The sequence below is a fragment of the Peromyscus maniculatus genome, chromosome 2 (assembly GCF_049852395.1).
Source record: "Peromyscus maniculatus bairdii isolate BWxNUB_F1_BW_parent chromosome 2, HU_Pman_BW_mat_3.1, whole genome shotgun sequence".
Classification (NCBI taxonomy): domain Eukaryota; kingdom Metazoa; phylum Chordata; class Mammalia; order Rodentia; family Cricetidae; genus Peromyscus; species Peromyscus maniculatus.
The window spans coordinates 140,658,023-140,730,111 of NC_134853.1; the positions used below are offsets into that span (position 1 = coordinate 140,658,023).

Sequence of the window (72,089 nt, forward strand, 5' to 3'; positions counted from 1 at the left end):
GCCCTTATCCAGACTAACCAAAAGGCAGAGAGAGAGAGAGAGAGAGAGAGAGAGAGAGAGAGAGAGAGAGAGAGAGAGAGAGAGAGAATCCAAATCAACAAAATCAGAAATGAAAAGGGAGACATAACAACAGACAATGAGGAAATCCAGAGAATCATCAAGTCATACTTCAAAAACCTGTACTCCACAAAATTGGAAAATCTGAAAGAAATGGACAATTTTCTGGATAGGTACCACATACCAAAGTTAAATCAAGACCAGACAAACTATTTAAATAGACCAATAACCCCTAAGGAAATAGAAACAGTCATTAAAAGCCTCCCAACCAAAAATCAAAAAACAAACAAACAAACAAAAAAAAAAAACAGAACCAGATGGTTTCAATGCAGAATTCTACCAGATCTTCAAAGAAGAGTTAATACCAATACTCTATAAATTTTCCACATAATAGAAACAGAAGGAACATTAATAAATTCCTTCTATGAGGCTATAGTTACTCTGTTTCCCAAGCCAAACAAAGATGCAATAAAGAAAGAGAATTACAGACCAATCTCCCTCATGAACATTAATGCAAAAATACTCAATATAGTATTGGCAAACTGAATCCAAGAACACATCAAAAAAATTATCCACCGTGATCAAGTAGGCTTCATCCGAGAGATGCAAGGTTGGTTCAACATACAAAAGTCTGTCATTGTAATACACCATATAAACAAACTGAAAGAAAAAATTTGCATGATTATCTCATTAGATGCTGAAAAGGCCTTTGACAAAATCCAACACCCCTTCATGATAAAGATCTTGGAGAGATCAGAAATACAAGGAACATACCTAAACATAATAAAGTCAATTTACAGCAATCCAACAGCCAACATCAAAATAAATGAAAAGAAACTCAAAGCGATTTCACTAAAAAAAGAACAAGAAAAGGCTGTCCACTCTCCTTATACTTATTCAATATAGTACTTGAAGTTCTAGCTAGAGCAATAAGACAACAAAAGGAGATCAAGGGAATACAAATTGGAAAGGAAGAAGTCAAACTTTCACTATTTACAGATGATATAGTATACATAAGTGACCCCAAAAATTATAGCAAAGAATTCCTACAGCTGATAAACACCTTCAGTAATGTGGCAGGATCCAAGATTAACACAAAAAAAATCAATAGCCCTCCTATATACAAATGATGAAAGGGCTGAGAAAGAAATCAGAGAAACATCACCCTTTATAATAGCCATGAATAATATAAAATACCTTGGGGTAACTCTAAGCAAATGCAGGACTTTTATGACAAGAACTTTAAGTCCCTGAAGAAAGAAATTGAAGAAGATATCAGAAAATGGAAAGATATCCTATGCTAATGGATAGGTAGGATTAACATAGTAAAAATGTAATCTCACCAAAAGCAATCTACAGATTCAATGCAATTCCCATCAAAACCCCAACACAATTGTTCACAGACCTGAAAAGAACAATACTCAACTTCATATGGAAAAACAAAAAAACCCAGGATAGCCAAAAGAATCCTGTACAATAAAACAACCTCTGGAAGCATCACAATCCCTGACTTCAAGCTCTACTATTGTAGCATGAATCATAAAAGGTCTTATTAATAAAATCAAACCTGAGACCAGTTATTGGGGTGAACACTGGAAGATCAGAGAGACAGAACAAGCCACAGCTAACCTCACCTGGCCAACTTCTCAGTTGGTCTTGCTTCTTCAGACTGGAAGCTTCTGTGTCCTCATTCCAATGGCTCAGCTAAACTGCTACTTAACCAGCTAAAAGCTTAACCAGCTATATGCTTAACCAGCCAAACGCTTCTAGTTTCTGGCCCTCAGGCCTTATATATCTTTCTGCTTTCTGCCTCACTCCCTGGGATTAAAGGCTCACTTTCTGGGATTAAAGGTGTGAGTCACCATGCTTGGCTGTGTCTTTGAACACGTGGATTTCTGCCTCTGGAATGCTAGGATTAAAGGCGTGTGCTACCACTGCCTATCCTAAGTATCTAGTGGCTTTTATGTTCTCTGACCCCAGATAAGTTTATTAGGGTATACAATATTTTGGGGAACAAAATACCACCACACTACTATAGAGCTACAGTAATAAAAACAGCTTGATACTGGCATAAAAGCTGACATGTGGACCAATAAAATTGAACATAACCCTGACATTAATCTGCACATGTATGAATACCTAATTTTTGACAAAGCCAAAACTGTACAATGGAAAAAAGAAAGCATCTTCAACAAATGGTGCTGGCATAACTGGATTTCAATATTTAGAAGACTGCAAATAGATCCATATCTGTCATCATGCACAAAACTTAAGTCCAAGTGGATCAAAGACCTCAACATAAATCCAGTTACTCTGAACCTGATAGAAGAGAAAATAGGAAGTAGTCTTGAACGCTTTGGCACCAGAGATCACTTCCTAAATATAACACCAGTAGCACAGACACTAAGAGCAACAATTAATAATGGGACCTCTTGAAACTGAGAATCTTTTGTAGAGAACAGGACATGGTCAATAAGACCAAACAACAGTCTACATAATGGGAAAAGATCTTCACCAACCCCACATCTAACAGAGGGCTGATATTCAGAATATATAAAGAACTCAAGAAACTAGACATCAAAATACCTAACAATCCAATCAAAAAATGGGCTATAGAGCTAAACAGAGAATTCTCAACAGAAGAAACTCAAATGGCTGAAAGACCTTTAAGGAATTGCTCAATATCCTTAGTCATCAGTGAAATGCAAATCAAAACCACTATGAGATACCCTCTTACACCTGTCATAATGGCTAAGATCAAAAGCACGGAAGACATCTTATGCTGGAGAGAATGTGGAGCAAGGGAAACACTCCTACACTGTTAGTGGGAATTCAAACTTGTATAGCCACTTTGGAAACCAATATGGTGCTTTCTCAGAAAATTGGGAATCAATCTCCCTCAAGACCCAGCTATACCACTCTTAGGCATATACCCAAGGAATGGTCAGTCATACCACAAGCACACATGCTCAACTATATTCATAGCAGCATTATTTGTAATACCCAGAACCTTGAAACAACCTAGATGTCCTTCAACTGAAGAATGGATAAATAAAATGTGGTATATATACACAATGGAGTACTACTCAGCAGAGAAAAACAATGACATCATGAGGTTTGCAGGCAAATGGATAGAACTGGAAAATATCATCCTGAGTGAGGTAACCCAGACTCAGAAAGACAAACATGGTATGTACTCACTCATAAGTGGATACTAGATGTAAAGCAAAGGATAACCAGACTACAACTCACAGCTCCAGGGAGACTAGCTAATAATGAGGACCCTGGGAAAGACACAGGCATCACCCAGGGGTAGAGAAATGGATGAGATCTATGTGTGTAAACTGGGGGTGAAGGGGGTAGCGGAGGGCAAGGGTCGGGGGAAAGAGAGCTTAGGGGAGCGGGAGGTCCAGGCTGGATCAGGAACAGAGTGGGAGAACAAGGAGAGATATCCCATGATAAATGAAGACACCATGGGAATAGGAAGAAGCAGAGTGCTAGTGGGGTTCCCAGGAATCCACAAAGATGACTCCACTATAGACTACTGTCAATGGTCGAAAGAAAGCCCGGGCTGACCTACTCTGGTGATTGGATGGCCGAACACCCTAACTAGCATGATAGAACCTCATCTAGTGACTGATAGAAGCAGATGCAGAGATCCATGGACAAGCCTCAGGCAGAGCTCCAGGAGTTCAATAGTCCAATAGAGAGAGGAAGGACTATAAGAGCAAGAGATAACAAAATCATGATTAGAAAAAGTACAGAGACAACCAGCCAAACTAGTGGAAACACATGAACTGTGGACCAATAGCTGAGGAGTCCCCATGGTACTGGATTAAGCCCTCTGGATAAGTGAGACTGTTGTTTAGCTTGAACTGTTTAGGGGCCTGTGGTGGTACTGTGTTCCCCAAAATATTGTGCACCCTAATAAAATTATCTGGCGTCAGAGAACAGAATAGCCACCAGATACAGAGGCTAGAAATTGGTGGCACTCACGCCTTTAATCCTAGCATTCCGGAAGCAGAAATCCCTCTGGATCTCTGTGAGTTCAAGGCCACATTGGAAACAATTAGGCATGGTGACTCGCACCTTTAATCCCAGAAAGTGAGCCTTTAATCCTAGGGAGTGATGGCAGAAAGCAGGAAGGTATATAAGGCCTGAAGACCAGAAACTAGAAGCTTTTAGCTGGTTAAGCATTCAGGCTTTTGAAAAGCAGTTCAGCTGAGATTCATCCTGGATAAGGACTCAGAGGTTTCTAGTCTGAGGAAACAGGATCAGCTGAGGAACTGGTGAGGCGAGGTAGCTGTGGTTTGTTCTGCTTCTCTGACCTTCCAGCATTCACCCCCAATACCTGGCTCAGGTTTGCTTTTATTAATAAGATCTGTTAAGATTCATGCTACGGGGGCACCCAGGCAGTGAGACCATACCTGTCCTTAGTGCATGAGCCAGCTTTTTGGAACCTAGTGCCTATGCTGAGACACTTTGCTCAGCCTTGGTGCAGGGAGGAGGGGCTTGGACCCACCTCAACTGAATGTACCAGGTTCTGCTGACTCCCCAGGGGAGACCTTGCAGGAAAGGTTGGGGGAAATGCTGGGGGTGGGAGGGGGGAGGGCAGGGGAATCCATGGTTGATATGTAAAATGAATAGAAAATCTCTCAATAATTTTTTAAAAGAATAAATTAATATTAAAAAATATAATAAACCGGGCTGGAGAGATGGCTCAGGGGTTAAGAGTGCTGACTCTTATTCCAGAGGACCTGAGTTCAATTCCCAGCACCCACATGGCAGCTCACACCTGTCTGAAATTCCAGTTTCAGGGGACCCCGACACCCATGGCAAAACCACAAATGCACATAAAAATAAAATAAAAAAATATAATAAACCATGTAAAGATGGAAAATACACAGAAGGACTAGATTCTACAAGTTATTGTGTTTTATTTAATTTTTTGGCTGCTGAGAGACATTAGATTAAGGCTGCTAGATTAAACCAACCTACATATTTTAAATATATCTGGACTTCAAAATTTAAGTCAAAAGGCATATTACTTTGGGGGATAGATTATGCTTATGTTTCTATAGGAAATGAAAAGCCATGGATTCATTCTGGGTTAAAGAAAATCAGATTTGATTAGGGAAGATCCCATAAAATTCTGACTATAGACCTAAAAAAAATAAATCTACAAAAACTATAAAACATGGAACATATATTTTACCTGCTCATATACAAAACAAAAATCATCTTTAACTGACTTGTACATACAACATTTTTAATACCTGTAATGTATGTTTTCTTTGAAAGTGTATGTATTTTAAGTACAAGGGGACCAAACATCAATGAAAACAAATCGCCCAGGTGACAGAACATCTCAAAATGCCTCTGTTACAGTCTCCTCAAAATGCTATATCTAAAACAGCTTCAAGGCTGCTGGCTAAGATGGTCCAACCTTATGGACTACACCAGGTGGGACTTCATTATTATCCCAATTTTCTCAGGGTCCAACCAAGGATAATAACACCCACAAACAAAAGAAAGTAGTCTAGAAAACTATGTTCAAAGATTCTCAAAATATGGGTCATAGATGCTTATCATGATTTAAGGGGAGTTGGTTCCAAGTTGTTATTGGTAAAGGTCAGGAAATAAGCTAAAGAAACAAGATTAGATTCAAGGATCTCATTGTATAAAGAAAAAGGGAGATATGATATAGAAATAATGACATAAAAGGATAGATTATTGAATCTACTTTAATAAAAAACAACTATTAATCTTAAATATTTTACATTGGTATGGATTTTGGTTTATTGATACAAATATAAAGTTAATTTTATTATGCTGTATGTATGTTTCTTCTCTTGTTTGGGGTATTGTGCTTATGCAGCTGATTTAAAAATATATATAATATAATATAATATAATATAATATAATATAATATAATATAATATATAATTAAGAAATACAAATTAGCAGTTAGTCATCTATAATAGTCTAACTTTATAGTCATGCTAGGTATGTTTTCAAGGTTAAAGACCTATATTTAGATAGATGGTCTCCAAACACTTCAAAGACCTACAAAATATGGCATTTAATATGTTTAATAACCTAAGGCTTTTCATGACAGTGAGACACATCTGTTCCAGACAGCACCTATTACTTTAAGGAGGATGATGGGCATTGAAGAAACTCTGTATGGAGTTTGTTTTCTGTATGACAAAAGCTAGCCAGATGGGCAAAAAACCTGCCTTGCCTCAGTTGCTGACAGTATACTGTCCAAGCTGAACCAGCAAGATACAGTCAAAAGGTGACTGCCAACCTTTGCCAAGACAAGGTAGAACAGTCCTTCAAAATTCCCTGCTTCTCAAGGGACACATGGATGACCCAGCAAAGGAGAAATGAATGAGATCTACATGAGCAGACTGGGTGTGTGTAGCGGGGGGGGGGGGGGGGGGTAGCAGAGGGCGAAGAGTGGGGAATGAGAACATAGGGAAATGGGGGGGTCAAGCAGGAACAGGGACAGAGTGGGAGGGCAGGGAGGGAGATACCATGATAGATGAGGACATCATGGGAATAGGAAGAGGCAGGGTGCTAGGGAGGCTCTCAGGAACCCACAAGGATGACACTACCTTGGACTGCTGGCAGTGGTCCAGAGGGTGGCTGGACTGGTCTACTCTGGTGACTGGTCTAGCGAATACTCTATCATCATAGAAACTTTGTCCAGTGACTGATGGAGGCAGATGCAGAGTTTCAAGGCCAGGCACCAGGCTGAGCCCTGGGAATCCATTCCATGCGAGAAAGGAGGGATTTTTGCAGGCGGGAAACATCGAGATTATGACAGGAAGAAGTGCAGAGATGACCGGCCACATTAGTCGAAGCCCATGAACTGTGGACCAGTTGCCGTGAGCCTCACAGGACTGGACGAGGCCCTCTGGAAATAGAAGATGGTTGTTTGGCTCAAAGTGTTTGGGGGAGCACCCAGGCAGGGGGATCGGGATCCATCCCTGGTCTATGGGCAGGCTTTTGGGTATCCGGTGCCTGTGGTGTGGTGCCTTGCACAGCCTTGGTGTAGTAGGAAGGGTCTTGGACCTGCCTAGGCTCAGTGTGCTGGGCTCTGCTGAATTCCCGTGGGAGACCTTGATTTGGGGGATGTGGGGATGTGGGGTGGCTTGGGAAAGAGGGCTGGGGGTGGGAGGAGGGAGGAGGGGGGGAATCTGTGGGTAGTATGTAGAGTGAGTATAAAATTTCTTAATAAAGAAAAATGGAGAAAAAAAAAAGAAAAAAATCCCTGCTTCTCAAATAAGTCTGTCAGATATTCTAGGTCTAGGGTTAGCCCTGGGTGCCCTGCTGCTGCACCTGCTCTCTGGGTTGCAGGAGGGTCTCTGCTCAGAGTGACTGTCCCAGGATTGAGTACAGTGTTAGGAAATGATGTGGAAAAAGAAGTCAGGAGACTGGACTCAGACACAGGTGTGTTTATTTCAGAGAACCTGAGAAGAGCTCACACTAAGCAAGCATGCCTCTCTCACAGACTAGGACCCTTTTACCAAGCTAGGAGGAGAAAGGAGAAGGGAAGGGGGCTGTGTGCTCAGTCAGGTGACTAGTTCTTCTTTGCAGACAGGGTTGGCCTTCTGAAGTTAGGTTGTGTCTCAAGAGTCACCATGGGGTGCAGAGCACTGCTGTGTTCACAATAGGGTTGTCTTTGTCCCAATCACTGGACTTTAAGGTAGGAGGCAGGTCACTTCATCAGTCTGCAAGAGCAGTTAAGAGCTATTAACCACTGAGTATCTCTCTAGCCCACCTTCCTGACCCCCAGCTCCCCATTTTTCTTCAGACAGAGTCTCACCATGAAGCTCTAGCTGTCCTGGAACTCACTTGTGTTAGACCCACCTGTCCTAAACTCAGAGATCTATCTGCTTCTGCATCCCAAATCCTGGGATTAAAGCCTGTGTCACTACACCCAGCTTCTCCAGTCACTTTGGAACCATCTTGATTAAACTCTTGCATCAAGGTCTCCAGGAAATACTATATTTCTAAACCTGAGTGTTGGAATTTTGTTTTGTTTTTTTGAGCCACTGTTTAATGTGTCCCAGCCTACCCTCAAAATCACTAAGTACTCAAGGCTGACCTTGAACTTCAGATCCTACCAGAGATGGTATAGTAGTTGAGTGTGTATTGCTCTTCCAGAGGACCCAAGTTAGGATCCCAACACCCACATCAATTTCTTCACAGATGCCTGTACTCTTCTGGCGTCCCCTGCACATGTAGACACCTGCACATACACAGAAACACTTTCCAACTACTACCTGCCACATGGCTGAAACCATCTCACCTCCATGAAATTCTGTCAATTAATATGGAAAGAGAGAGAGAGATGGCCACCTAATGGTTATCTTCTACACAGAGCTTTGCAATCCCAAGACACTTCCTGCTTCCTCATGAGTGATGGCTGGTTTGTTATGTGATGCAGGAGTGGGATTTGACAAAGGGGGTTGACTAAGTGTACACATCATATGACTATGTTTTTTCTTTAATGAGTGGGTGCTGGCTGTGATGGCACATGCTTATAATCCAGCGTTCAGAAGGCCGAGGCAGGAGTGTTGCTAGAGCTAGAGCAAGGCTTTATCTCAAAGAGAAACAAAAATTCAAAGTATCAGGTGGAAACAGGTTAGAAAAGGGAACAATGGTATAAAGAAGTGAAAACAGGGGCTGGATAGAAGGCTCCGCAGTTGAGAGCTGAGGTTCTTAATGTAGTTAAGTTCCAGATATCTTCAGGTCAATTCCCAGCACTGACTTGGCAGCTCACAACTGCCTGTATCTCTAGTTCCACAGAATTAGACATTCTCTTAGACATACACGTTGTTGGTTGTTTTCGCTCTTTGGTCTTTGAGGGGTGTAGCAGGAATCTTAAAAGTTCTTATTAATAAAATCAAACCCGAGGCAAGTTATTGAGGTCCATGCTGGTAGATCAGAGAGACAGAACAAACCATAGCTATCTCACTTCGCCAGATCCTCAGCTGGTCTTGTCTCCTCAGACTGGAGGCCTCTGAGTCCTCATCCCGCATGAGTCTCAGCTGAATTACTGCTCAAAAGCCTGAATGCTTAACCAGCCAAATGCATCTAGTTTCTGGTCCTCACGCCTTATATATCTTTTTGCTTTCTACCACCACTCCCTGGGATTAAAGGCTGGCTTTCTGGGATTAAAGGCGTGTGTCACCATGCTTGGCTATTTCCAATGTGGCCTTGAACTCACAGAGATCCAGAGGGATTTCTATCTCTGGAATGCTAGGATTAAAGGTGTGAATGCCACCATTTTCTAGCCTTTGTATCTAGTGGCTGTCTGTTCTCTGACCCCAGATAAATTTATTAGAGTACACAATATTTTGGGGAACACAATACCACCACAGAGGGGCCTGACACCCAGCTCCCAAATAAATACACAGAGGCTTATTCTTTCTTATGAATGCCTGGGCCTTAGCCTTACCAGCTTTTCTTAACTTTGATTATCCCATCTACCTTTTGCCTCTGGCTTTTTACCTGTCTCTATTAACTTTCTTTTCCTCTTACTCTGGGGCTGGCTGTGTAGCTGGGTGGCTGAACCTGGAATCCTCCTCCCCTTCTCCCTTTCTTTCTCCTTCCAGCCTCACCTATCCTTTCTCCTGCCTCACTATTGGCCATCAGATCTTTATTAGACCAATCAGGTGTTTTAGAGAAGCAAAGTATCGTAGCTCACAGAGTTAAACAAATGCAACAAAAAAGAATGCAACATATCTTTGCATCATTAAACAAGTATTCCACAGAAAATGTAACACATCTTTAACTAATATTCTTCAACACATGCATGCAGGAAAAACACCCATATACATAAAATAATATAAACAAAGTTTTAAAAAGTAGAAGTTACCTTAATGTTTATCTTTCAGAAATTGAGATCGTATCTTTCATGGGAGATGCCGTACATCTGCGAACCACTGACTGCCTGGAGAAATCAAAGGTGCCTGTCAGCTCTGAAGGTCAGATTGGAATGTATCAACAGTCACTTCACAGATTAAGCTATTTCATACACCATTGGTCTCCAAACCACAAACTTAGAGATCTCTGTGGTAGTATTCTATTTGTACTGAAATGTGATTTTGATTGTATGTTAATAAATAAATTTGCCCGGGGGTCAGAGCTATTAGAGCCATAGCAAGAGTGTGGCGGTAGTGGCACACGCCTTTAATCCCAGCACTTGGTAGAAGAGCTAGGTAAGTCTCTGTGTGTTCAGGGATACAGCCAGCATTGGAGACACATGCCTATAAGACCTGGAGGGCTGTACTTACAGGCAGTGATGAGGCAGTCACGTGTTTGGGTTTGCAACCAATGAGAAGGCAGAACAGAAAGACTATGTAAAAACATACACACAGGAAGTAGGTCTCTTTCTGAGAAGTAGGAGCACTTCAGGAGGAAGGGTAATATTTTAGCTGTGAGCTCTGACCTCTTGGCTTTCTCTTTTACTTTGGTTCTATGTTTCTTATTTAATAATACAGTTGGTTACATCTACATCTGGAGCCCAAAGTGACAAGAATCCATTAAAAACTGCTTGGCTTGGCGGCAGGTCTGGTTTCCAGTAAGGGCGGCCAGCTCCCTAGCCCAGGCCCAGGTGAACTTGGCCTCAGGCTGGACTAACGGTGAGCTACTTGCTTAAAGCCGGTGATATAAACAACTCAGGCCTGCCCTGCCGAGCAGGGCCCCTGCCTGTAAAGCCAACGCACATGGTCGGAACTTAAGGAAGCCAGAGCCAAGCCTTGACTCGGCTCAAGAGGGAAGACATGGCTGGATTTAAGCCAGCTATGCATTCTCTCTCTCTCTCTCTCTCTCTCTCTCTCTCTCTCTCTCTCTCTCTCTCTCTCTCGATTCACACCTCAGACACTAGGTAGCTGTTTTGAAATTTCCTTGGATTTCTACTGTTCTACACAGATTTGGTAAGTCACAACATATCAGATATTTTAAAGGAAACTATTTAAACGAGAAATTTTTTTCCACATTTAAAAAAAATGGGTTTTATGTGTACATTGGAGAATGGGTTTTGTTTGAAATTTTAGGCAGTCTGACAATGGAACAACTATATGAGAAGATTGATATTGATCGAATTATGCAGTTTATTACTATGCTTATCCTCATTTTACTATTTAAAAAGATAGTCAATTTAAGTGCCAGGATGACAGCTTTAGAAAAACTTGTTAAACCTGTAAAAATTCAGACAGAAGAAATTAACAGTGAGTTGTTTCAAGTTTGGATCATAAGGTTATAGAAAGAAAGCCTGTTTTCACATAGTCACCCTTAATTTATCCTGTAACCGTACAGCAGTTGCCTGATCAAATGACTACACAAAATATTTGGGCTCCAATTGAAATGTTGGATTTACAAAGGTTTAAGGAGGCAATAGTATCTTATGGCATGCATTCCCCATATGTAAAGCAAATGATAAACTCTTGGTCAACATATAATAGGATTGTACCACAGGACTGGTGGGAGCTGGCACAAGCTGTTTTTGAACCAAGCCAGAGGCTTCAGTTTTTAACTTGGTTCAAGGATGAAGCTAAAAACATAGAAAAACAATGGAGGGATAAAGGAATACAAGTTTGCCAGGATCAGCTTATTGGAGAAGGCCAATATGCTTCAGTACAAACACAATGTTTATATGATGTCCAAACCCTAATTTTATGTCGAACGGCAGCCTTGAATGCATGGGACAGAGTTGAGGAACCAGGAAAAAACTGAGTCATTTACAAAGGGTATGCAAGGCCCAAAAGAATCTTTCACAGATTTTTTACAAGGACTGGCTTCAGCAGTAAAGTGAATGGTCTCGGATTCAGAAGCTAGTAAGATAATAATTGAATCTTTGGCCTTTGAGAATGCAAATGCAGCATGCAAAAGAATAATCAGTACGGGCCCATTGGTGGCCCGCAGAGGCAGACAGACCCAGTGGCAGCTGACAGGGACATACAGGCCCGGTGGCGGAGACAAACAGACACAGGTAGGCCTGTGGCAGCAGACCACAGAGGTAGACAGGCCCAGGGACGGAGACAAGCAGATGCAGCTTGGAACAGGGATGCCCCTAACCCCAACACCTGGGAAAGAAGCTATCTCCATGGGTCGGAACCAGAACGAATCTGAACACTCCGTCTGAGGACAACCCAGGGCCCAACTGCTGATCCTGTGAAACCCAGCAACTTGGAGGTGTTGATGAGACTACCCTGCTCAGCTGAAACCCATGGGGAGAGGATTCAGATGCCTACAGTTTGAAGTCTGAAGAAACAAGATCAGCTGAGGAGTTGACAAATGAACAAAACGTCACCTGGGAACACAGAAGAAGGCGGTACCCAGCCACCAAACCAGATCACCAGAATCATAAGTATATAATTCACCGACTGAAATCAGCTGTCCCTGAAGAAACAGCCCAATAGCACCAATTTAACCAAGAACCCCTACTAAACCAAGACTAAAAATTAGAACAAGAGAGGCACTCTCAGACACAGACACCACCTGCACCGCACAGAGGAAGAGATGAGTAGACGCCAGTGCAAAAATACAGGCAACAACATAAAGACCTATATGGCAACATCAGAACCTAGTGATTCTACACCTGCAAGACCTAAACATACCATGACAGAAGAAACAGAAGAAATCAGCCCTAAAAATGACTTGAAGAAGATGATAGAGGCCCTTAAAGAAGAAATAAAACATTCCCTCAAAGAGGAAATAAAAACTTTCCTTAAAGAGGAAATGAAAAACTCTCTTAAAGAGGAAATAAAAACTTTCCTTAAAGAGGAAATGAAAAACTCTCTTAAAGAGGAAATAAGAACTTCCCTTAAAGAGGAAATGAAAAACTCCATTAAAGAGGAAATAAAAAACTCCCTTAAAGATATGGAAGAAAAAACGAACAAAAAATGGGAAGAAATCAAATCAAGCCAAGAAAAAGCAATTAAACAGATGAAAGAAACATTCCAAGATCTGAAAAATGAATTTGAGACAATAAAGAAAACACATGCTGAGGGAATGCTGGAAATAGAAATCCTGACTAAACGAACAGGAACTACAGAAACAAGCATAGCCAACTGATTGCAAGAGATGGAACAGAGAATCCCTGACACTGAAGACACGATAGAGAAAATAGATTCGTCAGTCAAAGAAAACACTAAAGACAAAACGTCCAGGAAATTTGGGACACCATGAAAAGACCAAACCTAAGAATAATAGGGATAGAACAAGGAGAAGAATACCAAGTCAAAGGCACAGAAAATATATTCAACAAAATCATAGAAGAAAACTTTCCTAACCTAAAGAAAGAAATACCTATGAAGATACAAGAAGCTTACAGAACACGGAATAGGCTGGATCCAAAAAAAAAAAAAAGTCCCCTCGCCACATAATAATCAAAACACTAAACACACAGAACAAAGAAAAAATATTAAGAGCCGCAAAGGAAAAAGATCAAGTAACATATAAAGGCAAACCCATCAGAATAACACCAGACTACTCAATAGAGACTATGAAAGCTAGAAGATCATGGACAAACCTCATGCAGACACTAAGAGACTACGGATGTCAACCCAGACTATTATACCCAGCAAAACTCTCAATCACCATAGGCAGAGTAAACAAAATATTCCAGGATAAAACCAGATTTAATCAATACCTGTCCACAAACCCAGCCCTACAGAAAGCACTAGAAGGGAAAATTCAACCCAAAGAAGCTAAACACATCCATGAAAAATCAAGCAATAGATAATCCCACACCAACATACACCACAGAAGGACAACACAGCACAACCACAAAAAATAACAGGAATTAACAATCACTGGTCATTAATATCCATCAATATCAATAGTCTCAACTCACCTATAAAAAGACACAGGCTAACAGAATGGATAAGAAACCAGAACCCATCCATCTGCTGCATACAAGAAACACACCTTAACTTCAAAGACAGACACTACCTCCAAGTAAAGGGCTGGGAAAAGGCTTTCCAAGCAAATGGACCTAAGAAACAAGCTGGTGTAGCTATCCTAATATTTAGAGAAAAAGGATGTTTCAAAAGAGAAGAAGTCTTGTGGCAATGCCTCAGTGGTCCAGGTAACTGCCAGAACTCGGAAATCCGAGACAGAGACTAAGGCAGCAGAGACGAAACACATAGATGTACATACAGGAAATAATAAAGACAAAGTCAGTAAAGCCAAGAAGAACAAAAGAAAGGTGGATGCTAAAGCCCATCAGTCAGATGAGCCTGTGAACGAGGAACCAGTGACAAAAAAGAAAAAAAAAAAGATGGAAAGCAAATCCAAAAATAGTACCGAGGTGCCAAAGGATGACAGCAAGATGGAGGAGACTAAGGGGGACAATAAAAAGCAAAATATTTCTATTTAAAAAGGTGCAAAGAAGAAACCTCAAAAAGGTAAATCAAGTAAGAAAGGCAGCAGACCTGCTCAGGAGACGCAGAAGGAGATGGCTCAGGCAGAGCCTCCTTCCATGGAGCTGGCTCAGGAGGAGGTCTCTTCTGGTCCTGCACTCACTCAGGTGGTGGTCACCCCTACAGGCTCTACTCAGCCCGGGCTTCCTTCTCCCATGGATATTGCTCAGACTGGGCCTGCTCAGATGGAGCTGCCTTCTCTCCTGGAGCCTCCTCAGAGGGAGCCGCCTCCTCCCCTGGAGCCTGCTCAGAGGGAGCTGCCTTCTCCCCTGGAGCTTCCTCAGAGGGAGCCGCCTCCTCCCACGGAGCCTCCAAAGATGGAGCAGCCTCTTCCCATGGAGCTTACTCAGATGGAACAGCTTCCTCCCATGGAGCCTGATCAGAGGGAGCCGCCTCCTCCCATGGAGTCTCAGCGGGGACATTGTCAAAAGAAGCTGCTTTGTCCTTTGGACCATGCTCAGGTGGAGGTTGCTCAGACAGGGCCTCCTCACATGGGATCTGTTCAGAAGGAGCCTCCTGCTGTCATGGAGCCACCTCTTCAAGTGAAACCAGTCACCAAAAGGTCTTCTCCCCGAAAAGAGTGTACCAAGGAGAAGTCGGGCATGCGGAGTGAGGTGGTGCGGCAGGAGCAAGTCCTTATTGAAGTTGGCTTAGTGCCTGTTAAGAGATAGCCAGCTTCTGAAGGGAAGCAGGAGCGCACAGGATCTTCCAAAGGGAAACTTAAGAAGAGACGAGACACCCAAGGACCAAGAAATTGGCTCTGATGGGGAAGGAAATAAAATGGCCCCAATCAAGAAAGTGGGAACAGAGGAAGCTGGCAAGAGTCTAGCTACGCTTGCTGCTCCCAAGGAATCTACCAGTGTCTTATCCTCGGAACAAAACTCAAATGGGTCAGGTGGTGAAACGTTACATGCTAAGTGTTAGACTGGTTCAGCTGGGCTTTGTGAAATGGAAGTGGACACTGAGCAGAACCCAGACAGTGTCCCTGTGAAAGCCTCAGCACCCGAACCGGGGCCACCATTGCCTCCTGTCCCATCACCAACCATAACGGCCTCGCCTCCTATCACTTTGGCTGAAAACGAGTCACCGGACATTGATGAAGACGAAGGCATCCACAGCCATGATGGAAGTGACCTGAGTGATAATATGTCCGAGGGAAGTGATGATTCTGGGCTGCATGGGGCTCGGCCAGTGCCACAAGAAGCAAGTTCAAAAAGTGGGAAGGAGGGGTTGGCAGTTAAAATAACCGAGGGAGAGTTTGTTTGTATTTTCTGTGATCGGTCTTTCAGAAAGGAAAAGGATTACAGCAAGCACCTCAATCGCCATCTGGTTAATGTATACTTCCTTGAAAAAGCAGCCCAGGGGCAGGAGTAGTGAGCCGGATGATGGAGGGCGGCTCATCACAGTTTGTAAGCAATGCCTCACTTTTAGTTTAAGGCAGTAGACACACACAAGCTCGCTTTAATTAGTGTCCAGTGTCGATTTTTAAGTGACATTATTTCCTTAGGACTGTATGTGTTACCTAGTGACTTACAAAAACCTTAGCAAATCCTAGGGAGTTAATGTAAGAAAACAAATACTTAATCTGTTAGCTTGTGCAGTGCAGTGAAGAAAGGCGGGATGGTAGGTGACGTTCTCCGGGGTGTCTACCTGAGTGGAACCGGTCGGGTGTTCTGCCCTTTTCACTTCACTTGCTATTTTTAGTTCCTTGTTTAGGCTGATAAAAATTGGCGTAGCAAATTACTTGAAGAATTTGCCTGCTTTATATAAGTAAAGTTAGCACTTTAAGGTTTCTTTAGAGATGAGAAAAGACATTTAAAATTGAAGAAAAATTCTTTCAACAGTGGACATTGTATCTGTCCAGGTAATTGCTTCCTGACTTACAGTCGATATTTTGTGCTTCTATATTAATCATTATGAAAAGTGATTTTTGGTGGGTTTTTTAATTTTTTTTTTATTTTGGTGCTTTACTGGCTTAAGATGTTGCACATGGTTTTTTGTTTTTCTTTTTTAACCTATGCAGTTAATTATTCCCCCCTCTAGAGATAGCATTGTGTTTAATAGTAACACTTTATACATATATGCATGTTATTTTTTTCTTTTTGGGGGTTACTTTTAGGCTTGTTTGCAAAAGGGCCATTTTTCTTTGCTGCAGTTGTCTTTTTTGCAGAACAATAGTGTGTGCAAGTTTATGAGCAATGGAGCATGCAGGTTCAATCCATTGTTTTTATTTTTTTAATCTTAACCTCTTGATCTATGCCAGAAGCAGTTTCATGTAAGTTATTTTGATGCATATGTGTAATTCTACAGCTCTCCAGGTCTGGTTTTTGCAGTAAGCCACTAGATCCCATATTGAACACAATTTAATCTCAGTATCAGCCATTAGAGTTTTTTTTTTTTTACTTTGCTGTTTCTAGCTTGTTTCTTACAGAGTGAGAAGTCATTCTTTGAAGAGTTTCTTTTTTCAATAGATGGTTGATGTTGGGATGGCTACTCAAATCAAGTGATAAGTGATGAACTCCAAGTCATCTTTGGAAATAGCAAATCTGTAGCCCAACATAATTATCCTTTAAAGTAGAGAATATCACTTGTGAGAAAGCCATCATGGCCACATGGCTGATCTAGAGTGGAGTGCTGAGTTCTGGCAAACAGCTGCATCTTTCTTCCAAGAGAATGTCTCCCCAGGACATCATGTGGAGTGCCACCAAGCCCTGGAGTCCAGTTGCCAAAGCAGGCAGCCATGGCCCTGATCGCACTCGGCCCCTCCCTGGGACCCCTTCCGGCATGAAGAGTTCCAAGTCTTCAACCTCGCTGGCCTTTGAGTCTCGGCTTAGTAAGCTCAAGAGGGTCAGCAGTGAGGACATGCTCCCCAAACCTGGAACCACCTCAGCCGGGGCAGTGCGACTGAAGAAGACCTCCACCTCCGGAGCCATCTCTGAGCTCACTGAGAGCTGCCTGAGAAGCACCGCAGGGGCAGTTCCGACAACCAAACGGACAGGCATTCCAGCCCCACGGGAACTCTCAGTGACTATCTCAAGAGAGAGGTCTGTGCCACGTGGTCCCTCCAGCTCAAAGAAGGTGGGCTCTAGTCCAACATCCTCCTGCACTCCCACTCCCACCAAGCACCTGAGGACCACCTCCGCGAAACCTAAGCAAGAGCACGAGGGCACAGAGAAGTCTGTACTCGAGTCTCAGGTTCGGGAACTTCTGGCAGAAGCCAAAACCAAAGACAGTGAAATCAACAGGCTTCGAAGCGAACTAAAAAAATGTAAAGAAAGGTGGGCCCTAAGCACTGAGGACACCAGTGCATCAGACCCAAGTGCAGAGGGAACGTCAGCCCCGGTAGGCGACACAGAACCTTTGATAAGAACCCTGGAGGAGAAGAACAAGACCTTTCAGAAAGAGCTTGCTGACCTAGAGGAAGAAAACAGGGCTTTGAAGGAGAAGCTGACTTACCTTGAACAGTCACCAAATTCAGAAGGGGCAGCAAGTCACACTGGTGACAGCAGCTGCCCAACCTCCATAACCCAGGAGTCCAGCTTCGGAAGCCCAGTTGGCAATGAGCTGTCCAGTGAGGCCGATGAGTATAGAAGAAGCGCACATGGCAGCGCATTACAGACATCAGGGTCTTCAAGCAGTGATGTCACTAAAGCCTCTCTGTCACCAGATGCCTCGGATTTTGAGCACATCACTGCAGACACCCCATCTCGGCCCCTGTCGGCCACCAGCAACTCTTTTAAGGGCTCCAAGTGCTCCCCTGCTGCGAGCTCCCCAAACAATGCGAGTGAGCTGTCGTTGGCATCGCTAACTGAGAAGATCCAGAAGATGGAGGAGAATCAGCACAGCACTGCGGAAGAGCTGCAGGCCACCCTGCAGGAATTATCAGACCAGCAGCAGATGGTGCAGGAGCTGACAGCCGAGAACGAGAAGCTGGTGGATGAGAAGACCATTTTAGAGACCTCCTTCCACCAGCACCGAGAGAGGGCAGAGCAGCTGAGTCAGGAAAATGAGAAACTGATCAACCTCTTACAAGAGCGAGTGAAGAACGAGGAGCCTAGCGCCCAAGGAGGAAAAATCCTTGAGCTGGTGCAGAAGTGCACGGATATTCTTGAGAAGAGCCGCTTTGAAAGAGAGAAGCTGCTCAACATTCAGCAGCAGCTGACCTGTAGCCTACAGAAGGTTGAGGAAGAAAACCAAGGAGCTATAGACATGATTAAGCCCCTGAAGGAAGAAAATGAGAAGCTGAATGGGTTCCTAGAACACGAACGGTGTAATAATAGTATGATGGCCAAAACTTTGGAGGAGTGTAGAGTTACCTTGGAAGGCTTGAAAATGGAGAATGGGTCCTTGAAGGCTCATTTGGAGGCTGATAAGCAAAAGGCCGTAGAGGCCAGCAGTACCGTGGGGCAGACAGCAGAGAACTTCGAGGCTCAGGAAATGCTGAAGGCGGTCGGAGCTGAGAAAGACCAATTGCAACTGTCTTGCACAGAGCTCAGGCAAGAATTGCTAAAGGCAAATGGTGAAATTAAACACATTTCCAGCCTGCTAGTGAAGATGGAAAAAGATTATTCTTACCTGAAGGAGGTCTGTGATCACCAAGCAGAACAACTGAGCAGAACCAGCCTAAAATTACAAGAGAAAGCTTTGGAGAGCGACGCAGAAAAGACACCATATTTGAATTGGAAGATCAGGTGAAACAACACTGCGCTGTCAAGTTACACAACAATCAGCTCATTAGCGAGCTGGAAAGCAGTGTGATCAAGCTGGAGGAGCAGAAGTCAGACCTAGAATGGCTGTTGAAGACCCTGACAAAACAGATAAAGGAGGAAACTGAGGAATGGAGGCGGTTCCAGGCAGACCTGCAGACTGCAGTGGTGGTGGCCAAAGACATCAAGTGTGAGGCTCAACAGGAACTGCGCACTGTGAAGAGGAGGTTGTTGGAGGAGGAAGAGAAAAATTCCAGGCTGCAGAAGGAGCTGGGGGACATACAGGGACACAGCAGACCTGTGAATGAAGGGACAGAGCCCTCGGAGGTTGATGCTGCTGGCCGGTGGCGTGGAGTCTACATCAACAGAACACCTCCAGCTCCTTCAGACTCGGCAACCACTGTGAAGTCACTGATCAAGTCATTTGACTTAGGACACTCAGGTGGAGCTGGACAGAGTATTTCCATCCACAAGACTCCCAGAAGCCCCCTGAGTGGGATCCCAGTGAGGACTGCTCCGGCAGCTGCTGTCTCTCAAACGCAGAGACATTCGACTTACAGCACCATGCAGCCCGCCAGCAAAGGGATGGCTCAGCGCTTGGATCTGCCGGGCCTTCTCCTCTCAGATCTTCTGAAGGGAAGGGCCGAGGACCGGAAGTCAGACCCTTACCTCCAAAAGTGTCCCTCACTGGAGTCCCTGAGCAGACCCCCTTCCCTGGGCTTTCGGAACACCAGACTGCTGAGTGCGTTCACCGGGGGTCTGAAACCCAGCAAGCTCAGTGTTGAAAGAAGAGACCCTCTGGCAGCCCTGGCCCGGGAGTACGGCAGCTCTAAGCGTAATGCACTCCTGAAATGGTGTCAGAAGAAGACAGAAGGTTATGAAAACATTGATATCACCAATTTCAGCAGCAGCTGGAGAGACGGACTGGCCCTCTGTGCTCTGCTCCATACCTACCTGCCTGCCCACATCCCATGCCAGGAGCTGAACAGTCAAGAGAAAAAAAGGAACCTTCTGTTGGCATTTGAAGCAGCTGAAAGTGTAGGCATCAAACCCAGCTTGGAGCTCAGTGAGATGCTGTACACAGACCGGCCTGACTGGCAGAGCGTGATGCAGTATGTGGCCCAGATCTACAAGTACTTTGAGACATAAGCAGAAGACCCAGCAACAGCCGTGGCCTCTTGGCCTGAAATTAGCCCTGGAAGCACCTGCTCACTGTCAACCACACCTGCTGTGCCCACCACCTAGCCATCCGGATTTCCAAGGAAGGCTTAAGTCAAGTGGACCATCACTCTGTGGAGAAGCAGAGCTGGCTCCATCTCAGATGCAAACGTGTCTGGAACCCATGCTCAGGAATCCTTGTTCCCAATGGGAAGTTTCTAGAGAGGCAGGCCTGGCTTCTCACACACTGGGTCTCAAACCCAGGCCCTCCTCTGTGAGATTCCTGAGTGTTGCCAGTCCCATTCGCTGCCCACATGTGGCCTACACACTGACAAATAGCCCGTCAATCACCGTGTCTTTTCTTCTTCTTCCTCTTCTTCTTCTCCTCCTCCTCCTTCTTCTCCTCCTCCCTCCTTCACTAAAACTGCTCTAGCTTTGCTTTATTCAAAACTTTGTCCTTATCAGCTGCTTACCCCCAAAACAAAAGAACAACCCTACAAAACACACACACACACACACACACACACACACACACACACACACACACACAAAAAAAAAAAAAAAAAAAAAAAAAGAATAATCAGGTCATTAAAGGCAAGATCTGCTGTAGTGGGTAGCCATTACAGCTTGGTTCTGGAAGTTCCAAACCCCATTGAGACTCTGACAACTGTCACGCCTACGAGGCGGGGCGAGGGGAGGTGCCTGGGGACCCGAGAGCTGGATGGGCCAGCGCTCGCTCTGGGCGCTCTCTCGGTGCCGGAACGCTGACCAGTGCAGATTGACTGTGCAGAGCTCCGGAGAACACCGCTGGACTGCATTACACCTTCCCCAGACCCTGCGACCTACCCATTACTTAATTTGTGAGTTACACCATTAAATAAATATCCTTTTAACTACGTGGAGTGGCCAAAATAATTTCTCCAATATCTGGCGCCCAACGTGGGGCACGAACACACGACCCTGGGATTAAGAGTCCCATGCTCTACCGACTGAGCTAGCCACACAATACAGCCTCACGGACTACCCCATAGGCCTAAAATTTTCTTTGCGTCCCCATAAGATACAGCGCCCCCCTCCAGCAGGAAGTAGTAAGAGATGCTACGCCCAAATTCCCAAATATACCAAGCTGGCTTTAGAGGTGGAATTGGCTCACTTCCCCTCTAAACCCAGACATATTGCTTTAAAAAAAAATGGTTAAGAGATTCTTGTGTCCCAAATCAGAAGAGCCCTCTGGTGTGGGACAGAGAAAATCAATATTTTTATTTAAAACAGGTTGATTATAAATGTGATCTCTTTCTAAAAAAGAAAAAGGGGATATGATTAGATATATAGGAGGATATGGAGATGATAAGATAAAAGGGTAGATTAATGAACCTACTTTTAAAGAACAACTTGTTTAAAATGTTTTACATTGGTATAGATTTTAGTTTATGTTTAAAATGTTTTACATTGGTATAAATTTTAGTTTATTGATACAAACTTAAAGTTAATTTTGTTATACTGTATATATATATATATATATATATATATATATATATATATTTCTATTCTTGTTTGAGGTATTATGTTTATGTAATTCATTTAAAATTGTAATGGATAATTAAAAATAGATTAATAATTAGTCATCTATGATAATCATATTTGTAACCATGTTAGTTAAGTCTTCTAGGTATACATAGATATATTTCAGATAGATAAGTAATCTTCAAACACTTCATAGACCTAGAGAATATGGCATTTAAATAACTTAAAATTCTGTTGACATGAGACACAATTGCTCCTGGCTGTGCCAATTTGATCCCGAGAGAATGTTGGGCTTCTAAGACATTTCCATTTGGAAGTTTGTCTTTTGGCACAAAATGGCCTACTGGGCAAGGAACTGCCCTTGCCTTGATGGCTGACAGTACAAATGCAATGCTCTCCTTTCTGGACAAGCGGGACACAAGGAAAGCGACCACTGTACTCTGCCAAGACAGGGTAAGATGGTCTTTCAGAATTCCTGCTTCTGAAAATGGTCTGTCAGATACTCTAGGCCTGTAGCCAATTTGAATGTACCAACAATGCTGAGAAACATTAGGTGACTGTCCAGGCTGCCAGCTGTCTTGGTCTACTTTTGCAAGATTCCCGAAAGTTGCTTGCATCCATCTACCATTTCTCAGGGACCATTATGTTCCTTCTCAGGTCTTTGATGGGATTGAAGACTAGCAGTTATAGTTACAACTTAGTATATATAATATCTTAGATAGAACATATTAAGTATTAGGTTCAGGTTCTTTAGGATAGGACACCTTTGAATGATCTTTATAACATGCTGTTTACCTATGCTCTATACTTCTCTGGATTTTAGTATGTGTTTCTTGCTTGATATTGTTTGCATTGGTTGTAGTTACATCTTATCTAGGTCATTATCTCTCATTATTTCTGGACAATATTTGATAACCATTCCTTTGTATATAGTCTTGTATTAGTTTAGAACCTTCTTATTTAGACAAAAAGGGGGAGATGTAGTGGGTAGCCATTCCAGCTTTGTTCTGGAAGTTCCAAACCCCATTGAGACTCTGGCAACTGTCACGCCTACGAGGCGGGGCGAGGGGAGGCACCTGGGGACCCGAGAGCTGGATGGGCCAGCGCTCGCTCTGGGCGCTCTCTCGATGCCGGAACGCTGACTGGTGCAGATTGACTGTGCAGAGCTCCAGAGAACACCGCTGGACTGCATTACACCTTCCCGAGACCCTGCGACCTACCCATTACTTAATTTGTGAGTTACGCCATTAAATAAATATCCTTTTAACTACGTGGAGTGGCCAAAATAATTTCTCCAATAATCTGTACCTTTGGAAGATTGGATTAGGGACACGGTTAATGTTGAGGCTCATGAGCATGATGATATGTGGGTAGGAGAAGCAATTTCAAAAGGTTTGAGGAATGTTAGATGTTTTGGATGTGGAAAGCAAGGACATTTGAAAAGGGACTGTAAACAGGTCATTCCTAGAAACAATGTTTCTTCAAGGAACAATGGCAACAGAACGCCCCTTCCTTCTGGAGTATGCAGAAGGTGTGGTAAGGGAAAACACTGGACCAATGAATGTAGATCAACAAAGGACAGACAGAGTAATCCTTTGCCTCAGTCTTCGGGAAACTCCCACAGGGGCCTCATGCAGGTCCCCATAGCAAATCCACTTCAAACCTTTCCTGCAGCCGTAAAGGAAACCCCTACTCGGAGCAATTAAATAACCAAATGCCTATTGGAATAAATCATGCTGGTCAGGATGATGAAACAGAGAATAGAAAATTCAGGAGAAAACATAAAGAAAAATTTTTGGCAAACTTCTATTAATGAACAAAGACCAAAATTAACGATAAAAATAAATGGTGTTTTGTTGTCTGGTCTGGTAGACACAGGTGCAGATGTTACCATAATTGCACCAGAATTTTGGCATCCAACTTGGCCTCTTCAGGAGGTAAACATTCAACTGTTAGGAATTGGGACATTATCTCAGGTGAAACAGAGTGCAAGATGGCTGGAATGTATAGGCCCAGAAGGACAGAGAGGAAAATTAAAACCATATGTGGCTAACATAGCTATGAACCTGTGGGGTTGAGACTTGTTGCAACAATGGAATACTCAGATTAACATCTCTCCAATCTCAGAAACAAATCATAAACTAGTACATGTTTCTGAGAGAAATATTAGAAGATATTGTTGTAATGAGTGGTCACCAGCCATCCATATTATACAAGAACAAGGCACAACAACTGATGATCTTCCAAAGACACCAACAGCTCTACCTTTAAAATGGTTAACAGACAAGCCTGAATGGGTCCAGCAATGGCCTTTAACAACAGAGAAACTCCAGGCTTTAGAAGAGCTGGTAGAAGAACAGTTAAATGCTCATCATATTGAAGAATCAACCAGCCCTTGGAATTCTCCTGTATTTGTTATTAAAAAGAAATCTGGTAAATGGAGAATGGTAACAGACCTTAGAGCAATTAACAAAATAATTCAGCCAATGGGCTCTCTACAATCTGGAATTTCTTTGCCTACTCTGTTACCAAAAGGATGGCCTCTCATAATTATTGTTTTAAAAGACTGTTTCTTTTCAATACCCTTACAAGAAAAAGACAGAGAAAGTTTTGCTTATGTTACAATAGAACTTGTAGTCATATTAGATATGTTTTAAAAATTGAGCAGATATGTTTTAGACAGGTCATCTTCAAACCCTTCAGAGATCTACAGAATATGACATTTAAAATGTTTATATAACTTAGAAAATTTTTCTTTTTTGAGACATGTCGGCTCCTGGCAGTACCAGTCTACTTCAGAGAAAATATGGGCATTGAAGAAACTGTATATGGAGTCAACTTTCATTGTGGCAAAAGTTAGCCACTGGACAACAAAGTATCCTTGAATCAACAGGACAAAATGGACAGACAGAACACGAAACAAAGGACTACTGATTCTTGCCAAAACAAGTGTGGATATGGCTTTATCAAAAGGCATCTTCTGAGGCCAGGACAATATGGTACCATCCCTGAAGTGGCCTTCGCAATCTGGAAAAGGTACAATGCCCTTTTCTTCGAAGGCAGCTGAATAGGCAGTGAGCTGATGGCTTCTGATGGGCAATGGAACAGCAGCTGAAACAGTTATTCTTGAAGAGTAACTAAGCTCATTCCTCTCAATAGCAGACTGGCATTTAATAGAAAAATGTGGAGAAGAAGGGGATGCTGAGATGAAGCCATATATACACAGCCAAGAAGAATGGACAGCTGAATTAAAAAACCATCAACAATTTCCAGAATTTAAAATCCTGAATCATGACATGACACTAGTGGAATTCAGGTATTTCTGGTACATGGACTGCTCTCACTCAATGTGAGGTTGAACTGTTGACCTTGTGTATATCCTACTTCACAAATGAGTCTGTCAGATACGCTAAGCCTATAGGCTGAAGATGATGCCCCAACACTGCAGAGAAACCTCAGGTGACTGTCCAGGCAGCTGGCTGTTTCTGTTAACTCACAAATTTTTTGGAAGTTGCTTGCATGCACTTCCTGTTTTTATTTTTGTTAGCTAATATTATTTCCTTCTTGGGTCTCTGAGGGAGTTGAAGATTAGTTAGTTATAGTTGAAGATTAATTAGGATAGAACGTGAATTAGATACATTTTGGACTTACCAAAATAGGATAGATAATGGAATTATTTCCTCTGATTTGTCAAATACAAATGGACTAGACATTGTTTAGGTATTTATTACTTGTATATATTGTATATAGTTGTTGTATTCTTGTATATAGTTTTTCTTTTGTTAGTTATAACCTCTTTCTTTTTTTTCTTTTTATTAAAATAGAAAAGGGGAAATGTGGTGGTATTCTATTTGTACTGAAATGTGATTTTGGTTGTATGTTAATAAATAAATTTGCCCTGGAGTCAGAGCTATTAGAGCCATAGCAAGAGTGTGGCAGTGGTGGCACATGCCTTTAATCCCAGCACTTTTAGACAGAGCTAGGTAAGTCTCTGTGTGTTCAGGGATACAGCCAGCATTGGAGACATATGCCTTTAAGACCTGGATGGCTGTACTTACAGGCAGTGATGAGGCAGTCACGTGTTTGGGTTTGCAACCAATGAGAAGGCAGAACAGAAAGACGATGTAAAGATATACAAACAGGAAGTAGGTCTCTTTCTGAGAAGTAGGAGCACTTCAGGAGGAAGGGTAATATTTTAGCTGTGAGCTCTGACCTCTTGGCTTTCTCTTTTACATTGGTTCTGTGTGTCTTATTTAATAATCAGTTGGTTACATCTACAGATCTCCCTCCCCTAAGGCTGAAGATAAACCTTTCATAGAAAATAAATCACAAGAGGCTGGGGGATGGCTTATCAGTGAAGCGCTTGTCATGCAAGTGTGAGCAACTAAGCCTAGAGTGTATGTTGTTCCTTAAATAAGATAAGAAAAAACTAGAAAGAAAAACAAAAGAAAGAAAGAAAGAAAAAAAGAAAGAAAGAAAGAAGGAAGGAAGGAAGGAAGGAAGGAAGGAAGGAAGGAAGGAAGGAAAGAAAAGGAAAAGAAAAGGAAAAAATTCAGGCACAGAAGTAATCTGGTAATATCAGCACTGGGAAGGTAGAGACAGGAGGGTCTCTGGAGCTTGTCAATCATCCAATATAGCTCAATAGTGAACTACAAGTTTATCCACTGACTTTTCTTATCATCGTCATCATCATCATCAGTCATGTTGTTCAGCAAACACACACACACACACACACAGAGAGAGAGAGAGAGAGAGAGAGAGAGAGAGAGAGAGAGAGAGAGAGAGAGAGAGAGAATACAGTTTAAAAAATTGTTTTAACATAAAAACAGGTTATAATTCAAAAGTCCATAGTTATTTGAAACTGGAAAATATTTTCTCTGTAGAAAGTAGTAAAAATGATCACATTTCCCAATAAGCCCTTTTAAGCCAAATAATATCTGAATTATACATTTAAATATTGATTAGATTTTGGGATACAGAAAAAATCTATCATCATCTGTTTACAGCAAAGAAAAAAAATTTAAGTATCTAGGTGGTGATGGCCCTGGACTTTAATCCCAGTACTCAGGAGGCAGAGTCGGGTAGATATCAGTAATCTGAAGCCAGTCTATTCTACAAATTGAGTCCCAGGACATGCAGGGATACACAGAGAAACCATGTCTCAAAAAAACAAAACAAAAATTTAAAGTAAAGTAGAGTTGGAGAGAGGGCTCTGTAACTAAGAGTGTTTGCTGATCATGCAAAGGTCTCAAGTTCAATTCCTAGCAACTACATGGGTAGCTCACAGTCATCTGTAACTCCATCCAGAGGTGATCTGAAGCCCTTCTGTGGCTTGTGGGCACAGCAGACACATGTGGGCATGTTTGACCCTCACCACACCACACCACACACACATAATTAATAAAAAATAAAATGTAGCTAGGTGTTGGTTGTTGCTGGAGAGCTTCTCTCCAGGTTCCACCAAACCCCGCAGTCTATCACCCATTTAATCCCAGCACTCAGGAGGCAGAGGCAGGCAGATCTCTGTGAGTTCAAGGCCAGCCTGAGCTACAGAGTGAGTCCCAGGAAAGTTGCAAAGCTGCACAGAGAAACCCTGTCTCGAAAAACCAAACATAAATAAATAAATAAATAAATAAATAAATAAATAAATAAATAAATAAATAAATAAAATGTAAAAACTTACTAAACAGGTAAGCTAAGAAACAATTGAGGAAAATACGAAACACTGACCTCTGAGTTCCACATTCATGCTAGCACATGGAAGGGGCACACCTGTGTATATGTGTGCTCGAGTGCATGCTTGCACACACACACACACACACACACACACACACACACACACACACACACACACACACACACACACAAAGGCATAAAAAGAAATTAAGTCCACCAAGCTTCTCACAGGGGCATCTTAAGAATAACTTCTATTCATTGCTATGGTTGGATCTAAATCTTTAGAGTCAATTCATTTGAATAGAAGAAACATTAATTCTGGGTAAGTGCTGTGGTGGAATAGACGGATACTTACAACTTCTGCAATGCCTCGGAAAAAGAAACATAACGGCGACCTTGCTGAAGCTCAGAAGTCTTTGAATAATCCAGACACACATAGGACCTGAATTTCAAGACCTTGTGGTCCATATCCTGAAAAAGGTTCAGGGAGAAATAAGAGGCTGGTACTGTTGGTAACTGGCATCTTCTCTATGAGGGGAACTGACTTAAGTCTCAAGGTGGTTTGAAGAATGTCCCCACAGACTCAGATATTTAAACACGTGGTCCCCTGGTGGTGTACTGTTTGGAGATGATGTGGGGAGGTGCAGCCTTGCTGCAGGAAGTCTATCACTGGGGTGGACTTTAAGGACTCACAGCCTTGCCTCACTTCCAGGTTACTCTCCCTGCTTCCTGTCTGCACTGGAAGCTGTGCTCTCTCACCTTCCTTCTCCTGATGCCATGTCTTTCTGCCATGATGAACTCTTATCCCATTGGAACCCTAAGTCCATACAAACTCTACATAAGTTGGTTTTCATCATGGTGTTTTTATCACAGCAACAGAAAAGTGACTTACATAGGGTGATACCCTCCTGTCTCAGAGTCATGAGCAGGATGGCACATGTCTGCAATGCCCACATGCAGGGGGCTTGGGAAGAAGATCAAGTTCCAGGCTACCCTGGGCTACATAGAAAAATCCTGCATCCCAAAATCAAACCAAACCAATTCAATACAGATTTCAAGGTGAAGTGTTCAAATGTTTGTCAACTTCGCAGCAAATCTTTAGCTACATCTTACCTCCATCATGTCCTTCCCAATCTCTAGAGGCAGGATGAATACTACAGGTGTTGAGTTTTCAACAATCTTTCTAAGGGTATTGGTGTTTATTATGTCTCCTAGACAACAAAGCAATGATGGAAATCATGAATCAAAACATTACTTTTCAAAGATGTATTTATTATTTATTTCATGGGTATGGGGTTTTTCCTATATGTATGTCTCTGCATCACTTGTGTGCAGCCACAGAGGCCAGAAGAGGATCTCGGGTCCTCTGGAACTGGAGTTATCAACACTTGTAAGCTGCCATATGGATGCTGGGAACTGAACCAGGTCCTCCAGTGCTTTTAACCACAGAGACATCGATCCAGCCCCGCCAAACAGCAATTTCTAAAATCCATATTTGAAACACAATATAATTGAAAGAGATATTAATTTGTTATTTACATATGAAGAAAATGTTAAAAGACCTTGATTCTGCTAATTAAACAACTGTTTCTATAAGGGCATAAACATTGCATGCACAATAAAATATCTGAGTTCATAACATACAGTAGACTGAAGTCTGAGCAGAGTGTTGAGGCAGCATTTGCTGGCACTCATGCAGGACAGCATGCACAGTGCAAAGTGCATGTGTTTGGTGTTCAGAACCAAGGCTCTAGTGGAGCGGGAGACGCACAACTGCCAGAAGGACTCCATGCACTTCACCTTTGCTTTTGAATTATTTTTTGATCATTGTGAGTTCAGAATACTGCTGTCACATTCTTCTAAACCCTACATTCAGTTACATAAACCCCTTGGGGTCTCACCCCACAGTATAAGAAACTGGAAGCTAGTGGATGAGGTCAGTCTCCAGAATAAAAGAGAATATTTATGAAACATGTTTCTGAGTTCAATGGTCAGAAGGTATAAAGAATTCTTACAGCTTATAGTGTAATTAAGAAATAATGTGTAGCCAGGCAGTGGTGACATACACTTTTACTCCCAGCACTTGGGAGTCAGAGGCAGGTGGATCTCTGATATTGAGGCCAGCCTGGTCTACACAGCAAGTTCCAGGACCACCAGAGCTAAACAGAGAAACCCTGTCTTGGAAAAAAAATGAGAGAAAGAGAGAGAGAGAGAGAGAGAGAGAGAGAGAGAAAGAGAGAGAGAGAGAGAGAGAGAGAAAGAAAGAAAGAAAGAGAGAGAGAGAAAGAAAGAGAGAAGGAAACAGAATGATGTGTGTGTGTGTGTGTGTGTGTGTGTGTGTGTGTGTGTGTGCATAAGTGTGTGTTGTGGGGGGTAGACTGAAGAGAGATTCTTGAGAGCTAAGTTGTATACTTCTTTTACAGAGGACACAAAACTTAGCACTAAGGTCTGGTGACTCACAACCCCTGTAACTTCAACTATGGGGGTTCAACTATTTCTTCTATCCTCTGTGGGTTCCTTCACATAAGACATTCACACAAATGCATATACGTAAATATAGTTTTTTAAAGATTTTAAAAAAATTATTTTCTGTGTATGAGTGTTTCTCTCCATGACTGTATGCACACTCCCTGTGTGCCTGGTACCTGAAGAGTCAAGAAGAGGGGGGTGCATCCTCTGGAGATGGAGGCACAAGCAGTTGTAAGCTGCCACGTGGGTGCTGGGAACCCAACCAGGGTCTGCTGCAAGAGCATCTAATGCTCTTGACTACTTAGTGCATGGTGATGGATGCCTTTCTTCCAACATTCTGGAGGCAGAGACAGGGAGGTCTCTGTAAGTTCAAGGCCAGCCTGTTCTACCTATTAAATTCCATGCCTATGGTGAGACCCTCTCTCAAAATAAATAAACAGCTGGAGAAATGGCTCAGCAGTTAAAGCACTGACTGTTCCTCCCAGCACCCACATGGTGGCTCATAACTGTCTAACTACAGTGCCAGGGAATCAAACACAACTCTCTGCGCACATGGTGCACAGACATACATACAAGCAAAACACACACGTTATTTTAAGATGTAGAATATTATTTTAAGATATGTTACATTTGTTTATGCTGTCGAACATTTGCTTAATGATGCAATGATGTGTTGCATTCCTTTATGTTGTATTCGTTTAACTCTGTGAAGCTGTGTTACTTTGCCTGTCTAACACAGGTCTAATAAAGCTGAATGGTCAATATCAAGGCAGGCAAAAAGATAGGTGAGGCTGGCAGGCAGAGAGAATAAATAAGAAGGAGAATTCTGGGAGAAGAAAGGTAGAGCAAGAGAACAAGGAGAGGAGGATGCTAGGGGTGAGCCATCTAGCCACAAGCCATCATGAGTAAGAATAAGATATACACAAGTAAGGAAAGGAAAAAGCTCAGAGACAAAGGTAGATGGGAGTATTTAAAGTTAAGAAAAGCTGGATCTTGGGGGAGATTGATTCCCAATTTTCTAAGAAAGCACCATATTGATTTCCAAAGTGGTTGTACAAGCTTGCATTTCCACCAGCAGTGGAGGAGAGTTCCCCTAGTTCCACATCATCTCCAGCATAAAGTGTCTTCAGTGTTTTTGACCTTAGCCATTCTGACAGGCGTAAGGTGGTATCTCAGAGTTGTTTTGATTTGCATTTCCCTGATGATTAGGGATGTTGAGCAATTCCTTAAATGTTTTTCAGCCATTTGAGTTTCCTCTGTTGAGAATTCTGTTTAATTCTATAGCCCATTTCTTAATTGGATTGTTGGTCGTTTTGATGTCTAATTTCCTGAGTTCCTTATATATTCTGGATATCATTCCTCTGTCAGATGTGGGGTTGGTGAAAATCCTTTCCCATTCTGTATGCTGTCGCTTGGCCTTGTAATGCTCAATCATACCACAAGAGCATTTGCTCAGCTATGTTCATATCAGCATTGTTTGTAATAGCCCAAACCTGGAAACAACCTAGATGCCCTTCAACTGAAGAATGGATAAATAAATTGTGGCACATATACACAATGGAATACTACTCAGCAGAGAAAAACAATGACATCATGAGGTTTGCAGGCAAATGGATGGACCTAGAAAAAATCATCCTGAATGAGGTAACCCAGACTCAGAAAGACAAATATGGTATGTACTCACTCATAGGAGGATACTAGATGTGGAACAAGGATGACTGGACTGCTACTCACATCACCAGTGAGGCTATCTGGAAAACAGGACCCCAAGAAAGACACGAGGATCGCCCAATGACGGAGAAATGGCTGAGATCTACATGAACAACCTGGACATGAGTGGGAGCAATGAAGGGCGTGGGTCGATGGAAAGAGAGCTTGGGGGAGCAGGAGATCCCAGCTGGATCAAGAATAGAGAGGGACAACAAGGAATAGGAGACCATGGTAAATGAAGACCACATGAGAAAAGGAAGAAAAAGTGCTCAAGAGGCCCACAGAAATCCACAAAGATACCCCCACAAAAGACTGCTGGCAATGGCCGAGAGATGGCCGGGACTGACCTACTCTGGTGATGGGATGGCCAAACACCCTAATAGTTGTGCCAGAAACTCCATCCAATTACTGAGAAATCTGGATGCAGACATCCACGGCTAGGCCCCAGGTGGAGCACCAGGAGTCTAATTAGGGAGAAACAGGAGGGTTTATATGAGGGAGAATTGTTGAAACCAAGGTTGGATAAAGCACAGGGACAAATAGCCAAACGAATGAAAACACATGAACTATGAAACAAAGGCTGAGGGGCCCCCAACTGGATCAAGCCCTCTGAATAGGTGAGACAGTTGATTGGCTTGATCTGTTTGGGAGGCATCTAGGCAGTGGTACCAGGTCCTGTGCTCATTGCATGAGTTGGTTGTTTGAAACCTGGGTCTTATGCAGGGACGCTTGGCTCAATCTGGGAGGAGGAGACTGGACCTGCCTGGACTGAGTCTACCAGGTCTATCTCAGTCCTTGGGGGAGGCTTTGCCCTGGAGGAGGTGGGAATGGGGAGTGTGCAGGGAGCAAGGGGAGGGGCAGGAAGGAGGAGAACAAGGGAATTTGTGGCTGTTATGTAGAACTGAATGGTATTTTAAAATAAAATAAAAGGGAAAAAATAAATAAAGTTAAGAAAAGCTGACAAAAAAAAGCCAAGCTAAGGCTGGGCATTCATAAGTAAGAATAAGCCTCTGTGTGTGATTTATTTGGGAGCTGGGTGGCAGACCCCACAAAAAAACAAAAACCAACCAACAAATCACTAGTACACATAAAATAAAAAATAAATAAATCTCAAATGCATCAAAATAAAATTATAGAGAAGGAAATGGGAAAGGATGGAAATACATGTCTCCAAGAAGACAGGAAATGGCCAATAGCACCATAGGTCTTTAATAATATACAAAACAGCAAAGTTCTGATTCAGACCTGACAGACTTTGAGAACATGAAGAAATAAGAGCATTTGTGCCCTATTGATGGAAAAGTAACAATGCAACCCCTGTGGAATAGCATGGCACTGCCTAAAAAGTAACTAAGCATGTAATTATCCAATGACTCAGCAACTGCTCTCCTACCTAACTCAAGAAAAAAATTAAACATACAATCAGATAAAACCTTACACAAATGTTGATAGAAATATTGTGGTAATAGCACAAGGTAGAAACAGCCCAAATGTCCATTAATGGATGAATAACACAATGGAATACTGTTCACCCATGAATAAGAATGAAGTACTGAAGCATGCTACAACCTGGATGAACCTCAAAGCATGTTCCCGACAATAACCCCACACAAAAGACAAATTATCCACACCTTCACCTGTTGTGTCCAGAATAAGAAACCGCACAGCATAGAGAATAGGGGGAGGTTATCAGCAGTGAGAGGAGGGGAGGACACAATGACTTCACCCACGTGGAGGTTTGCCTGGTGCTCACAGTTCTGAAACTAGAGATAAGCTGTGGTTGCCTCAGCTGGTGAAGAGGCTCAAGGCCACCGAATTGTGCACTGAAAACAGTGAAGCTGATGTCCCATGAATTTCCCCTCAGCAGGAACAGATAAAAGAACACTTCCTGTGTAGCTCTGTCTGTCAGGTGCTAACAAGCTGCAGAAGGTCATGTGGGACTGGAGAAGTAGCTCTGATGACAGCATTCCTAACATTCACCAGAACCAAGGCAGGACCCCAAGACTGAGTAATTGGGCAATGGGAGCACACATATGGTCCCAGCGTTTGGCAGGTAGAGAGAGGAGAATCAGAAGTCAAGGTTACTCTCCACTGCTCATCACATTAATAAAAACAACAAAGGAGGAGGCAGCTGTGCTGACACAAATCTGTAATGTCATTACTTGGAAGACTGAAGCAGGAGGATTGCCAGAACCAGGATGAGGTACATGAAGTGCCTGAGGCTCACACAAGCAAAGGCTAAAAGTGAAAACCAACTCCCCTGCTTCTCAGACCCTGGCAGAGTAACCAGTGCTGCTTTACAAACAATAGATCTTAAAGAGCCTGCACCCCAAATGGACACCTGGTGTGACAGGAGTCACTGTGGACAAATAGTGAGCTGCCCAGCTTGTCACTCAAACAAGTACACAGAGGGCGAAATGAAGGGGGCCAGGTAACTGTTCTCAGCTGTGGTGAAAGTGCCCCACTCCTGCAATTCTCTCTCTCAGAACCAGCCTGCTGTGTGTCTCTGTCCACAGAGTCTGTTCTTCATTAAAACTCTAATGTCAGTTCTGCTCTGGTGAATCTCTTACCCTGCTCCCCAGACATTCCAGAACAACACAGCTCAGCTCAGTGACAGCCCGAGTGCTGGAGAGGGCAGCATCTCTCTCACATCTTCTGTGAGCCTGGATTGAGCCCCCGGGGTCTGAAGAAGCCTTGCAAGAGCTGTCTTTATGCATTGACTCTAATTCCTCTTTGTGATTGTCTTTAACCACTTGCAAAAGATCAGCCTCTAACTGCTTCTGTCAGGATGGAAACAGGTCTTCATGTGGCTAGTCCAACAATCAGTTCCCAGGCTGCTCCTGAGGGGCCCTCTGCCTGTGGTCCATTGACCTGCTCTCTTCCTATTTGTTGTTGTTAGCGGTGGTGGTGAGGTTTTTGTTGTTGTTTTTGTATGTTACTTTTTGAAGTGGGGTATCACACCAGAGTGTGCAGACATTCATTAGAATCTCACTAGTTACAAATTAATGCACCATGGCCTTGAACTTGCAGCCATCTACCTCCCTTTGCTTCCCCAGCCCTGGGGCTGCAGGTGTCAGTCCTCACTCTTGGCTTGTTTCCTTCTTCAGGGAACGTTTTCTTTACAGACTTCAGGACACTGACTTCTCCTGAACTCCTCCACCCCTCAGGATGTTCCCTCATGTCTCTCTCCTGGGCTTTTTCCTCACTGTCAGCTCCACCTCCAGAGGCTGAGGTGTCCTCACTCCTGGCACAGTCACTCCTGGGGTGACCTTACCCCAGGACAGGACTTTGAATTCAAGCCAGAGGCCAATGGCTCTGAACTAAAGTCCCCATTCTTGAAGACACCTCTGTAACACCTCCCAGATGTTCATTTGAAAAGGGCTTCAGGTTTACCAAATCCAAAACTGGGTGTGCCACCGAATGCCTTTTAAGCCCAGCACTCCAGGGAAGAACAGAGAGATCCTGATTCAGTCAGCCTGGACTACCTACTGAACCTGGTTTTGATACAAAGTGCCCCTCACTCTTACCCCAAAATGAGCTGGGCATAGTGGTCCACTTTTCATAACCCCACAACTTAGAAAGAAAAAGGAGGATCAGGAGTTCAAGGTTACCTTTGTGACCTTGGATTTGAGGCTTCTGTAATCTCAGCATTCAGAATGTGGAGGCCAGAGTGTCATTATGGAATTGAGGCTAGCCTGGACTACATAGTGAGGGTCAAGACAGATTTGCTAAATAGTGAAATTCATTCTTAAAATAAATACTGAAACAAAATGAGAGAGAGAGAGAGGGGGGGGAGTTGTCCATGGGTACATATCATAAAGACAACCTGGGCTACATGAGACTCTGAGTCTCAAAATCAAATTAGCCAGGCATAGTGACACATGAGTATAGTCTCAGCATTTGAGAGGTAGAAGAAAAGGAACAGAATTTTAAGGGCATCCTTGGTTACATAGAAAATTCTAGGTTTCCATGGACTATACGGGATTAAAGAAGCCAATATACAAGGTAATACAGTGGGTAAAGACACCTGCTGCCAAAATAATGACCTGAGTTCCATCCCAGAGACCCACATAGGAGAAGAAGTACAGACTCCCAAAAATTGTTCTCAGACGTCCACATATGCTGACCTGGTCTTTCATGCATACGAGGGTGTCTGCACACACACACACACACACACACACACACACACACACACACACACACACACACACACTATTTTAAAAGCCCAAACTAACAAAAACAATTACCAAACAACAATAAAGATCCTTAAAATAAGTAACTGCAAAAGTAGAATTTCACTATCTTACGTTTGTGACAGGGTCTGGCTATGTGTGTCAGCCTGGCCTCGAACTCATGATCATACTGCTTCTACCTCCCCAGTGCTGGGACTCTGGCTTGTGATAGTTTGTTTGGTTTAAAAGAATTATCTCTCCTCTCTCTGTCTCTCTGTGGCTCTGTGGCTCGCTCTATTTCCTATTTCTCTCTCTCTCTCTCTCTCTCTCTCTCTCTCTCTCTCTTTTTGTCACACACACACACACACACACACACACACACACACACACACACACAGTACTCCTCAGATGTTCTCGTCCTATAAGCATCCTCATCTTGGTAAATCACTTTCTAATCGTCCCAGTCCAATTCCCAGTCCTTACACTAGTCTTGAGAACCCCAATAGACATGTCCACCCTCTGTCCCCTGCTCCCTCTGCTCCTACTACACTGATCTGAACACTTACATGCTCAGCTCAGGGCCTTTGCCTCTGCTGATCCTTTGACCACATATCCAAATGGCATCTTCCCCCATCCACTTCAGATCTGCTCAGCTGTCACTCCTGGGGTGAATCCTTCCCTAACCTTGCTCTCTCCAAGCTCATGTTCATACCTCCGGCTCTGTCTTCTTCCAGGCTTTCTGTCTGTCTACACTGCACTCATCACCATTTGACACGTTTCCCCTATTTCTCTAGAGTGTGTTTCCCCACTGGAAAGTGAGTTACGGAAGGGCAGACAGTTCAGTCTGTTTCTGCTCAGGTGTGGTCTTGCTGTGTGGTGACTGATAAAGGACGCACAGGTGACTGGTAGATCTCCATTCAGAGAGTGGAGGAATGAAAGCCTGAGTGTGCCGCCCAGCTCTGCAGGGACCGCCGGCCTGACTGTCAGGTGCTGCTGGCTGATGCCAGAGCTGCTAGGATTTTAACAAGGGCAGCATGAACCCTCGCAGTGCACAGCTCTCCCTGAGCGCTCACCAAAGACACCTGGCTCCCTTCCTTCCAGTGCAGAGGGGTCCTCAAACCCCAAATCACTATCCTCACTCTTCCAGCTCTGGCTTTGCAAGTGGGAACACAGACTGGGAAAGGAAGAGTGTCGCCTGCCCTGTGCCATGCACTCATCACTCACCTGTCTCATACCAGATCACCAGAGGTGTTGCTGATGTGTCTGACTCTGAGTCCACAATCCTCAGCTCCCAGGTGTTGCAACACCAGGATAGAAGACAGCCAGCCAGGAACCACCAGGAACCACGGAACACCATCTTAGATCAGTGACACCAGCAAGTGCTTGTGTATGGGTGGCAATCAGGGTGCTTACAGGGACCCAGGTGACCACGCCCCTGCCAGATGCCACAGCCTGAACATTCCCTGCAGGAAAACCATTGCTGACTCATATTTATTCAGAGCTTACCACAGACCAGAAGTTGCTTTTCTGTCCTTCAACTGACCTTATGCAATGCTCCCATTGTATACATAAGAACGTGGAGGTGACAATTTCAGTGTCATCAAGGAATTGAACTGTGACTCCTCTCTCAGCTGTGTAGAGAAGAACTGTCTGTTCTGTGACAACTTCTCACTTCCTTTGAAATGACTTTGCTTCGATTGTACCCCCTCCACATAGAAGTACTAAAATTTGCCCTCCAACCCCAGGTCCCTTTCATCCAAAGTAAGCCTTGCCATAAGGGCTAGTACACAGGCATCATTTGGAAGCTTCCTTTAAAAAAGCTCCTGGCACTGCACTCCAGACCATCTGTGTCCCTCATCCCCCTGCACGCCTACATGTCCTAGGTCTCCAATATTCCAGAAACTTCAGGTGACCAAAGGTGATAAATTATCCCCAGTATGAAGCCCAATTTCAACACCCTCTCCCTCTGCCACCGTCCCTCCCTCATTCCCTTCCTCCCTCTCTGTCTGTCTCTATCCTTCTCTTTCTGTGTGAGTGATGCTGGCTGGCTTGAAACTGGCCTTGTGGACAGGCTGGTCCCAAACTCACAGAGACCCACCTACCTCATCCTCCTGAGTGCTTGGAACACTAAACTAAACTTTAAAACATCTTTTATTTTAGCTACACCTCATTCTAGGACCTGGGCTTCTTATCTTTACCACATTGACCCCAGTTTTTGTCCCCACATCTGGGAGCCCTGTCCTTTGTCCATCTACCTCTGACAGGCAGCCCACTGCCCAGCCAGCCTCTTCCTAGACTCCACCAGCTGGACCACCCACCACCCAGCCCTGTACTGGGTCTCTCTCATTGTCTCTATCAAGCGTTCTCCACAGAGCTCTGACAGCTGGATGTTCCTCCTCAGTCTCACCACAAGCTTTTCCGTCAGGCAAATTACCCACAGACCTCTGCTTGGTCTGCCTTTCTACCCAAACATAAAAGTCCATAATTTTTTCTACTTTACATTCTCCCTGAGTCTCCCAAATGAGACTCCATCTAACCAATTTCTCCCCAGCACATGCTCTGTCTCTGACCTCCACAGATGCCTTAAACTTCCCCAACTTTCATTCCTTGTTCTTTCTGGAGCCCAAATCTGCAGGCCATTCTCCTCCTACAGCTCATTCACTCTGCTGCTCTCATTCCCATCTCAGGCCCCTCACAGCTGTCAAGTGCACAGAACCTCTCAACAGCTGTCTGGAATCTTCTCCACTTCCCCTCTGTTGGACCCCTCTCTGCCCAGACTGCCCTCTCCTCTGAATAACTAATTTGTATCTCATCCTCCTTCTAAAACCCCTCCTTCAGTGCCTTTTGAAAAAATCAAGCCTGGACCAGGCATGGTGATACATACCATTAATCCCAGCAATTGTAGACAGAGGTAGGTGGATCTCTAGGTTCCAGGCCAGCCAGGGATATAGAGAAACCCTGTCTCAAAACAAAACATAACATAACAAACAGATAGGGCTGAGGGCATAGCTCAGTGGTAGAGTGCTTGCCTAGCATGTGTGAGGCCCTGGGTTCAATGCCCAGGAGTGAAAAGAAATGAATATCTGAGAAAATTAGATCAACTTCCATTTTAGCCAGAAAAGCAGGACACTTAAGCTTGGGGTAGAGAGATGGCTCAACAGTTCAGAGCACCTGCTGCTCTTCCAGAAAACCCAGGTTCGGTTCCCATAGCACACATGGACTTTATAGCCATCCATAACTCCAGTTCCAGGGACCTAATACCTTCTTCTGGTCTCTACTGGAACCAGGCACACGTGCAGTGTACTTACATATATGCAGACAAAACATGCATACACCTAAAAATAAACAAACCTTTAAAAAAAAAAAGGTAACAAAAATAACAAAAAAAAAAAACAAAACCTTAGGGCTGAGGAAGACTGGGCCTTTGTGGTGTAGTCCCATAATTCCAAGCCAGTTTTCACCTAACCTAGAAACCACAGCGTCTCAAGCCTTGGCTCATTAGTAATCCTTTCTTTCTCTCTTTCTTTTTTTCTTCTCTACTTGTAATATACAAATGTTGCATGTAATACGTCAATTTAATCACTGAATTTCCATGGCAGAAATTTACTTTCTTTAGCTGCCCACACGAATATCACCCTCTTTAAACTGCTAGAGAGTGTTCCAATCAGAGACACAGAGCTAAATTCCAGCTTGATGTGAATTTATGGCAGAATGTATACGTTTACATAGGTATGACCCTACATTTATTTATCTCATGCTTTCTTGGCTTATAACACATAGGTCAAAACCTTAACTGAATCCTGGAAACCTGAAAGAGCGAAGAACTCCCTCTGTGTTTCTAAACTGAAGTCTCTTTCCCTTCAAGTCCCCCATGGCTGTCTGTGACCCAATACCATAGCTCTCCTGCTAATGCCCTGCTGAAGGTTAATGTGTCCTTCCTCTCTACTGAACCCGCTGTGTTTTAGAAGCAGCAGAGATGGACCAACCATGCAGATGCCGGGGAAGAGCAGTCTGGGCACAAAAACTGAGGAATCTTGTCGGATTCTGTATGATGGACTCATGACAGAGCAAGTACCTCCCTCCCTCCCTTCCTTCCTTCCTGATACAGCAAGTTGCTATGTAAGGGACTTGAACTCTTACATTTCTTGCTTCAGTCTTCTGAGTGCTTCTATTATAGGTGTGAACACAATGCTTGACCAGAATGACATCTTCTTTTTAAATTAATTATATTATGTAATTTTTATGTGTATAGGGCTTTGATTGCATGTATGTCTGTGTATCACATGCATATCTGGTGCCCATGGACACCAGAAGATGGTGTCAGACCAGCTTGAATTCAGCTACACAGAGTCATGAGCCCCTGTGTGGGTGCTGAGAGTTAATCATTTATTTATTTAATTCTATGGCTGGCAGCAAGATCAGCCAGTGCTCTTAACCATTGAGCCATCTCTCCAGCCTGAAATTAATTTTTTAAGTTTTAAATGATTTATTACATATTGTATGTGTGAAGGGTATGTGCCTGTGAAAACAGGATCCTGTGTAGGACAGAAGAGCTCTGAACTCAAGTCCTGGAGAAGAACAGTGTGTGCCCTTAACTATTAAATCACCTCTGAGACCCTAACATTAATATGTATTATATTCATTTAGTGTGTGTGTGTGTGTGTGTGTGTGTGTGTGTGTGTGTGTGTGTGTTGAACATCCATGCTATGCTGTGCATGTCTCTGTCTGTTCTGGAAGGTGATGCCTCTGTGTTGTGAAGGGACAGGATGTAGGTGATATTCAGGGTGTGGCGTGATTTTGCCAATCACCCTCAGGGAGGAAAGTGTCACCTTCCCCAACGCTTGTCAACAGAACCAGTCTCTACCCTGGCTAGGCCAGTTTTGTTTTGAGGGATTCACTATGTAGCCCAGGCTGGCCTGAATTTACAAAGATTCCCCTGCCTCTGCCTCAAGTGCTGGGACTAAAGGTGTGTGCTGCATTGCCTGGTTGGTACAGCATTTTGCATGAAACCATTGAAGTGTACATTATTATTTTATTCTGCTTTGTAAAGTTGTGATTCCCAGCAGCATGGTGGCACATGGCTGTACTCCCAGCATTTGGAGGGCAGAGCAGGAAGATTGCCACAAGTTCTAGGCTAGTTTGGCTACATGGCTATTTCCAGTCTAGCCAGGACTATATAATGAGAGTCTATGATTAAAAAATGAAAGTACTGGGGTGGGGGTTGCTGAAGAGCTGGTTTAGCAGATAAGAGCACTAGCTGCTCTTCCAACAGACCCAGGTTATCATTGTGGATCATAACTACATGTAACGACTCTTCCAAGGGATCTGACCCGCTCTTCAGGCTTCCATGGGCATCAGGCATTCATATGGCACACAGATACACATTCAGGCAGAACACCATTAACTTTAAGTAAATAAGTAAGAAGTAAATAAATAAAATCCAACAAAGGGCTGGAATAGCTCAGTCAGTAAGGCGCTTTCCTTGTAAGTGCCAGGGCCTGGGTTTGCTCCCCAGAACCCAGGTGAAAATCCCAGGCAGGGTGGTGAGTGCTTGTAATCCTAGCACTGGGCAGGTCCCTGGAGATCTCTAGTAACCCAGCCTAGGCTACTTGGCAAGTACCAGGCCAGTGAGAGACCCTGTCTCAGAAGTAGTAGATGACTCCTGAGCAACGACACTTCAGAACATCCTGGGCCTCCACATGCACAGGCACACAGACACACAGACAGACAGGTAGAGAGACAGACAGACAGACAGACAGACAGACAGACAGACAGACAGACACACACACACACACACACACACACACACACACACACACACACACACACACACTGTGTGAGTCTTGCTATATATCTTTGGAATAAAAATACAAATCATGGGCTGGAGAGATGGCTCAGTGGTTAAGAGCACCGACTGCTCTTCCAGAGGTCCTGAGTTCAATCCCCAGCAACCACATTGTGGTTCACAACCACTTGTAATGAGATCTGGTGCCCTCTTCTGGCCTGCAGGACACATGCAGGCAGAATACTGTATACATAATAAATAAATAAATAAATAAATCTTTTAAAAAAATACAAATCATACAGAAATGTATAAAGTAAAATACCAGCTGGGTATGATGGTCCAGGCCTATAATCCCAGCACTAACAAGGCAGAGGCAAGAAGAACAAGAGTTCCAGGTCACCCCCAGCTACACAGAGAGTTCCAGGTTAACCTGGGCTACACGACAGAGACCTATCTGGTTTCTTCCTCAATCCTCTCACCTTATATTTGAGACAGTTTCCCATTAACCCCGGGACCTGGTGATGTGGGTAGACTGTGTGGCCCAGGGACCCCCTTGTCCTCACTCCTCAGCACAGGATGACAGGTGCACGTCCCACACCTGAGGATGTGGATCTGATCAGTTCCCACACTTCTGCAGCAAGCCCTTCACTGACTGAGCTCTCCCGAGCCCCGAGCCTACTTTCCTTTCTTTGTTTTTATTACTTAAAGTGATTCATTTATTTAATTCTATGTATACGTGTGTGTCTGCATGTATGTATGCATGCCCACCATGTGTGTGCTTGGTACCTGTAGAGGCCTGAAGGGAGCATTAGATTCCCTGGAACTGGAGTTACAGATGTGATAGTTAAAACAGCGCTGGTGGGTGGTGCTGGTTACTGGTGGAAAAGTCAGGGGCCACAGCCACGACTACCAGAGTTAGAAAGAGCTTTATTAGAAAGATGAGAGGATAGGAGGGAGGAGCCAGGCCTGGCGGGGGAGGGAAGAGGGGAGCAGAGCAGAGAACAGAGAGGAAACAGAAAGAGAGGGTGGGGGTCCGCATCCGGCTTTTTAAGGCTGGTCTGTAGTTGCCCAGTGATGATGTAAAACGCCAAACCCAGAGGAGTGAAAGCAAGATCCTATCATTCCAGACTTTTTGCTCATTATTAAAAAAAAAAAAAAAGCAAGTAAATAGGAATAGATGCTTCGTTTCTCCTGGAAAAACTGCTTCAAGCTGACCTGGTGGGCGTTAGTTGGCTCTTGGGGGGAATAGGGAGGGGGGTCCTCTGAGGTCCATCCCTCTTTGCTTGGCACTCTGTCTGCTTTTGTATCTGACAGGATGCTGGTGAGACAGGAAAAGCCTGAAGTAGATCCGACCTGTCCAGATGGATTTAAGCCATTTTCTGGAGCTTGGGAAAAAAATTTTAACATATTAAGAAGCTGCCAGGAGAACATTAGTGACCATGGTAGCAATTGGTACTCTGCTTGTATTGGTTAGTGTTAATGAGAGAGACAGAGAGATTGAAACATGTTAAGCTTTATCAGAGACAGATTGTTTAAGGCACCTGTTTCTTTTACTAGTTTAGCATCCAGGAGACACAAATGATCAATTGTAAAGTATTTAACAGTAATAGATGGTTATATTAAAGCCTGTTTTTGCAGCACCCAGACGCTTTTGGGTCTGGAGGTGTAAATACCTTTTAGACGTTACAGTTTCTTACTTGATGATCTCTGGACTCCAGTTTTGTGGTGGTCCTGTAAGCATTAGCTGAACAGTGAGTTAGGACAGGGAACTGGGAAGAGAAAGGCTTGTGGTGCATGAGAACTTATTTCTTTGGAATTAGGGACAAGGCAGAGATCAGGCCCTGTCTGTGTGCATGAAAATGAGAATCACTTCTGACATGTCTGCAGTGAGGCACATGGAAGGAGCAATGAAATGAAAGCTCCTATCTTAGCTGGAAAATCTTTTCCCATTAAGTAACCCTGAAAATACAATTAAATCTGTGAGGTGGATAAGGCTGTCCTCCCTATCCCAGCAATAGGGAAAGGAGGAGAGGTGAGACCCCAAAACTCCCAGGACCAGGTCGGTGGCTCTGGTGTCTAGAAGGAAAGAAACAAATCGCTTCCATGCTGTGTTCTGGGTTCCCTTCGAGCCTGTAGCCAAATCTAGGTCTGCTGGAGGTCTTAGCTTTATGTTCCCACGTTATCTTGGTGCCTGGGGCAGTCAGCTGACCGGTTTTCTTTCTAGGTGGCACTTTGAACAAGGCTCAATTAATGGCCTGGCCTGGCCTGGCAGGGCAGGCACTAGCCCATGTGGCCTTTTCCCCTCACTTAAAACAGGGACCTAACAGCTTTCGGGAGTCAGCGAGTGCCAGCACTTGGCAATTTTATTCTCGGGTGTTCTCAGGCTCTTTATCTCTTCCCTGGTACACCTTGAATGCTACAGATGACACTTTCCCCTGTGGGGTCAGGAACCTTGCTCTCCAGATGCTTAAGTTTTAGTCCCATGCCAGGGAGGTCTGAAGGACAAAAGACTGATTTTATTCCATGTCTTGAATGCTTTTTTTCTTTTCCCTTAATCTTTGCTGGCTTGAGGACAGCTTTTGTAAGATCTGCCAGGAGGCAGGCTATAAACTAATCTCTGGCTTAAGAGCCATCCTGATTACTGTAAACTTATTTGCCTGGATCCTAGCCATCTGTGCCTTCATGGCAGCTTGGGAATGAGTGGGAGGAGTTACGGTGAGTTAAAGTGAGAGTCAGCAGAAGCAGTCCACACAAGGCTAGAGAGCCCACCCACTCGTTCAGGAGTTAAGGTGAGGCGGGCTAGAGCTGAAGTCAGATAGACAGAAGTGGTTGCACATGGCAGTAGAAAGCTTGGGAACAAAGTAACTCTTTGTATTTGCCACGGGAAACAAGACTCTCTGAGCATACATATGGTGGAGACTTGGCAGTGGTGGTGGGTGTGGTGTGCGGGTCCAGCAGCTGGGAAAATGAAAACGTGGATCTGGCAGTCGACGGGCAGTCACAGGCCCTCAGCTAGGTTTCTGACATTCAGCCCTGGATGCTGAGTGGTCAGAATATCCTATCCGAGTCACAGCACCAGATGATAGTTAAAATGGCGCTGGTGGGTGGCGCTGGTTACCTGCAGAACAGTCACGGGCCACAGACATGACTACCAGAGTTAGAAAGAGCTTTATTAGAAAGAGGGAGGAATAGGAGGGAGGAGCCAGGCCTGGCGGGGGAGGGAAGAGGGGAGCAGAGCAGAGGACAGAGAGGAAACAGAAAGAGAGGGAGGAGGTCCACATCTCGCTTTTTTTTTTTTTTTTTTTGGTCAGAGCTGAGGACCGAACCCAGGGCCTTGCGCTTGTTTGTTATATATAGAATCCACTTATGAGTGAATACATACCATGACTGTCTTTCTGGGTTTGGGTTACCTCACTCAGGATGATTTTTTCTAGTTCCATCCATTTGCCTGCAAATTTCATGCTTTCATTGTTTTTCTCCGCTAAGTAGTACTCCATTGTGTATATGTACCACATTTTTTTCCATCCATTCTTCTGTTGATGAGCATCTAGGTTGTTTCCAGGTTCTGGCTGTTACAAATAGTGCTGCTATGAACATAGCTGAGCATGTATCTTTATGGTATGAATCAACATTCCTTGGGTATATGCCCAAGAGTGGGATGGCTGTGAACCCTCTCTTAGCTTTTGTTTTTTATTACATTTTGTTTATTTTGAATGTGGATGCACATGTGTGTGGGCATGCATGGTGGATGTCTTGGTGAGAACACAACACTGAGGAGTCAGTTCTCTGCTACACCACCTGGGCACCAGGGGTGAAACTCAGGTAGTCCGGCTTGGTAGCAGCGCCTTTACCCCCTACCCATTGTTGACCAAATTACTTTCTTCTTCTTTTCTCTTTTCCACACAGGGTTTCTCAGCGCAGCCCTGCTGTCCTGGAACTTGCTCTGTAGACTAGGCTGGCATCAACCCCAAAGAACAACTTGCTTCTTTGAGAGAGCTGAGATTAAAGGCATGTACCACCAAGGTCTGGGTTTTTGGTTTTTTTTTTTTAATTTTTCATTTGTCTTAAGACAGGTTCCTTTGTGTTGTCCTGGCCATCCAGAGAATTGTAATGTAGACCAGACTGGCTTTGACTCACAGGGATCTACCGGTCTCTGTCTCCAGAGGGCTGGGATTAAGGGTGTGTGCCATCCTGATGTGTCTTCACAACTTCACAACCATATAAAGCCAGTGTTGCAGATCCCACTGTACCGTGCACACATCCTAATTGATAGAATTTTTTTTAATGTTTTTCAGGAAAAACATTGAGTAGCTAATGATACCTTGAATCTAGACGAAGAGAAAACACTGTGCACAGAACACACACATACTGAAGAGGGGACACGAGTGACAAAAGTCTCTGGCTATAAACCAGATTGCAGCCTGGATAAGAAGAAGCCAGGTTCCCACCTCTCTCTGCTGCACCCAAGGCATGCCCTCCATGACAGTCTGGATCCCTGACTGGATCTCTAATAAGACACCTTCCTCCTGCTCTCACTAACTAAAGCTTCCTCCTCTGTAATGTCATCCTTACCCACTGGAATCCTCGCTTTCCTTCAAGATCCAGAACAAACAAACACCACCTGCCATGACTAGCCCTGGAGGAAAATCAAGTCTCCATTCCCAGTCCCGACACAAGGCAGAGTCCTGTCTTCCTTCCACAGCCTCTGCTTCCATGAAGCACAGTGCTGAAGAGCTGCTGTCTCCGTGGACCTCACCTAATTTCTCACAAGGACACACACGCTGAAATAGAATCTGCTTAGTGGTTAAGGCAGCTGCAGCCAAGCCCAAAGTCCTGAGTTCAGTCCCTGGAAGTGAATTTTGAGAGCCAGGAGAGATGAGAAGTTAGGGTGTCTGTTAGAGGATGGGGAGAGGAGTGTGGAGCACCGGGAAGATAAGGGAGTCAGTCCCAAAGACTCTTCCAGACCGAAGACACCCATCACCTCACAGGTCAGAGACTGGCCTCAGGTTGGATGTCTGACTGTAAGAAACAACCCTCATTTGTTCTGGGGCCAGTTAGAGAAGAGCAAGGGGAGGGGACAGAGGTTTGCGGGAGGGAGGGAGGGAGAGACAAGAGGAAGCCCAGGTGGATTATCAAGGGAGCAATTAGAGAAACAAGCCTAAGTGTTTGGAGAGCTGCCCATGCCAGAACCCAGAAGTCTGGATGAACAGGTCCTTGGCCCAAGGCAATCTGCAATCCTCCATCTAAAGGGCTGACAGAGAGAGGGTGAGTGGGAGAAAGTAGGGGAGGCTCAGAGACAGGGTGGAACTACCTCAGGGACACCTCAGGATCAAGGGTTAGCCCTGGGTGCCCTGCTGCTGCACCTGCTCCCTGGGTGGCCAGAGGGTCTCCAGCTCAGAGTGACTGTTCCAGGATTGAGTACAGTGTTAGGAAACAATGTGGAAAAAGAAGTCAGGAGACTGGACTCAAATGCAGGCAGGTTTAGTTCAGAGAACCTGAGAACAGCTCACACTAAGCAAGCATGCCTCTCTCACAGACTAGGAACCTTTCACCAAGCTAGGAGGAGAGAGGAAAGGGGCTGTGTACTCAGTCAGGTAACTAGTTCTTCTTTGCAGACAGGGTTGGCCTTTTGCAGTTAGGTTGTGTCTCAAGAATCACAATGGGACCCAGAGCACTGCTGTGTTCATGATGCTTTGCACTTGCTGTGGGTTGGGACAAATTACTGGATTTGAGATGGCAGAAAGTTGCCTCATCATTCTGCAAGAGCAGTTAGAGGTCATTAGCAACTGAGCATCTCTCTAGCTCACCTTCCAGACTCCAAGTTCTCTTTTTGCTCAAGACAGGGTCTCAGTGTGTAGCTCTAGTTGTACAGGAACTCACTGAGTGGACCAGGCTGTCCTCAGACTCATTGATCTGCCTGCCTCTGCCTCCCAAATCCTGAGATTAAAGCCTTTGTCGCTCCACCCAGCTTCTCCAGTCACTTTGGAACCCGGTTTGATCAAACTCTTCCTCAAGGTCTCCAGAAAATAGTGTATTTTTTTTTTTGGAGACAAGGTCTCTCTGTGTAGTTTTGGTGCCTGTCCTGGATCTCATTCTGTAGATCAGGCTGGCCTCGAACTCACAGAGATCTGCCTGTCTCTGCTTTCCGAGTGCTAGGATTAAAAGAGAGTGCCACCAAAGCCAGTCAAAAATACTATATTTCTAAACCTGAGCTGGGGTCACTGTTTTGGTTCTTTTTTTGTTTGGTTTGTTTTGTGTGTCCCAAGCTAGCCTCAAATTCACTAAGCAGCCAAGGCTAATCTTGACTTCAGATCCTATTGCCTCCATCTCCTGAGGGCAGATATTAAGGACACATGCCGCCATGCACAGTTTAAGTGCTCCTTCTCTTTAATGACAAGTATTTACAGGTCACAGTATGGGACTTTGCTGTAAACTACTCTGGCCCTTAAAAGAGTAGGCGGAGATATAGGACAAGATTGAGTGTGAATGTGGGTGCCATGGCCCATGTGTGGAGGGCAGAGACAACTTTCTAGAGCTTGTGTCTCCTTCCAACAGGGATCTGACTATCTAAGTCAGCTGGTCAAGCTCGTTTTTTAATCCAGTGAGCCATTTTACCAGACCAGATTAACAAATCTTTTTTTTTTCCCAAATGCTGTTTATTGAAGGGGAGGTTTTAAATACAGGCTTACAGCACAATGGGAGAACCCCAGAGGGCAGAAGTTCGCTATCAATGTTTTACAATCTGGCATCTAAGCTGTTAATGCCCATTATGCAGGATACATAGACAAGGAACTTCCCTTAAGCATTCAGGAGGGTGGAACCCAGCAGGGAATTAGCATTGGGAGGATATCAAGGTCAAGGTCCACAAGCAAGGCAATGGTTACCCAAAATGGGGGACAGGGCCCTACAGGTCCCCCTTTTAGTAGAAAATGAGCTTCTGACTTAGGTTGCATGGGATGTCAGCAGGTCACCTTACCCATCATAGAGATTCCTGCCCAGGCCACACAGGCACTCTGTCTTAGGTTGGTGAGTGCCCCCCATACATTACCCGTCTCTGAATACTCATTATCACACAGGCTCAATCATGTGTGAGCTGCAGAGTTAACTGCTGCCAAAGATCTCAAAGTCGCGCTAGGCTTGCAATCTGTTTGTTTGACACAGAAAAGACCAACAGAAGTCCTAACCCACCCATAGCCAGTAGGCTAAAGCCAACTGAGCCATTCCCTTCCTTAACGAGCCTTATTGCAAATTGGAGTCCTTGTAAGATGGTATCCCAAAAGCAAATGGATCTTGAGTTTATAAATTTATAATTTTCAAAGCCAATTGAAATGTATATAACTATTGAATTAAATTTATCATGCCCAATAGAATGAAAAATTGACTAACTGTGGTAGCTACTTTTGCTGCCAGGGTCTCCACTGTGCTAGCTGTAGTAACCAATTATGAAACGGTAGCTGCAGTGGCCACCAATGCTATAACAGCAACAATGGCAGCAGCGATGTCTAATTCTCTTCTGGAGCGTGTGGGCATTCACTGGCATGGATACAACTCCAGGAACACGAACTGCCAAGGCCCATTTTTCTTGATCCCAGCAAGACTTAAGCTGATAGCTCTGCAAAAGAACAACTAAGAACCAGCTCACAAGGAGCATAACTAATGATCTCATAATGGTTACATTCAGGCTCATAAATTTTAAGGTATCTTCAAAGGGGGCAAAATGAATTTCAGGAGGCCAATAAATGTTGCACAGAGCCACTCCTGAACAGTAGGTACTACACCAGTTTGAAGAGGATTGTGAAAATGAAAAGGCTTAGCCGGCATGCTACTGTTAACAAATGGAGGTCAGTGACCTTCAGAGTTATCCTTAATCTCCAAGGTGTCTGGGTGACACATTCTCAAACATACTTGAAAAAGCAGTTACCATATACTACTTTCTGTAGAATCCAACCGCATGGCTACAGTTCCTAGGCTTACGTTAATGCTTGTCAAGGCTGGCCATATTGGGTTCTCAATCCCCATTGGCATCAGAAGGGACATAGGGAACTAGATTATTTTATAGTCAGGTGGTGAAGGCTCAAAAGGTCTCTGCCATGTTGGGCTTCAGCAGCATCCACAGGGCACATACAGAACTCAGGAATCCAAAGAGGAACCTCATTATCCTGAGGAAAGATATAAACAGAACCCCGGACCCACACCAAAACCAGATCGGGTCACCTCCAAGTGCCAGTAAAAAGATCCTTCCATCGCTCCAGAGGCTGATTTTCAACAGGAGCCCTCTAGTGCTTATCTGCAGTGGATACTCCAGCAGAATCCACTGATAAAAATATTAAATATATAAAACAAGGGAAAGAATAGAATGTGGGAGGAAGTCCCCTAGTTCCCCCTTTTTACTTTAGCAAAATATGTTTGTTTGGTTTTTTTTATAGTTCAAATTTTCTTTTATTTTTTATTTTTATTTTTATTTTTTAATTAATTAATTTATTTATTTTTCTATTATCAGCTTGATACAGTATAAATTCTTATCTTAATAATGAAATGTTTCATTGAGGCTTGCTCAGTAATTGAGTAAAACCAAAAATTATTATAAGCCATAATCATCTTAGGGTCCCCTATGCTATATGCATAGCCTCCGTGGTTCTGTGGGTTGCAGTCTGATTGTTCTTAACTTTATATCTAGAATCCACTTACGAGTGAGTACATACCATGTTTGTCCTTCTGGGTTTGAGTTACCTCACTCAGGACGATTTTTTTCTAGTTCCATCCATTTGCCTGCAAATTTCATGCTGTCATTGTTTTTCTCTGCTGAGTAGTACACCATTGTGTATATGTACCACATTTTCTTACAGATCTTAAGGAGAGACTTAACTAAATACAGAGATATTCATTCTATTACTCTCTACTTTTATAAATATTTGTAATTTTCCCATAATAAAAGTTAAAGTAAACAAGAGTAATTATATACTATATATGTAATGATTATTATTGTATATATGCATTTCTAAATGTGTCCATCCCAGTCACCATCTTGAATATCAGACACATATTTTAAATTGCTTGAAAAACAGCCCAATTAGTTAGCCAGTCAAATTGCCTGCCTAAACAAACACACGTGCCCTCTGTTCCTCCCCAGAGCTCCTGTTCCTGTCTTTGAAATGACAATACTATTCAGTCAGTTGCTCAAACTGATAACTTGGAGACATCCTTGACTCCTTCTGTGGAGATGGTACAGCAGGTAAAGGCAGCTGCTGCTAAGCCTCACGACCTGTGTTCGGTCCCTGAGTACCAAATGGAAGACACAACTGATTGCCTTAAATTGTCCTCTCCCTCCACTAGCATACCGTAGCACAAATATGACCACACACAATACATAAGTAAATGTAATGGAAGTTAGTTTTAGGGCCTCTAGAGATGGCTTAATAGTTGAGTATGCACTGCTCTTCCAGAGGAGCCAAGTTAGGATCCCAACATCCATATCAGTTTCTTTACAGATGCCTGTACTCCAGCTTCATGGGCTCTGGCTTCATGTACTAATCAAAGTACTAATTTTTTCTTTAAGTGAGTGGGTGCTGGCTGTGATGGCATGTGCTTATAATCCAGCAATCAGAAGGCCAAGGCAGGAGGGTTGCTAGAGTTTAAGGCCAGCTGGGGATACAAAGCAATACTTTATCTCAGAAAGAAAATGTATCATGTAGGTTTGGGTTAGAAAAGGGAACAGTAGTATAACGCAGTGAAGGGCTGGAGAGAAGGCTCAGCAGTTGAGAGCTGAGGTTCTTAAGATAGTTACATTCCAGAGGTCTTCAGTTCGATTCCCAGCACTGACTTGGCAGCTCACAACTGTCTGTAACTCCACTTCGGGAGAATCAGACATTCTCTTAGAATTGAATTTACGAAAAACACCAATACACATACAATAATAAAAATAAATTTTTAAAAGGTGGAATTATGTGGTGGTAATCTAATTGTACTGAAATGTGATTTTGATTGTATGTTAATAAATAAAGTTGCCCTGGGGGTCAGAGCTATTAGAGCCATAGCAAGAGTGTGGCGGTGGTGGCACATGCCTTTAATCCCATAGATCTCTGTGTGTTCAGGGATACAGCCAGCATTGGAGACATATGCCTTTAAGACCTAGGGGGCTGTACATTCAGACAGGGACGAGGCAGTCACGTGTTTGGGTTTACAACCAATGAGAAGGCAGAACAAAATACTATAAATAGACGAACAGACAGGAAATAGGTCTCTTTCGGGAAGCTGGGACACCGCAGGCGGAAGGGTGAGATTTTAGCTCTGAGCTCTGACCTCTCGGCTTTCTCTTTTACATTGTTTCTGTGTTTCTTATTTAATAAGACGGTTGGTTACATCAACAGAATTATCTTCATTTTTATCTGCCATAAAGTGCAAAACCTTTGAGGGTGATATTGGGCACGTCCTACTGGAGAAATCAAAGGTGACTGATAACTCTGAATGTCAGATAGAATGAATCAACAATCATTAACAGATTAAGCTATTCAGTGCATCATGGGTCCCCAACCACAGAGTTACAGATCCTCCTCCCCTAAAGATGGATAGAAACACAAATCTTTCATAGAATATAAATCAAGAGAGGCTGGGGGATGGCTCAGTCAGTGAAGTGTTTGTCATGCAAGTGTGAGCAACTGAGCCTGGATTCCAGGTTCCCTGGAAAAAAGACAAAAATCCCAGCAGAGCAGTAATCTGGTAATAACAGATCTGAGGAGGTAGAGATAGGAGGGTCTCCAGGGCGTGAATCAGCCAGTCTAGCATAATAATGAGCTCCAGGTTAAATGAGAGATCTTTCCTTATTTTTCTCCTCCTCCTCCTCCTCATCATCATCATGGTGATCATTATAATCATCAGCATCAGCATCATTTTGGTCATCATGCACACACTAAATAAATAAATATAGTTTAAACATTTTAAACTAGAGGGCTGGAGAGATGGTTCAGTATTTAAGTGTGTTTGTGCCCTTGCAGGGGACTCAAGTCAGTTCCTAGCAACCACATGAGTAGCTCATAATCCCCTGTAATTCCTGCTTGAGGTGATCTGATGCCCTCCTCTGGCCTCTATGGGCCTTGCATGAAGATGTGCCATGCAAGTCTCCCCCCACATATACACTTAATTAATAAAAATATAATTTTTTGATATTATACATTTTTTACCTAGAGAGCAAGTTCACCCAACATTGAACTCTGACCTCCACTCCCATGCTCACATATGTGCACACATACAGAGGAGCATGTTCACCCACTCACTCACACAACACACACACACACACACACACACACACACACACGCACGCACGCACGCACGCACGCACGCACGCACACAAGCACTCAAGGACAAAAGGAAAATTAATTAAGTCTACATACTTCCCCAGGGACATCTTACAGGTAACTTCTTTTCATTTCTATAGGAGGATGCAAATCATTACAGTAAATTCATTGGAATAGAAGGAACATCAATTCTGTGTAAGTGCTGCCATGGAATAGAAGGATACTTACAAGATGTAGACTCCTGTGGAAAATGGAGAGGCAATGTAGCCTTGCCATAATTTAGGATCCTTAGCAAGAAGCTCAAACATTTCAGAAGTTTCATTCAATTCATTGTTCTCCATATCCTAAAGAGTGAACAGTGAGAAATCAAAGGTGGGACTGTTGGGAACTGGCATCTTCTCTAAGAGGGGAACTGACTTAAGTCTCAAGGGGTTTGAAGGAAATGTCCCCATAGACTCAGATATTTAAGCACGTGGTCCCCAGGTGGTGTGCTGTTTGGGGATGATGTGGGGAGGGGCAGCCTTGCTGTAGGAAGTCTATCACTGGGGTGGGCTTTAAGGACTCACAGCCTTGCCTCACTTCCAGGTTGCTCTCCCTGCTTCCTGTCTGCACTGGAAGCTGTGCTCTCTCACCTTCCTTCTCCTGATGTCATGTCTTTCTGCCGTGATGAACTCTTATCCCTTTAGAACCCTAAGTCCATACAAACTCTACATAAGTTGGTTATTGTGGTGTTTTTATCACAGCAACAGAAAAGTGACTTATGCAGGGTGAGACCCTCCTGTCTTCATCAGAGTCATGAGCAGGATAGCACATGCCTGCAATGCCAACACTCAGGGGGCTGGGGCAGGGAGATCAAGTTCCAGGCCAGGCTGGGCTACATAGAAAAATCCTGCATTCCTCTGCCCTCCCCCCAAAAAACAAAATCAGTGGGGTTATGGATTGTAAGGCTAAGCATTCAAATAGAACTGTTTATCAAAGTCCTCAGCAAACCTCTGAGGGAACAAGCTGCCTTCTTTCCTCCATCAGGATCTTTCAATGCTCTTGATTTAAGACATAAATTCTAGGTATTACCATTTCAAACATGACTTCCTGTGTATTCAAGATCTTTCCTAGCAAACAAAAACAATGATGAAAATACATGAATCAAAACATTAAGTTTTCATATCATGTGTATGGATGTTTTTCCTATATATGTGTCTATACAACCTTGTGTGCAGTAACCACAGAGACCAGAAGAGGCTCTCAGGTCCTCTAGAACTGGAGTTAAAAACCATTGTAAGGTGCCATTTGGATGCTGGCAACTGAACCCAGATCTTCCAGTGCTCTGAACCACTGAGCCACCTATCTAGCCTCACCAAACAGTGAATTCTAAAATCCAACATTGAAACACAATATAATAGAAAGTGACATTAATTTGGTATTTAAACACTGAAAAAAATATTAAAATCCTTGATTCTGATAATTAAACCGCTGTTTCTATTAAAGCATAAACATTGAATGCACAATAAAGATCTGAGTTTATAACATACAGTTGCCTGAAGTCTGAGCAGAGTGTTGAGGCAGCATTTGCTGGCACTCATGCAGGACAGCATGCACAATGCAAAGTGCATGTGTTTGGGGTTCAGAACCAAGGCTGCAGTGGAGCGGGAGATGCACAACTGCCAGAAGGACTCCATGCACTTCACCTTTGATATTGAATTATTTTTTGATCATTGTGGGTTCAGAATACTGCTGTCACACTCTTCTCAAGCCCACATTCAGTTACATAATCCCCTATGGTGTCTTACCCCACAGTATAAGAAGCTGGAATCCAGTGGATGAGGTCAGTCTCCAGAATAAAAGAGAATATTTGTGAACATGTGTCTGAGCTGAATACCCAGAGGATATAAAGAATTCTTACAACTTAGCAAAACAATAGTATAATTAAGAAACTGTGTGTGTGTGTGTGTGTGTGTGTGTGTGTTGAGGCAGACTGAAGAGATGGTTGAGTGGTTAAATTGTGTTACTCTTTTGCAGAGGGCCCAAGCCCAGTACTAAGGTCTGGTGACTCACAAACACCTCTAACTCCAACTATAGGTTCAACTATTTCTTCTGTCCTCTGTGGGCACCTGCATACAAGAGATTGACATAAATACATGTACATAAATTTTAAAGTTGAAAGATTTTTTTATTTTCTGTGTGTGAGTGTTTTGCATCCATGTGTGTATGTGCACTACACGTGTGCCTGGTGCCTGAAGAGACAAGGAGAGGGGGATGCATCCTCTGGAGCTGGAGGCACAGCATGGGTCCTCTGCAAGAGCATCTAATGGTATTAACTACTCAGCCGTGTCTCTAGCCTCAGTTAAAATAAAAAATGTAAATAAGACCCAAGTTAAAAGCTCATTTTTTAATAAAAGGGGGACCTGTAGAGCCCTGGCCCCCATTTTGGGTAACTGTTGCCTTGCTTGCAGCCTTGACCTTGATATCCTCCCAATGCTAATTCCCTGCCAGGTTCCACCCTCCTGAATGCTTAAGGGAAGTACCTTGTCTGTGTAGCCTGAATAATGGGCGTTAACAGCTTAGATGCAAGATTATAAAACATCAGTAGCGAACTTCTGCCCTCCGGGGTCCTCCCATTGTGCTGTAAGCCTGTAATTAAAACCTCCTACCGCCGTCAAGAAATGATATTCGACATTTAAAATTAAATACATATATAATTGAATGAATACTGCGAATGTAATCTATGAATACCACAAATGTGATTAATATCATGAGTGTAATTTAAAAAAATTAATTAATTAATTAAAAAAATGTAAATAAGTCTTGCATGGTGGTGGATGCCTTTCTTCCAACATTCAGGAGGTAGAGGTATTCAAAGTAAATAAATAGATTCTGAGAAATGGCTCACCAGTAAGGGGCAAAGATTGCTCCTCCCCTCTCCACATGGCAGTTCAAAGCTGTCTGAAACAATTCCAGAGAATCTAATACATTCTTTTGAGAGTGGGCACAGTATGCACATGGTTCACAGACAATCATACAAGCAAAACACACATAATTTTTTTTTTTTTTTGGTTTTTCAAGCCAAGGTTTCTCTTGGTAGTTTTGATGGTGCCTGTCCTGTATCTCACTCTGTAGAACAGGCTGTACTCAAACTCACAGAGTTCTGCCTGGCTCTGCCTCCCTAGTGCTGGGATTAAAGGCGTGTGCCACTGCTGCCTGGCCTACAAAACACTCCTACACATTAATTAATTAATTTCAAAAACAACAAAATCATCAAAATCTCAAAAAACAAAGCAAAAAATAATAAAGAATGAAATGGGAAAGGATGAAAAACATGTCTACAAGAAAACAGGAAGTGGAAAACAGCAAGTTAAAACAACAAAGTTCTGATTCTAACCAGACAGACTTTAAGCACATGGAGAAATAGGAACACTTGTCCATTTTTGGTGGAAAAGTAACAATGCAACCTCTGTGGAAAAGTATGGAACTGCCTAAAAGGTAACTAAGCATGTAATTATCAATGACCCAGCAATTGCACTCCTACCTTTGACTCAAGAAAAATGTAAACATACATCCAGATAAAACCTTACACAAATGTTTACTGAAGTATTGTAATAGAAAAAGGTAGAAACAGCCCAAATGTCTATTTCTGGATGAATAACCTGTGGTATAGTCACACAATGGAATACTATTCACCCATGAATAGGAATAAGTACTGAAGCATGCTACCACCTGGATGAACCTCAAAGCATGTTCTGTAGTGGGTAGCCATTCCAGCTTGGATCTGGAAGTTCCAACCCCCACTGAGACTCTGGCAACTGTCACGCCTAGGAGGCGGGGCCAGGGGAGGTGCCTGGAGACCTGAGAGCTGGATGGGCCAGCACTCTCTCTGTGCGCTCTCTCTGTGCTGGGATCTTGAGCAGTGGAGGTGAACCAAGCAGAGCTCCAGAGAACACCTGGACTGTGATACACCTTCCCCAGACCCTGCGACCTACCTATCACTTAATTTGTGAGTTACACCATTAAATAAATATCCTTTTAACTACCTGGAGTGGCCATAATAATTTCACCAACGTAGGGCAAATTTCAAAGGCCTGGGCGGCTCCCACCTTCTCCTCCCTAGCTGGCAGGTACCTAAACCCGCCTGCAAAGTTCCATATAACCAGGGAACGCCTACACGGTTCCATTCCCGAAAAAGGGAGCATCTAGTCCGATCTCAGTTCCCTAGCTTAGCCCCGAGACCAGCGAAAGACGCAGAGGAGTGCTGGCTCCGATTTCCTCCATCTCTGACTCCAGCCAAGATCCCCAGCAGACCGTTTTGGAGCTGTACCAACGCCACCTGCTGGCTGAGAAGTGCTACTACATGCCCCAAAAACCATGAAAGGTAAGCATATTGTTTCAAGTAAAGGCACTTGATAATTTTACACCTTAAAATTGACTAACAAATTTTGAGTAATTCGTGTAATGTGGCCGACAACATTACCTCACAAGAATTTAAAAACCTTTTTGCCTGTATGATGAATGACATCTTCCTGGAAATATATGACATTCCTAAGGCATATCTGGCCTGTACCATTTTGGCATTCATCATAATAATTCACACAGTGTTCAAACACTGGTTTAAGAACAAAGATGAGTAATTATTGGGACTGATACAGGCTTTAAAAGATAGCAATAAAGGCTTACAGAAAAAGATTCTTTCTCTGGAATCTGCTAACCAGGATTTACAGGCTTTCAAAGATAGCAATGAAGGCTTACAGAAAAAGATTCTCTCTCTGGAATCTGCTTTCAAAGATAGCAATGAAGGCTTACAGAAAAAGATTCTTTCTCTAGAATCTGCTAATCAGGATTTACAAAACAGGCTTGTACCCAAAATTGATTTTATTGATAATAAATATGAATATTTAATGGATAGAACACTCACTCTCCAGAGTGAAATTGTGACTACTCAGACAGTATATAAGGAAGAAAGATTATCCTTAATTGATAAGATAAGGTCCATGGAATCATGTGTTTCTGAGGAACATAAAAACTTCTAAGATTCCATGAGAAATCTGGAGTCCCTTGCAAGAGAGGAGGTTCACTCCCTAGAACAGACCCTAGGTGCTCGTTTGCAAGCCCTAGAAGAAACTCTCAGTAAACATGACAAGGGAACTAATAAGCAGAAGGTCAAGACCACAGAGGTTGTATCATCTCCAAATGGCTCTCATACAATGGCTTATCCTGTTATCGTCCATGAGAAACCAGCAGATGACACACACCCCGAGCCATATATGACATATACATTACAACCAGTTTCAACAAGGGACTTTAAAAATATAAAGGAAGCAGTAGTTACGTATGGGATACACTCCACATACATAAAACAGATGTTAAATTTTTGGTCTACCTCACATAGAATCATTCCAGATGACTGGCATCAGTTAATTTCAGCTGTTCTAGAATATAGCCAGCAGTTACAGTGGAAAAGCTGGTTGAGAGAAGAGGCAAAAAATTTACAACAACAAGGTAAAATCAGAGGTTTTGTGATCTCCCAAGATCAAATACTTGGTGAGGGATGTTTTGCTGACAGGAATGTACAAGCCACTTATGATGAGCATACAATATCCCTATGCCGTACAGCAGCTCTAAATGCTTGGGAAAAAATTCCAGAACCTGGAAAACCAACTGAGGTATACACAAAGATATTTCAGGGACTGCACGAACCCTTCACTGATTTTTTACAAAGACTGAACACAGCTATAACAAGAGTTGTGTCAGACAAAGAATTAAGAAAAGTATTAACTGAGTCCTTGGCATTCAACAATGCTAATGCAGAATGTAAAAGAATACTTATACCATTAAAGATCAGATAAGCTCCTTTGGAAGAATGGATTCAATATACTAATGGTGTTCAGTCTCTTAACTACAATAATGAGGCTTGGATAGGAGAGACAAATTCCAGAGGTGAATGAAGGCCCCATAGTACCAAATGTTTTAAATGTGGTACACCAGGTCATATAAGTAAAAACTGTACATGGGGTACTCCTAGAAGTAATACTCCTTCTAGGAATAGCCTAAACAGGAGACCCCAACCACCTCCTGGATTATGTAAAAGATGTGGCAAAGGCCGACATTGGACCAGTGAGTGCAGATCAAAAATAGATATACAAGGCAACACTTTACTGGCAGGAAATGCCTCGGGGGGCCTCTTGCAGGCCCCCAAATCAAACGTAGTACGAACATTCCCAGGCACTGTGGAAGAAATTCCTCTCCAGGACAACTGAATAAACCAATGCCTAATGTAAAAACTGATACTGCAATGAATGATAAAACAGCTTTGATAGATGGAACACGGTTTACAAAGAACACTATAAAACAAATGTTTTGGCAGACTTTCATAAATGAACAAAGACCAAAGCTTAGAATTTGAATTAATGGCCTGGTTCTGGAGGGCCTGGTAGCCACAGGTGCAGATGTGACTATAATTACACCAAAATCATGGCATCCGAATTGGCCTCTTTAAGAGGTAGATGTCCAACTTTTAGGGATTGGCACCCTATCTCAGATAAAACAGAGTTCAAGATGGGTTGAATGCATAGGGCCAGAAGGACAGAGAGGAAGGCTGAAGCCATATGTAGCAAATGTAGCAGTAAATCTTTGGGGCCGAGATCTGTTACAACAGTGGAATACCCAGATTAAAATTCCTACACTTTCAGAAAAGGAATACAGACCAATGCATGTTTCTAGGAATAATATCATAACATGCTATAAAAATCAGTCACCAGCTATTCAGGCTGTTCACAAACAGAGCACGACTGTTGTTGAACTCTCAGAAGTACCAAATGCCTTACCTTTAAAATGGCTAACTAATAAACCTGTCTGGGTTGGACAATGGCCTTTGACAAAAGAGAAGCTACAAGCTTTAGAACAGCTGGTTCAAGAGCAGTTAAATGCTCAACACATTGAAGAATCTACCAGCCCTTGGAATTCTCCTGTATTTGTTATTTTAAAAAAATCTGGTAATTGGAGAATGCCGACAGATCTGAGAGCTATTAATAAAGTAATTCAGCCAATGGGCTCCCTACAGACTGGGATGCCATTGCCCTCTCTGCTACCCAAAGAATGGCCTATAATAGTTATTGACTTAAAAGACTGTTTCTTTACCATACCCTTACAAGAAAATGATAGAGAAAAATTTGCCTTCACAGTACCTAATTATAATAATTCTCAGCCAGTCAAGAGATATCAATGGAAGGTCCTCCCACAGGGAATGTTAAACAGCCCTACTTTGTGCCAATACTTTGTGCAGAAACCATTAGAGATAATTTGTGTAAAGTTTCCACAATCCATAATTTATCACCATATGGATGATATCCTATTAGCTGATCCAAAGTTGATACATTAGAAAGCATATTTGAAGAAGTGAAAAAAGTTTTGCCTCACTGGGGACTGAAAATTGCTCCTGAAAAAATACAAAGAGGAGATTCTATTAAGTACTTCGGATATAAGATAGAGCTACAAAAAATTAGACCCCAAAAGGTACAACTAAGGAGAGATAGATTGAAGACTCTTAATGATTTTCAAAAGTTATTAGGAAGCATTTCCAACTTACTGGATATCATGGGAATACCCAAAGATGGACTACAAAATTTGGCTAATACTCTAGAAGGGGACAAAGAATTAAATAGTCCAAGAGAATTATCAGCCGAAGCTGAGAAGGAATTGGCTCTAGTAGAAAAGACAATTCGAGAAGCACATGTGGATCGTGTGGATCCAGAACTTAAATGCATTGTTGTCATATTCCCCTCCAGACATTCCCCAACAGGTATTTTGATGCAGAGGGAAGATATTATATTGGAATGGATATTCCTACCATCTAAACCAAATAAGAAATTGAAGACTTATATAGAAAAGATCTCTGATTTGATTCAAAAGAGTAAATTAAGACTTCGTCAGTTGACAGGAATGGACCCAGCAGAAATTGTAGTACTGCTAACTAATGAGGAAATTTCATCACTATGGAAAGATAATGAATACTGGCAGAGAGCCTGCAGTAACTTTTTGGGAGAGATTAACAACCACTATCCTAAAAGCAAGAGAATGGAATTCATAAAGAAGACTGAATGGGTCCTTCCTCACATTGTACGACAAAAGCCAATTTCTGGAGTCCTCACATTCTATACTGATGCAAATAAATCAGGGAAAGCAGGATATAAATCAGGAGACTTAAGTAAAGTGGTACAAAGTCCATATAGCTCTGTACAAAAGACAGAACTGTATGCCATTCTTATGGTACTGATGGACTTCACAGAACCCCTCAATAGGCCCCCAACTGGATCAGGCCCTCTGAATAGGTGTGACAGTTGATTGGCTTGATCAGTTTGGAAGGCAACTAGGCAGTGGGACCAAGTCCTGTGCTCATTGTATGAGTTGGCTGTTTGAAACCTAGAGCTTATGCAGGGAGACTTGACTCAGTCTTGGAGGAAGGGACTGGACCTGCCTGGACTGAGTCTACCAGGTTGATCGCAGTCCTCGGGGGAGGATTTGCCCTGGAGGAGGAGGGAATGGTGGGTAGGCTGGGGGTAAAGGAAAGGGGTGGGAGGGGGGAGAATAGGGGAACCCGTGGCTGATATGTAGAACTGAATGGTATTGTAAAATAAAATAAATAAAAATTAAAAAAAAAGAACCCTTCAATATAGTCACTGATTCTCAATATGCAGAGAGAGTTGTTTTACATATTGAAATTGCTGAATTTATTCCTGATAATACAGAATTAACTTAATTATTCATACAATTGCAGGATATCATCAGAAAAAAAGGGAACATCCTATATATATAACACATATCATATCCCATACAAGTCTGCCAGGACCTCTAGCACAAGGTAATGATGAGATTGATCAGTTACTAATAGGTAATGTGCTATAGGTAATGTGCTAGAAGCCTCAGAATATCATAAGTAATACCATGTAAATAGCAAAGGTTTGAAGAAGGATTTCTCCATCACTTGGCAACAGGCTAAGGATATTGTGAAAAAATGTCCTACTTGTTCCATCTATAACCAAACTCCATTACCTGCAGGGAGTAATCCAAAAGGTATACAAAGAAATGAAATTTGGCAGATGAATGTGTTTCATTTTGCAGAATTTGGAAGATTAAAGTATGTACATCATACCATTGACACCTATTCAGGATTTCAATGGGAAACTCCTATGAGTTTGGAAAAGGCTGATTCTGTGATTACACACCTATTAGAAGTTATGGCCATCATGGGAATACCTGTACAAATTAAGACAGACAATGCCCCAGCATATGTCTCCAATAAAATGAGACAATTCTTTGCTTATTACAATATAAAGCATGTTACAGGTATACCACACAATCCCACAGGCCAAGCAGTCATAGAGTGATCCAATCAAACTTTAAAGATATGCTAAATAAACAGCAACAGGTAACAATGACTCCTAGAAATAGACTGCATAGTGCTTTATTAATCTTGAATTTTCTCAATGCTGATGAGAAAGGAACAACAGCTGCAGAGAGACATTGGACGACAGACAAAACTCCTGAGCTAAACCAACCAGTTTATTTCAAGGATGTGCTGACCTCAGAATGGAAACCTGGATATGTTCTACGTTGGGGAAGGGGTTTTGCCTTTGTTTCTGCAGGAGAAGAAAAGCTATGGATACCAACAAAATTAATAAAAATTCGATTCGAACAGGAAAAACCCCTTGATGAAGAGAAGTAAAAGATCATCCACCAATGTGACATCTCTACAAGTTGTAAGAAAAATTTAACAATCAAAGGGTGGGGTAGGGTTCTGTTTTTGTCTTTCCAGGATAATGAAATACCCATCTTCCAAAACTCATAAGGCCTTGGATATCCGGATGTTTACAGCAGAAAGGAAGGATCTATTGGTACCAATCTACACATGGTAAAATCTCACTGTCTAACATCTCTCTCTCTATCAATCTAGAAAAGTTGTGGTTCCAATTCAATTATAAGCCAAGCTGGCTTTGGAGATGGAATTGGCTCACTCCTTCTCTAAACCCAAGCATATTGCTAAAAGGAAAGTTTGAGAGATTCTTCAGTCCCATATCAGAAGAGCCCTCTGGTGTGAGACAGAAGGAAACCAATAAAAAGGGACCATTGTCTGCTAAATTCTAATTCTCTCCATGCTTACTCTTGATTTCTCAGAATCCTTTCTTACATGCTATGTCCTCTTTAAATCCAAACCTCCCATTTTTGATAACAAATAAGTTTTTCCAATAGCAATCTCAGTAGTCTCCAGAAGGAAGATGGGGCCCCAACAACAACAACTCTACCCAATTCAGAATGATGCCATGGTAATTATCATCATACTACACTTCTTGCCAGAATTTCAGACAATCTTACCCATTACTCTAAAACTTGCTGCAAAACCTACAGTTAGTCTAACTGAGATTTAACTATCTGAGCTTTCTCACAGTACCCAACAGAGATAACATCACCCCCTAAACGGCAGGAAGCAACTCTAAGAAAACGACGCCCCTTCTCCCTTAGGTTTCATAATTCTCAGGGTTATGGATGATGGTTATAGGGTTGGGGTGGAAGAAAATATTAGACTCAGTATTGTAGAAAAAAGAGGGGGGAGAAGAAATGGAACAGATAGGTATAAGATATGATGGTAAATCATTGTATATACTAGTAAACAAATTTAGTAAAATAGCAACCTTAGATAATTTGCACTGTAATTTGTACTGTTATGAATTCTTATATGTTGATACAAATGTAAACTATTTTTATACTCCTGTTTAAGATAATTTGTATATTGATACAAATACAGAACTATATTTGTTATAATGTACATATATTTTTACTCTTATTTGAAACATTTTTATATTGATACAAATGTAAATTTATATCTGTCATACTTTATATATGTTCTACTTCTGTTTAGGATATTCGGTATATTGATACATGTTTAAGATTATTGTCATATTGCATATCGCACTATATATTCCTACCTCTGTTATAAATATGTGTATTGTCACAATTTTGAAGTCATCGTTCTTCACCATACATTTGCTTATGGACTGTTTACCTTGTTTACGTGAAGCCTTAGTCCTTATGTTATTCGGTAGATAAGACATAGATTTATAGTCACCTATGCCTGTCACCTCTATAGTTATGTTAGTTAGGTTATCTGGATTTACAGATACATAGGTCAGATGGACAGGTAATCTTCAAACACTTCATAGACCTAGAGAATATGGCATTTAAATAACTTAGAATTCTGTTGACGTGAGACATAATTGCTCCTGGCTGCACCAATTTGATCCTGAGAGAATGTTGGGCTTCTAAGACATTTCCATTTGGAAGTTTGTCTTTTTGGCACAAAATGGCCTACTTGGCAAAGAACTACCCTTGCCTTGATGGCTGACAGTACAAATGCAATGCTGTCCTTTCTGGACAAGCAGGACACAAGAAAAGTGACCACTGTACTCTGCCAAGACAGGGTAAGATGGTCTTTCAGAATTCCTGCTTCTGAAAATGGTCTGTCAGATACTCTAGGCCTGTAGCCAATTTGAATGAACCAACAATGCTGAGAGAAACATTAGGTGACTGTCCAGGCTGCCAGCTGTCTTGGTCTACTCTTGCAAGATTCCCGAAAGTTGCTTGCATCCATCTACCATTTCTCAGGTACAATTATGTTCCTTCTCAGGTCTTTGATGGGATGGAAGACTAGTAGTTATAGTTACAACTTAGTATATATAATATCTTAGATAGAACATATTAAGTATTAGATTCAGGTTCTTTAGTATAGGACACCTTTGAATAATCTTTATAACATGCCATTTACCTATGCTCTATACTTCTCTGGATTCTAGTATGTGTTTCTTGCTTGATATTGTTTGCATTGGTTGTAGTTACATCTTATTTAGGTCATTATCCCTCATTAATCCTGGACAATATTTGATAACCATTCCTTTGTATATAGTCTTGTATTAGTTTAGAACCTTCTTATTTAGACAAAAAGGGGGAGATGTAGTGGGTAGCCATTCCAGCTTGGATCTGGAAGTTCCAACCCCCACTGAGACTCTGGCAACTGTCACGCCTACAAGGTGGGGCCAGGGGAGGCGCCTGGAGACCTGAGAGCTGGATGGGCCAGCGCTCTCTCTGTGTACTCTCTCTGTGCCGGGACCCTGAGCAGTGGAGGTGAACCGAGCAGAGCTCCAGAGAACACCGCTGGACTGCAATACACCTTCCCCAGACCCTGCGACCTACCTATCACTTAATTTGTGAGTTACACCATTAAATAAATATCCTTTTAACTATGCAGAGTGGCCATAATAATTTCACCAATAATGTTTCATAAAATAATCTCACACAAAAGACAAATCATCCACACCTTCACCTGTTGTGTCCAGAATAAGAAACCCCACGAAAAGAGAATAAGGGGAGGTTGTCAACAGTGAGAGGAGGGGAGGAATCAATTACTTCACCCATATGGAGTTTTGCCTGGTGCTCACAATTTTGAAACGACAGAGAAGCTGTGGTTTCCTCAGCTGGTGAACAGGCTCAAGGCCACCAAATTGTACACTGAAAAAGATGAAACTGATGTCCCATGAATTTCCCCCAGGCAGGAACAGATAAAAGAACACTTCCTGTAGAGCTCTGTCTGTCAGGTGCTAACAAGTTGGAGAAGTAGCTCTGATGACAGCTTTCCCAGCATGCACCAGACCCTGGGAAGGACCCCAGGACTGTGTAAACTGGACAAGGAAGCACACATATGGTCCCATCCCTTGGCAGGCAGAGGGAGGAGGATTAGAAGTTCAAGGTTATTCTCGGCTGCTCATCACATTAATAAAAACGACAAAGGAGGAGGCAGCTGTGCTGACACAAATCTATAATCTCATCACTCAGAAGACTGAAGCAGGAGGATTGCCAGGACCAGGATGAGGTACATGAAGTGCCTGAGGCACACACAAGCAAAGGCTAAAAGTGAAAACCAACTCCCCTGCTTCTCAGACCCTGACACAGTGACCTGTGCTGCTTTACAAACAATTAGATCTTAAAGAGCCTGCACCCCAAATGGACACCTGGTGTGACAGGAGTCACTGTGGACAAATAGTGAGCTGTCCACCTTGTCCACTCAAACAAGTACACAGAGGGCAAAATGAAGGGGTGCAGGAAACTGTTCTCAACTGTGGTGAAAGTGCCCCACTCCTGCTGGGTGCAATTCTCTCTCTAAGAACCAGTCTGCTGTGTCTCTGTCCACAGAGTACATACATAGTTTATTAAAACCCTGGCATCAGTTCTTCTCTGGTGAATCTTTTACTCCTGCACCACAGACATTCCAGAACAACACAGCTCTGCTCAGTGACAGCCTGAGTGCTGGAGAGAGCAGCATCCATCTCACATCGTCTGTGAGCCTGGCTCCAGCGCTGGGGTCTGAAGCAGCCTTGCAGGAGCTGTCCATATTCACTGGCTAATTCCTATCTGTGGTTTTTTTAACCCATTCCAAAAAGATCAATCTCTAACTGCTTCTGTCAAGATGGATACAGGTCTTGACATGGCAAGTTCAATAATCAGTTCCCAGGCTGTTACTGACGGACCTATCTATCTACCTGTGGTCCATTGACCTGCTCTCTTCCTATTTGGTTGGTGTGGGGTTTTGTTGATGTGTGTTGTTTGTTTGTTAGTTCCTGAGGTGGGGTATCACTCCAGAGTGTGCAGCAACTCACTATAATCTCACTAGTGATTAGATGAACGTACAGTCATCCACCTTCCTTCACATCCCCAACCCTGAGATCCCAGGTGTCAGCCATCACTCTTGGCTTGTTCCCTTCTTCAGGGAACATTTTTTTTCTACTGGGATCCAAGACACTGAAACCTCCTTACCTCCATCCACCCTTCAGATGTTCTCTCATGTCTCTCCTTGGGCTGTGCACTTTTTGTAACCCCACTACTTGAAAAGTAGAAGGATCATGAGTTCAAGGTTACCTTTGGGACCGTGGACTTGAGGCTCCTGTACTTCCTGGACTCAGAAGGCAGAGACAAGAGAATCATGAAAGATTAGAGGCTAGCCTGGACTACATAGTGAGCTCCAAGACAGATTTAGCTACAGAGTGAGACCCTGTCTTAAAATAAATATTGAAACAAATGAGAGAAAGAAAAACAAAAAAGGCCATCCTTGACTACATATCAAATAAAGGACAAACTGGACTACATGAGACACTATCTTCAAAAATCAAATTATCCAGGCCTAGTAAGACATGAATGTTTCCCAGCACTTGGGCAGTAGAGGCAAGAGGAACAGGAGATAGAGGCTATCCTTGGTTGCATAGAAAGTTCTAGGTTTCCATGTACAATATTGGAATAAAGAAGCCAGTACACAAGGCTGCATGGTGCTGGAGTGGGTAAAGACACCTGCTGCCAGGAAAATGACCTGCGTTCCATCCCTGGGACCCACATAGGAGAAGGAGAGAATAACGCACCACCCAGCCCTGTACTGGGTGTCTCTCATTGTCTCTCTCAAGCTTCCTCCACAGAGCTCTGACAGCTGGATGTTCCTCCTCAGTCTCACCACAAGCTTTTCAGTCAGGCAAATCAGCCACTGGCCTCTGCTGGATCTGCCTTTCTACCCAAACCTAAAAGTCCACAGTTTTCCCTGCTCTCCAGTCTGCCTGGATCTCCCCAGTGAGACTCCCCCTAACCGACTTCTCCCCAGCACACGCTCTGTCTCTGACCTCCACAGACGCCTTAAACTTCCGCAACTTTCATTCCTTGTTCTTTCTGGAGCCCAAATCTGCAGGCCATTCTCCTCCTACAGCTCATTCACTCTGCTGCTCTCATTCCCATCCCCGGCCCCTCACAGCTGTCAAGTGCACAGAACCTCTCAACAGCTGTCTGGAATCTGCTCCACTTCCACTCTGGGGGACACTGCTCTGCCCAGACTGCCCTCTCCTCTGAATCCCTACTTTCCATATTATCCTTCTATCAAACCCCCCTTGGGGGGTGAGGAGTGAGGAGGAGTGATCTGTGGATGGTATGTGGAGTGAGTAGAAAATTTCTTAATAAAGAAAAAAAATGAAATGAAAAAATAAAACCCTCCTTCAATTTTGTTGGGAAAAATCTAGCCTGGACCAAGCATGGTGGTGCTCGCCTTTAATCTCAGCAATGGGAGACAGAGATAGGTGGATCTCTGTGTTCCAGGCCAGCCAGGGCTATAGAGAAACTCTATCTCGAAAAAACAAAACAAAATATAACAAACAAAACGGATAGTGCTGAGGGCACAGTTCAGTGGTAAAGTGCTTGCCTAGCATCTGTTAGGTCCTGGGTTCAATCCCCAAGTCTGAAAAGGGATAGCACTCAGTAAGTCAGGCTTGGTAGTAGCAACTTTAACCCCTGACACATTGTGTTGACGTAATGATTTTCTGTCTTTCTTTTTTATTTTCCCAGACAGGGTTTCTTTGTGTAGCCCTGCAGTCCTAGAAATTGCTCTGTAGACCAGTCTGGCATCGACACCAGAGAACTACTTATTTCTTCCTGAGAGCTGAGATAAAAGGCATGTACCAGCAAGGTCTGGCTTTTATTTTTATTTATTTATTTATTTATTTATTTATTTATTTATTTAGTTAGTTAGTTAGTTAGTTAGTTTGTTTGTTTGTTGAACCATATTCCTTTGTGTAGTTCTGGCCATCCTGAGACTTGCTATGTAGACAAGGCTGGCTTTGAATGACAGGGATCTACCTGTCTCTGCGTCCAGAGTACTGGGATTTTCCACTTCCTACTATATAAAGTCAGTGTTGCAGATCCCACTGTGCAGTGCACACACCCTACTTAACAGATTCTTTTTAACATTTTTAATGTTTTTCAAGAAAAAAATTGAGTAGGCAATTGATACCTTGAATCTAGAAGAAGAGAAAACACTGTGCACAGAACAGACACGTACTAAAGAGGGGACATGAGTGACAAGAGTCTCTGGCTATAAACCAGATTGCAACTTGGATAAAAAGAAGCCAGGTTCCCACATTTCTCTGCTGCACTCAACATATGGCCTCCATGACAGTCTGGATCCCTGATTAGATCTCTAATAAGACGCCTTCCTCCTGCTCTCACTAGCTAAAGCTTCCTCCTCTGTAATGTCATCTTTACCCACTGGAATCTTCTCTTTCTTTCAAGATCCAGAACAAACACCACCTGCCATGACTAGCCCCAGATGAAAATTAAGTCTCCCTCCCCCAGTCCCAACACAAGGCAGAGTCCTGTCTTCCTTCCTCTTCTTCCATGAAGCACAGTGCTAAAAGGCTGTGCTGCCCTTGTGGACCTCACCTAATTTCTCACAAGGACACACACGCTGAAATAAAATCTGCTTAGTGGTTAAGGTAGCTGAAACCAAGCCCAAAGTCCTGTGTTCAGTCCCTGGAAGTGAATTTTAAGAAGACAGGAAAACTGAGAAATTAGGGTGTCTCTTGGAGTAGGGGGGAGAAGAATGTTGAGTGCAGTTAAGATAAGGGAGTCAGTCCCAAAGACTCATCCAGACACAATACACCTATGACCTAACAAGTCAGAGATTGGCCTCGGGTTGGATTTCTGACTGTAAGGGGGGATAAACACACTCATTTTTTTCTGGGGCCTATTGTTAGAAAAAAAAGGGGGGAGGGCACAGAGGTTTAAGGGAGGGAGGGAGCGACAAGAGGAAGGCCAGGTGCACTAAGAAGGGAATGTTACAGAAACAAGCCCAACAAGGGTTTGGAAAGCTGCCCATGCCAGGACCAGGTAGTCTGGATAAACAGGTCCTTGGCTCAAAGGAATCTGAAATCCTCAGTCCAGAGGGCTGACAGAGGGAGGTGAGTGGGAGAAAGTAGGAGAGGTTCAGAGACAGGGTAGAACTAACTCAGGGAAACCTCAGAATCCAAGTGTTAGCCCTGGGTGCCCTGTTGCTGCACATGATCCCTGGGTTGCATGGGGGTCTCCTTCTCCAATTCTCTCCCGGAATTGTGTACTGTGTTAGGAAAAAATGTGGAAGAAATCGAGAGACTGGACTCAAACACAGGCGGGTTTATTTCAGAGAACCTGAGAAAAGCTCACACTAAGCAAGCATGCCTTTTTTTAAGACTAGGAACCTTTTACCAAGTTAGGAAGGAGGAGGACCAAGGATAGGGAATGGGGGGAGGGATTGGCTTTTTGCAGTTAGGTTGTGTCTCAAGAGACAAAATGAGATGCAGAGCACTGCTGTGTTCATGATGCCTTGTACTTGCTGTGGGTTGGGACCAACCACTGGATTTGAGATCGAAGAAAGTTGCTTCATCAATCTGCAAGAGCAGTTAGAGGTTATTAGCAACCGAGCATCTCTCTAGCTCACATTGCAGACCCCCATCCCTCTTTTTGTTCAAGACAGGGTCTCAGTGTGTAGCTCTAGCTGTGCAGGAACTCACTGAGTGGACCAGGCTGTCCTCAAACTCACGGATCTGCCCGCCTCTGCCTCCCAAATCAAGGGATTAAAGCCTGTGTCGCTCCACCCAGCTTCTCCAGCCACTTGGAACCCAGTTTGATCCAACTCTTCTTCAAGGTCTCCAGAAAATAGTATATTTCTAAACCTGAGTTGGGGGTCACAGTTTTGTTTTGTTGAGTCATACTTTTATGTGTTCCAAGCTACCCTCAAATTCACTAAGTAGCCACGGCTGATACTGATCTTCAGATCCTACTGTCTCCATCTCCTAGGGCTGGGATTAAAGACACATGCCACCACACCAGTTTAGATGCTTCTTCTCTTTAATTGATAAGTATTTATGGGTCACAATATGGGACTTTGCTTTAAATTACTCTGACCCTGGGAGAGTAGGTGGAGATATGGGACAAGATTGCGTGTGAATGTGGGTGTCTTGGCCCATGTGTGGAGGGCAGAGACAACTTTCTGGAGTTGGTGTCTCCTTCCAACAGGGACCTGACAGGCTCAGTCAGTTGGTCAGGCTTGCCTGGGAACCAATTTTAATCCACTGAGCCATCTTACCAGACCAAAACTAACAAATGTTAAGGAGAAACTTAACTAAATACAGAGATATTCATTCTATTCCTCTCTGCTTTCATAAATATTATAATTTCCCATAATAAAAGTTAAAGTAAACAAGATTAATTATATACTATATATGTAATGTATATTAATGTATATATGCATTTCTGAATGTGTCCAGCCCAGTCACCATCTTGAATATCAGACACATTATAATTGCTTGAAAAACAGCCTCATTAGTGAGCCAATCAAATGGCCTGCCTAAACAAACACACGTGCCCTCTGTTCCTCTCCAGTGGCTCCCTGTTCCTGTCTATAAAATGGCAATACTGTTCAGTCAGTTGCTCAAACTGGTAACTTGGAGACATCCTTGACTCCTCTCTGAGGAGATGGTACAGCAGGTAAAGGCAGCTGCTGCCAAGTGTCACAACCTGAGTTCAGTCCCTGAGAACCTATGGGAGAAAGACACAACTGACTCCCTTAAATTGTCCTCTAACTCCACAAACACACCATGGCACAAGTGTGACCACACACAATAAATAAGTAATTGTAATGGAAGTCAGTTTTAGGGCCTGGAGAGATGGCTTAATAGTTGAATGTGCACTGCTCTTCCAGAGGAGCCATGTTAGGATCCCAACACCCACATCACATGCTTCTCAGATTCCCGTACTCCAGCTTCAGGGGATCTGACTTAGTTTACTAATCAAACTACCATTTTTTTCTTTAAATGAGTGGGTGATGGGTGCTATGGCACATGATTATAAACCAGCAATCAGAAGGCGGAGGCAGGAGTGTTGCTACATTTGAGGCCAGCCTGGGATACAAAGCAATACTTTATCTCAAAAAGAAAACAGAAAGAGAAGTATCAGTTGGATGTGCGTTAGAAAAGGGAACAATGGCATAACACAGTGAAAGGAGGAGCTGTAGAGAAGGCTCCCCAGTTGAGAGCTGAGGTTCTCAAGATACTTAAGTTTTATAGGTCTTCAGTTCAATTCCCAGCACAGGCTTGACAGCTCACAACTGTCTGTAACTTTACTTGTAGAGAATCAGATATTCCCTTGGAATTGCATGTATGAAAAACAACAATACCCATAAAATAATAAAAACAAATTTTTAAAAAGGGGAAGTTACCTTAATGCCT

At 43.2% G+C, this 72,089-nt stretch overlaps 1 pseudogene; it reads left to right on the forward strand.

The window, feature by feature from the left end:
* The first annotated feature begins 17,167 nt into the window (after positions 1-17,167).
* On the forward strand, positions 17,168-20,838 carry LOC102905238 (cytospin-B pseudogene; annotated as a pseudogene).
* Positions 20,839-72,089: the final 51,251 nt, after the last annotated feature.